Source organism: Gymnodraco acuticeps, unplaced genomic scaffold (genome assembly GCF_902827175.1).
Source record: "Gymnodraco acuticeps unplaced genomic scaffold, fGymAcu1.1, whole genome shotgun sequence".
NCBI lineage: Eukaryota > Metazoa > Chordata > Actinopteri > Perciformes > Bathydraconidae > Gymnodraco > Gymnodraco acuticeps.
Window position 1 is genome coordinate 1 of NW_022991387.1, and position 71,993 is coordinate 71,993.

The 71,993-nt window shown below is 41.0% G+C and overlaps 2 protein-coding genes across 3 annotated transcripts; both read left to right on the forward strand.

Moving 5' to 3' along the window:
- Window positions 1-415: 415 nt before the first annotated feature.
- On the forward strand, window positions 416-29,638 carry LOC117563164 (contactin-associated protein-like 4; the record flags this gene model as incomplete). Its single annotated transcript, XM_034241343.1, is given in 13 exon segments — window positions 416-535; window positions 943-1,143; window positions 1,643-1,805; window positions 3,336-3,463; window positions 4,006-4,176; window positions 5,394-5,612; window positions 11,438-11,677; window positions 16,787-17,032; window positions 17,359-17,492; window positions 18,683-18,770; window positions 19,901-20,104; window positions 28,276-28,347; window positions 28,975-29,638. Coding segments are annotated over 13 exon segments (2,147 nt in total), but the record flags the coding sequence as incomplete, so codon positions are not given.
- A 24,352-nt stretch (window positions 29,639-53,990) lies between these two features.
- On the forward strand, window positions 53,991-56,761 carry LOC117563163 (zinc finger BED domain-containing protein 1-like). 2 transcript variants are annotated; one of them, XM_034241341.1, is made up of 3 exons: window positions 53,991-55,250; window positions 55,477-55,693; window positions 55,902-56,761. In XM_034241341.1, the coding sequence occupies exons 1-3, from the start codon at window positions 54,865-54,867 to the stop codon at window positions 56,340-56,342; spliced, it is 1,044 nt and encodes a 347-aa protein (XP_034097232.1). In that variant the 5' UTR covers window positions 53,991-54,864; the 3' UTR covers window positions 56,343-56,761. The 2 variants fall into 2 exon arrangements, with proteins under 2 accessions (XP_034097232.1, XP_034097233.1); XM_034241342.1 differs by having other exon boundaries at window positions 55,911-56,761.
- The last annotated feature ends 15,232 nt before the right edge of the window (window positions 56,762-71,993 follow it).

Here is a 71,993-nt window from a genome sequence, read left to right on the forward strand (position 1 = left end):
TTCCTGTAATGAGACAACATTTTGCTTTTAAGACAAGTCCCTGCAGACGTTGTTGGAGAAGGTCAGGCTGAAATCTGGTCAGCAACCATCAGTGGGAGTGTGGAGAAGATTTAGAATAGAAAAAAAGGAGGAAGCTAAATATATAATAAAAACGGTTTTAAAAATGAGGGGACTAATTAAAAATAACATTTTATTTCCCTCTGCTGTAAAAGAGATGTTTTTATTAGAATGATATAAGATTCAATATGTGTGTAGTGCCATCTATTTGGAGTGCAGTGCAATGCCTGTTTTGGGAGGAAAGCTTTGACTGTCTTTGAGAAATACTTCCGAAAGACAGTTTTCCAACAAAAGACAGCGAACATGAATGACTGTGTTCTTTATGATGTTGATGATAATGCCGTGTGTCTCTCCCCAGCGATATACGAGCAGTCCTGTGAGGCGTACAAACACAGAGGAAACACGTCGGGGTGTTATTACATTGATGTTGACGGCAGCGGGCCCATCAGACCACAGCTGATATACTGCAACATGACAGGTATATAGTACACACACAAACACACACACACAAACACACACACACACACACACACACTCTCTTTGTACAGTCTCTTTCATTCCCCATTATATTTGTCCGTATTTCTTGCCTAGTATTGACATATCTAATCATAAAATGTATTTATATAGCATCTTTCAGACTGTAAAAAGTAGCTTTCTCATAAAAACAGAACACGTAAAGTGTAATAAACACACACAGGTAATAAAATGAACTAAATACCAGCAAACTATACTGTACTATAAAATGCAAAAGGATGGGATGAAATACATACAAGACAGATTTTGCAGCCTTGACCTCTAACGGCATTTAAATGTTCCACATAAACGGAAAAAAAACTTTAAATAAATGCATATTTATTTCCTTTCTTCTGTGTCTCCCTCCTCCAGAGGACCACACGTGGACGGTGATCCAACACAACAACACAGATCTGACGAGGGTCCGACCCTCTCCGGGGAAAAATCAGCACTCGGCTCACTTTGAATACACGGCTGAAGAGGAGCAGCTGACCGCCATCATCAGCCAATCAGAGCACTGTGAACAGGAAGTGATCTACCTCTGCAGGAAGTCCCGCCTCCTCAACACACCAGGTACAAATGTGGAGTATCCTGTGAAACATCATAGAGTTTAATATAAAGTTTCAGTACCAAAAAGAAAGCTGAATTAGGGTTTGTAAATGAATATGACTCCTAAAATGTTAGTGCGTTTGTTCATGACAGACTTAAATGAATTAAAACAATCATTTCATAATAACAATTACTTTATTTTAATAGCACTTGTTAAGCTTTACACGTTTAAAGATTAACAGAATAAAAAATAAAACACAAACCCATGCTAGCCCCATGTACGATATACTAAATTAGGAATATGAACACACATAATAATGATACATTTTATTTATCAAGTGCTTTTAGGAAGGAACGCAACACTTTACATGTGCAGGTTAAAATACATACAAATCATTTAAAGAACAACACATTTAAACATATACTGTACCAAGCAGCACTGATGAGACCAGCAGTAAAGGGCTGCATAGTTCATTGTCCAGAAAAAAGGAAGAAATTAAAGTGTGTTTGTTTTGTGTTGCAGACGGCCCTCTGCTCAGCTGGTGGGTGGGGGGTCCGGGTGGAGGACAGGTGCAGACGTATTGGGGCGGAGCTCCAGCAGGAAGTCAGCAGTGTGCCTGTGGTCTGCAGGAGAACTGTGTGGACCCCAAACACTACTGCAACTGTGACGCTGGACACACTCACTGGTACTACGCTTACTTAGAGCAACACAAATAAAAAATTAAGGGACGCCTTAAAGGTCATCTATAATGCTAGTCTCTTCTACATCAACATGTGTCCCCTCTTCTCCATGTCTCTTCTACATCAACATGTGTCCCCTGTTCTTCATGTCTCTTCTTCATCAACATGTGTCCCTCTTCTTCATGTCTCTTCACATAACATGTGTCCCCTCTTCTTCATGTCTCTTCTTCATCAACATGTTGTCCCTCTTCTTCATGTCTCTTCTACATCAACATGTGTCCCCTCTTCTTCATGTCTCTTCTACATCAACATGTGTCCCCTCTTCTTCATGTCTCTTCTTCATCAACATGTGTCCCTCTTCTTCATGTCTCTTCTACATCAACATGTGTCCCTCTTCTTCATGTCTCTTCTACATCAACATGTGTCCCCTCTTCTTCATGTCTCTTCTACATCAACATGTGTCCCCTCTGTGAAAAGAGACTCTGAAAGTTTCAGGAAAAAAGATTCTCTCTCTTTTTGTCCTGATCCATTTCTATAAAAACCTGTCTGAAAATGAGCTGATCAGATTTTGGCCACTTTATGATGTCATAACGATGTGTTGTCTTGTGTAACCATTAGCCAATCACCATCCAAGGTAACCCCCCACCTTATCACCTGAATCTCCTCCTAGAGCACCATTATATTTTTAACCAAATGTCTCTCAGAGGGGCGTGGGGAGGGGCTCCTTATTTTTCATCTAAAGTAACAGACAGAGAATCAGCACTTTTGAAACAGGGCTGAAACAGAGGGGATTATGGGTAATGCTGCAATGATCTGTTTGGTGTTTGGAGCCACACACTTCAGAGACATTTTTTGTATATATCTGAGACCTATAATATATTGATGAAAAACAGTATAATAGGGGATCTTTAAAGCCAGTAAGAAAAATAAAGAAAAAGTTGGGATAATTTTCTCCAATGTTTCATCTGCGACGAAAACATGTTTGAAAAGTTCATTAGGGGATTTTCTTGTTTTGTTTTGTTTTGTGCTTAAAGGCAGCAACACAGTAATGTTACGTAACTTTCTCACACATACAATAACTTTGTGTTAGGGCTTGTAGAAGTGAAAAACTCACCTGGAAGGAACATACATTATTTTAGTTTTAATAGCATGGACTTTTTTATCTCCTGGCAAGATCAACCATTTCCCCCCCTGTTTCACAGACGGAACATATTTGTAATGAATGAAGATTATCCGGGCAAAGCCTTTTTCTTTCACTTGCCTTTCAAGTTCATGGCTACAAAATCAAATTGACCGTAAAGCATGTTTACCATACTCTGAAAACACTTAAAATATAAGTTATCCTATAATAAGATCGTGGTTCAAGGTTCTTTATTTTGTCATACGAACATAGCGTATATTTATGCCGATGAAAATCTTAGGTCACAGGCTTCTCCAACTTATTCTTATTTCTTCACCTTCAAGTCTTTGGTTTCCTCTTTATACCCAGCTTCTTCCTCTTCTTCCTCCCCTCTCGTCTCCTCCCCACCTCTCAGGGCGAATGACTCGGGGCTGCTGACCCATAAGGAGACCCTTCCGGTCCGCTCTCTGGTTCTTGGAGACGTCCACAGACCGGGCTCAGAGAGCGCCTTCAGGGTTGGGCCCCTGCGCTGCCACGGGGACAGTAAGTCAATATTTTTCTTTTTACAACCAAAAGACCTGGATCAGGGGCGTCCAAAGTTTTTTCACCGAGGGCCACATACAGAAAAATATACGAAGGGCTGGGCCACTCACTAAGTTCAGTTATAAGTTAGCAAAATCAATCAATGTAGGTAGATGATGCTTGTGTGTGTTGGCAGCTCATCCCTTAAAACAAAAGCCTCAGATTGATTCTAATAAGGAGAAATATGAAGGGTGTATTTCAAGCTTGTTTTGTAAATAAGTCATTTGGCTTTTCTCTTATCAACTCAGATATGTTAGAAAATGTTTCCAACTTTAATTGACTGAATATATTTGAAAAGTTATCTTATTAACACATGAATACTACTGTGTAATATATGTTTATATTTATATTTAAGTAGTACAATATAAGACAAGCACAAGTTAGATTTGTGGGCCATATTCCTTTTTTTTTTTAAATTGGCTGAGGGCTTCAAAATGGTCCGCGGGCCGTAGTTTGGACACCCCTGACCTGGATGATGCTTATAGCTTTCCATTTATCCTCAGAAAATGTCTGGAATGCTGCGTTTTTCGACAAGGAGACATCGTACCTCCACTTTCCCACATTCCACGGAGAGCTGAGTGCAGACGTCTCCTTCCTGTTTAAAACCACCTCATCCTCCGGAGTCTTCCTGGAAAACTTGGGCATCAAAGACTTCATCCGGATCGAACTCAGCTGTAAGTAAAACCCATCCAGTTAGAAGTCTAGTCCGCACTGCGCTCAGATGTGAGCAGGAGGGATCGACCCGGGAGTTAAAGTTTCACCTGGATTGAACTCGGCTCGAGGTGACCGTCTCAGAACTCCTCTACCCTAAAAATAATAACAAGTTTCAGCCAAGAGCGCCTCTGGGAAATCACTGCGGTGCCATTGTTCTAGTCCACTGCAACACATTTTCTTTATGCCCACCATGGTTTATAGTTATATTATCACTGTAGTGCATTTCTGTTGAAAGGTCACTCTTTATGATACCTCTATGACACCTATAAAAATATATTAATATTTCCACATAAGAAACTAGCTTATGCAGGAAATCGGATTTAAGGCTGCAGCCGGCCATCAGATGTCTCTCTTGAAAGTTGCCATGTTTGTTAGTAATAAGTGAAGCTGCAGAATTAGGACTGACAAAGAAATGACACCCTTTGCCTTGACACTAAAGCCTTTACTTATTATTTTTCAAATATCTGATTCTTTCTAATGATTTATTTTAGTGTTGGTTTCAGTTTTGCCAATTTATGATGAAACACAGCGACGCGTTTCATAAGTCATGAGGCTTTCACAACAAGACATTAACTATTTTCCGGCTTATGCCAATTCAAATCCCACTTTTTTGCAATGGAGATAAATAAGTTTCAATTCCCACAAATAAAAACAGAAAGTGAGAAAAAAAAAATCATTTTCCAATCCACAAATAAAGGGCTTTGGCTTTGTTAAATATGTGCAGGAATACTTATATATATATATCCATATTCCAATTACTTGTATATAGACTGTTCTGCACTATTTCTATTATATTCAATTTTATTTTACATTACATTACATTACATTTAGCTGACGCTTTATCCAAAGCGACTTACAATAAGTACATTCGACCAGGAAGACACAACCTTGAAGAAAACAGAATCATAGAAGTACATCAGGTTTCATAGAGCCAAACATTTCAAGTGCTACTCAACTGGCTTTAGATAAACCAGTCCTTAGTTAGTATATAAGTGCTTCGTTAATAGTTCTATCGCTCGAAGTGGAGTCGATTCGTTTTAACTTGCATTATTTGATCTGTTTATTGTGTTGCACTGTTGGAGGAGCCTGTGACCTAAGCATGTAATTGTTTAATTACACTGTAGCTATGCACATGAATCTTGAATGAAGTATTGACTTTCTTGCCTCTTCTCCTCAGCTTCCTCTGAGGTGGTGTTCTCCTTCGACGTGGGGAACGGTCCTCTGGAGGTCCGTGTGCAGGCCGACTCTCCGCTGAATGATAACCGGTGGCACCGCATCCGCGCCGAGCGAAACGTTAAAGAGGCGTCGCTGCGCCTCGACGAGCTGCCGGCTGCCACTCAGGAGGCGCCGGCTGATGGGCACATCCACCTGCAGCTCAACAGCCAGCTATTTATAGGTGAGTGTGTGTGTGTGGTGTGTGTGTGTGTGTGTGTGTGTGTGTGTGTGTGTGTGTGTGTGTGTGTGTGTGTGTGTGTGTGTGTGGTGTGTGTGTGTGTGTGTGTGTGTGTGTGTGTGTGTGTGTGTGTGTGTGTGTGTGTGTGTGTGTGTGTGTGTGTGTGTGTGTGTGGATGTATTTACAGGAGATATTGAATGTAAGGGGCTGGGGCGAAGAAGGATGAGGGATGTTGTTTGTGCACAATCTGAATAAAAGCCCTGGATGGTAACTGCACTGACAGAAATGATGCATGACATTAAATAGAGGAATGATGTGAGACAGAGGGAAGAGCATGAAGGAAGGGATGAAGGGTTGAAGGGATGATAGATTGTAAGGGATGTAGGAAAGGATGAGGGGTGTAGGGGGGAAGTGATAAAGGGATGATGAAAGGGATGACGGGATGTAGAGGGGGATACACTGATGATTGCATGTAGGGCGGAAGGGATGTGGTGATGTAGAGAAGGAGGAAGGCATCTAGTGATGGATGTATGGAGATAGGGATGTACAGATGGAAGAAGGGATGTAGGAAGTGTGGGATGAAGGAGGGGGGATGAATGAAGGGGAGTAAGGCGATGTGGATGAACAGATGAAGGGATGTGTAGGAGCCATGAAACGTATATAACAATGCGTTTGTTTTTGATATAGGATGTTTGTTTGGTCGCTGTTGATTGGTTGGCTTGGGTCACATGGATATGGGCGGCACTCATTATAATCCTGTTCACCTGCGTGAGGTGTGTGTGTGGAAGAGAGGTGACACAGGGCCGTTGTACTTTTTGTTGGCCGCACGTTTTAATGATTGCTTTGATCACTGATTGATAACAATGTTCATGTCCAAGGAGAATAAGTTGATCATCCCAGTTTTCATTAAACCACAAGAGATAGGGATCAAGGGAAGTAAGAAGGAAGGGATGAAGTGGTGTAAGAAGTAAGGGATGAAAATGTAGCTAACTTCATTTAAATGCAATTCAAAACTGCTTTAACAAAGAAAACAATACGGTATTCACACCATCTCTATACACAATAATGGCTATGTACACATTTCCAATAACCTCCCCTTCATTTCAGTCCTCAATGAAAACCATATTTCTCTCTCTGCCTTCCTTTCAATTTCTCTCCTTGACTCTGTACCTTTTCTTTCACACACACACACCCACACACACAAAGATTACTCTGTAGTGGTATGGCTTTTTGTATTGACCCAAGGGAAGCTGGCAGCCTCCTGAAGTAAACAGATAGTGACGGAAACGTTAAGCCTTCAGCAATACTCCTCACTAAAGCTCCGATCTTAGTTCACTCTGTACAGGGAGCAGCTGTCTGCTTATTGATCCACATTGAAACAGACAGATTTAAAAAAGATCAATCAATCCAAAACCTCAGCAAAGGAACGAAACACAGGCCAAGGTTATGGAACTGATACCTTTATAAACACCTAATAGGTAAGGGATAATGTGCAGCAACGCGGTCATTATGGGGAAAAGAACACCGACAGGCTGATCAGGAGCCCGACGCGAAGCGGAGGGATCTAGATCGGCATGAAGGTGTTCTTTTCCCCATAATGACCAAGTTGCTGCACATTATCCCGCTTATTACATGGCCACATTCTCAACAAAGTAACATTATGAATCCCAATATTAATTGAAATGCTTTTATGGATTTAGAAAATTATTTTATTGATTTAAAAAATAGTTGTATTGATTTAAATTGACATGCATCCGCTAAGAAAATAGTCCGTTGTTACCGTTTGAACTAACGTAGCAACGGCAGGAACTGCTTCGATAGCGTTTTTGAGGAGCTTTTTTGATTACAGATTTGAAAACATCGCTGCTTGCTTTAAAAGTAGCACACTTCATGATGTCAAACCTTGGAAAGTATCTAGATATCCCTGCCCTAATGCCAAAGGAACTGCACACTGAATATGTGTCGCCGTTTGATGTCTATGTCTGGACCGCTGCGTAAAAAGGAGGGTTTCTGCCCGTTACTTCTCCGCTGTTTTCTTGTCCCTCTTGTCTTCTTCTTTTCTTCACTGGGGACTCATCAGCCACTAACCATTCCTCCAAATTACTGTGCTCTCCAAATATATTAAAATTAATGTTAAAATCCTCCATGTTGCTATCACACGACAGCGGAAAACTAAAGACAATCAGACAGTTTGCTTGCTTTTCAAACTGTTACATTTGAAAAACAGTTAGAGCGTCTCTTGTCAGTTTGAAAAGACAACGGCAGGAACTGCTTGCGTTTTTGAGGAGCTTTTTGATTACAGATTTGAAAACATCGCTGCTTGCTTTAAAAGTAGCACAATTCATTAAGTCAAACCTTGGAAAGTATCTAGATATCCCTGCCCTAATGCCAAAGTAACTGGCAACTGAATATGTGTCGCCGTTTGATGTCTATGTCTGGACCGCTGCGTAAAAAGGAGGGTTTCTGCCCGTTACTTCTGCGCTGTTTTTCATGTCCCAGTTCGAAAAGCAAACTGCATGCAGTTTGCTTTTCGGCCCAACGGTATACAGTTAAATCGACCGGACTTCTTTCTGAAGATGTGAGCGTCCTTAACAACGGTCAATAAGTCCTTGACAGCGGTCTGTTCGGTATTAACAACGTGTCACGTGTTCTGAATTGACCAATCAGAATCGAGTATTCAACTAAGCCATGTAATAAACTGAGATAAAGTCCTCAGGATGATGCTGTGAAAGTCTTGTTTGTAGTGGTCAGTTTCCTCCCAGTAACCTTGGTGCAGAGTTTATATCAAGTCCATTAGTGGAGGAACTTTCCTGACAGCTCCTGATGAAACTCCAAGCCCTGATATGAACCTCATCAGCGCTGCAGTCCCAGAAAGCTGTTTATCTCATCATAAACGTCTCCAAGTTGCCAGTTTGGCAGCAGAGTAAACTTGGAGGACAGTTCGAGGTTGTAATGTGAGAAAACAATAACTTCTGGAGTCTAAATTATGCGCTGGAAAGGGAAAAACATGCCAGGCAGGACAGGAGATTTGTCAGAAAGATTGACGGCTTGCCAGCTTTTCACATGAGCAATCCGTTTGGTGATAACAGCCAATGAAAAGCCTTGAATTTTTCACCTGCCAGTTTTTGTTTCACAGCGTTTCATCAGCTCATCATTTCAGAAATTCAGTTTGAAGGTAGTGACAAATCTTTGTTTATGTAGGTGTTTATTATAAAATGTGATATCAGTCACTGTCACCCTGCAATTTGATTAGAGAAATAATACGATTTTATTTTGATTAAATAATATATGGTATGAAAAGGCTTGCTTGGCTTGCATAATCCATCATGGAGAACATCACATCTGCATTTATATTTGATTGAGATATATCAATATATGAAGGCAGTGGCTCAGTCAGTAGGGGAGCTGTAGGGTCGCCGGTTCAAGTCCCCGACCAGACCTGAGTGTGGACTGCTACTAGTTCCCAGTTCACCTCCTGCCCTGCCGTGGTGCCCTTGAGCAAGGCACCGGACACCCCCCTTCCCCCTCACTCCCATTGCTCCCCGGGCGCTGTACAATAGCTGCCCACTGCTCCTAGGACTCCTGGTACTAGCGTGGGTTAAATGCAGAGAACACATGTCACTGTGTGTGACCATTAAAGTGGGTTTCATCCCTCCCACTCTATCTATCAAGTAGTGCAGACTTTTTCAAATCAATCTGCACTTTGAAAATAGGAAATAATGAAGACTTTGTGATTAAAACTAGGTAGGAAGTTTAATACTATTCAGAAACGAAGGAAACGCTGCTTGGAAAGTATGAATTTAAATTAAAAAGCACATTTTCCTTTGAACAAATAGTCAGTATTTATAAAAAGCATTGTGATTTGAGGTTTGCTCGTATAATGAGCTGCTGTAGCATTAGTATGGGTTTCACATTTATCGTGTCTAAAGGTTGAAAAGTTTTCCTTCTACTCGTCAATTAAATTCTTCCGGGAACATAAAGTAAAGTGGCAGAAAATGGCCCTAAATTGTGCGAGTTAGACGGGCTATTGAACAGAAATAATTGCTCAAAATAGTTTGGCACTAGGAGCATCAGGCTTGAAAAAACTGCACCTTTTTGCATGAGTGATGTGTGAGAGCCTCTGCAGGGAAAAGAAAGAAATAAGGTGAACTAAATATGAAGTTCAATTTAACTTTCTTTTTCTGACTTTTTCCGGAGTAAGACCCCATTTACACGGGAACGTTTGCGTTTACGCACCGAATTCGTTTTCAAAAAAGTCTTCCGTTCACACGCATTCGGCTCATTTAACGTGTCCGTTCACACGAGACCACTGGAGACGCTGTAGTAGCCTACATATGCCGGGCCTGTAAGTGGCGCTGTACTTCCGCACGAGACCGCACGAAAGCGCTGGAGACGCTGTAGTACATATGCCGGGCCTGTAAGTGGCGCTGTACTTCCGCACGAGACCGCACGAAAGCGCTGGAGAGGCTGTAGTACATATGCCGGGCCTGTAAGTGGCGCTGTACTTCCGCACGAGACCGCACCAAAGCGCTGGAGACGCTGTAGTACATATGCCGGGCCTGTAAGTGGCGCTGTACTTCCGCACGAGACCGCACGAAAAGCGCTGGAGAGGCCTGTAGTACATATGCCGGGCCTGTAAGTGGCGCTGTACTTCCGCACGAGACCGCACCAAAGCGCTGGAGACGCTGTAGTACATATGCCGGGCCTGTAAGTGGCGCTGTACTTCCGCACGAGACCGCACAAAAGCGCTGGAGACGCTGTAGTACATATGCCGGGCCTGTAAGTGGCGCTGTGCTTTCGCCACAAAATACACCAAAAGCAGCGAAGAAGACCCCCGAGCATGGTTGCCATGGTTGCCCTTCTGTGTATGCCCCTCGGTAGATTTAGCAACATGTTGTTCATGTAATTCTCTATGTCCACTTGTTGCTGATGGTTGTCGTAGAGGAGCTGTAGATCTTGCACTAACAATGTCCTCTGTCGGAAGCATAACTCAGGTCGGGAATACCGCAGATATTTTCTGTGTTAAGAATCACATGGGGTCCTTTAAAGTCAGATTCGTATTTATTTATGAGAAATCATGACAATTATTCCTAAAGCAACAACATGTCTGTCTTTTTCTGCTTTTTTTAGACATTCGTCCCTTTTCTAGCATCCAGATATGTTTCTTATTTTAATCCTTTTTATTCTTATTTTAAGATTTCTTTGTTAGCCTAATCATCTCGCTCGCTGCACTGGCAGATTATTACACTTATTTTAAATCTGTATCTCCTCAAATCACACTCCATTTTCCTTGTTATAAGATGGACGGCTTTTGCAGTGAAGAAGAGAGTGAGACATTGTTGGGAAAATACTGAATGTGCTCTTCCAATATCAGAGTCCACATGATGACAAAGGTATCCCAACTGTAGCTGTGAACATGACAGGATGTGTGATTACCCAGAAGAGCATCAGGACTGTTTTAGGCATATGATAGCTATGTGATTAACATGATGAGTCAGCCTCTATGGAGAGAGACATATGACAAGCATGCTCATTTCTGACGTGGAGCTAATCTGAACTAAACATTGAATACTGCTTTCTATTCCTCCATCTTGTGACTGTGTAACTCCCTCTCTTGGATATCAGCATGTGAAGGACACTGTTCAGGAGCTAGTTGATGCTCTGTATGTGATGACTACTTCCATTCTGGAAAGGATCAGAAACACATGGATCCTGAGATTGAAGCTCAAGCCGGGGACGAGGGATATTTTTCTAACAGTCATATAAAAAGAGAAAAGGCAAGATGCAATACAGCATGCTGAAATGTTTCCTCTGCGTCTTCTCTTCAGGGGGCACAGCGTCCAGGCAGAAGGGTTTTCGGGGGTGTATCCGCTCTCTGCAGCTGAACGGGGTCACCCTGGATCTGGATCAGAGGGCGAGGATCACCCCCGGGGTCCAGGCCGGGTGTCCGGGTCACTGCAGCAGCTACGGCTCGCTCTGTAAGAACCAGGGTCGCTGTGTGGAGAGAGCGCTCAGCTTCTCCTGCGACTGCTCCTCCTCTGCCTTCACCGGAGCCTTCTGCCACACAGGTACGCCCAGAGGTGGGAAGTAGTGCAGTACAAATACTTTGTTACTGTACTTAAGTACATTGTTCTGGTATCAGTACTTTACTCCACTACTTATTTTTCTGACGACTTCTTACTTCTACTTCTTACATTTCGAACCCAAATACCTGTACTTTCTACTTCTTACATTTTTAACCCAAATACCTGTACTTTCTACTTCTTACATGTTGAACACAAGTACCTGTACTTTCTACTTCTTCCATGTTGAACACAAATACCTGTACTTTCTACTTCTTACATTTTTAACCCAAATACCTGTACTTTCTACTTCTTACATGTTGAACACAAATACCTGTACTTTCTACTTCTTACATGTTGAACACAAATACCTGTACTTTCTACTTCTTACATGTTGAACACAAATACCTGTACTTTCTACTTCTTACATGTTGAACTCAAATACCTGTACTTTCTACTTCTTACATGTTGAACACAAGTACCTGTACTTTCTACTTCTTACATTTTGAACCCAAATACCTGTACTTTCTACTTCTTACATGTTGAACACAAATACCTGTACTTTCTACTTCTTACATGTTGAATACAAATACCTGTACTTTCTACTTCTTACATGTTGAACACAAATACCTGTACTTTCTACTTCTTACATTTCAAACCCAAATACCTGTACTTTCTACTTCTTACATTTTGAACTCAAATACCTGTACTTTCTACTTCTTACATTTTGAACCCAAATACCTGTACTTTCTACTTCTTACATGTTGAACACAAATACCTGTACTTTCTACTTCTTACATTTTTAACCCAAATACCTGTACTTTCTACTTCTTACATGTTGAACACAAATACCTGTACTTTCTACTTCTTACATTTTAACCCAAATACCTGTACTTTCTACTTCTCACATGTTGAACTCAAATACCTGTACTTTCTACTTCTTACATGTTGAACCCAAATACCTGTACTTTCTACTTCTCACATGTTGAACACTAATACCTGTACTTTCTACTTCTTACATTTTGAACCCAAATACCTGTACTTTCTACTTCTTACATGTTGAACCCAAATACCTGTACTTTCTACTTCTTACATGTTGAACACAAATACCTGTACTTTCTACTTCTTACATTTTTAACCCAAATACCTGTACTTTCTACTTCTTTACATGTTGAACACAAATACCTGTACTTTCTACTTCTTACATGTTGAACACAAATACCTGTACTTTCTACTTCTTACATGTTGAACACAAATACCTGTACTTTCTACTTCTTACATGTTGAACACAAATACCTGTACTTTCTACTTCTTACATGTTGAACTCAAATACCTGTACTTTCTACTTCTTACATGTTGAACACAAGTACCTGTACTTTCTACTTCTTACATGTTGAACACAAATACCTGTACTTTCTACTTCTTACATTTTGAACCCAAATACCTGTACTTTCTACTTCTTACATGTTGAACACAAATACCTGTACTTTCTACTTCTTACATGTTGAACTCAAATACCTGTACTTTCTACTTCTTACATGTTGAACACAAGTACCTGTACTTTCTACTTCTTACATTTTGAACCCAAATACCTGTACTTTCTACTTCTTACATGTTGAACACAAATACCTGTACTTTCTACTTCTTACATGTTGAACACAAATACCTGTACTTTCTACTTCTTACATGTTGAATACAAATACCTGTACTTTCTACTTCTTACATTTCAAACCCAAATACCTGTACTTTCTACTTCTTACATTTTAAACCCAAATACCTGTACTTTCTACTTCTTACATTTTAAACCCAAATACCTGTACTTTCTACTTCTTACATGTTGAACACAAATACCTGTACTTTCTACTTCTTACATTTTTAACCCAAATACCTGTACTTTCTACTTCTTACATGTTGAACTCAAATACCTGTACTTTCTACTTCTTACATGTTGAACTCAAATACCTGTACTTTCTACTTCTTACATGTTGAACACAAGTACCTGTACTTTCTACTTCTTACATGTTGAACCCAAATACCTGTACTTTCTACTTCTCACATGTTGAACACTAATACCTGTACTTTCTACTTCTTACATGTTGAACCCAAATACCTGTACTTTCTACTTCTTACATGTTGAACACAAATACCTGTACTTTCTACTTCTTACATGTTGAACACAAATACCTGTACTTTCTACTTCTTACATCTTGAACACAAATACCTGTACTTTCTACTTCTTACATGTTGAACCCAAATACCTGTACTTTCTACTTCTTACATGTTGAACACAAATACCTGTACTTTCTACTTCTTACATGTTGAACACAAATACCTGTACTTTCTACTTCTTACATTTTGAACACAAATACCTGTACTTTCTACTTCTTACATTTTTAACCCAAATACCTGTACTTTCTACTTCTTACATGTTGAACTCAAATACCTGTACTTTCTACTTCTTACATGTTGAACTCAAATACCTGTACTTTCTACTTCTTACATGTTGAACACAAGTACCTGTACTTTCTACTTCTTACATGTTGAACCCAAATACCTGTACTTTCTACTTCTCACATGTTGAACACTAATACCTGTACTTTCTACTTCTTACATGTTGAACCCAAATACCTGTACTTTCTACTTCTTACATGTTGAACACAAATACCTGTACTTTCTACTTCTTACATGTTGAACACAAATACCTGTACTTTCTACTTCTTACATCTTGAACACAAATACCTGTACTTTCTACTTCTTACATGTTGAACCCAAATACCTGTACTTTCTACTTCTTACATGTTGAACTCAAATACCTGTACTTTCTACTTCTTACATGTTGAACTCAAATACCTGTACTTTCTACTTCTTACATGTTGAACTCAAATACCTGTACTTTCTACTTCTTACATGTTGAACTCAAATACCTGTACTTTCTACTTCTTACATGTTGAACTCAAATACCTGTACTTTCTACTTCTTACATGTTGAACCCAAATACCTGTACTTTCTACTTCTTACATGTTGAAACTCAAATACCTGTACTTTCTACTTCTTACATGTTGAACTCAAATACCTGTACTTTCTACTTCTTACATGTTGAACTCAAATACCTGTACTTTCTACTTCTTACATGTTGAACTCAAATACCTGTACTTTCTACTTCTTACATGTTGAACTCAAATACCTGTACTTTCTACTTCTTACATGTTGAACCCAAATACCTGTACTTTCTACTTCTTACATGTTGAACTCAAATACCTGTACTTTCTACTTCTTACATGTTGAACTCAAATACTTGTACTTTCTACTTCTCTCATTTCCCAAACAGCTGGTTCCTTTAGTCTGAATGTGTGTTTGATGCGTGATCATTATTCTTTAGAGTCATTGCGTGCCTATTGATTTGAACACGATCCGTGTATCCATCATTTCCTGGTCTTCTCTAAAGAAGAGGGACCAATGGAAACGTTGTCATGTTGCCGTTGTTCAGCATGGAAACATTAATTAGCTAACAATGACATTATTGTTCTATTAATATAAAGGGAGGTCAGGTACTCTTTAAAACAGCTGCTAGTTATGGGTACTTTTTACTTAAGTACATTTCAAAGCCCTCTTTACTTTTACTTGAGTAAAAAAGTTTAGTCAGTACTTCTACTTTACCAGAGTATGTTTGAACACGAGTATCATGTACTTCTACTTGAGTAAAGGATGTGTGTACTTGTGCCATCTCTGGAGGTACGCCTAATCTCCCAGCAGCACCTGGGGCATAATGATGGGGATTTAAGGACCCTATTGTATGAAAAATTGGGGAAATCATTTTACCTTCAAGTAATTTTTGTGGCAAAATGATCTTGCTACAATTTCTTCCTCTTCCAATATTTGTTTGATGAACATTTCCCTGAAAACTAATCCTGACAGATGCTTATCTTTGGAAACGTTTGGCTTTTGGTGTGTGGCTGATGTCCAAAAACTGCTGACCCCCGAAATCACAGCCTGAATACTGAATGTGTTACATTGCAAACAAGCTTGGGGAGTAACGGGTTAGACTTAGGGTCAGGGTGGAAATGTCACCATCATTTCGTGCTGGAACGATAAATTAGGAACAACATTACCATACAGTAAAAGCTGTTTCAAAGGGTCAACATTTCATTTGAAGAAGCTTTTACAGATTGATTTTCTGTGTGTTTTCACTCATTCAAATAGGTTTGGCTTACCGCCTGAATTTGCCTTTTGCCTTGACTGTTAAAAGTTGAGTTTGACTAAGGTTAAAGTTTGGTTCACAGTTTTGTAGGGATCGTATCATTTGCATTTAATTTTGAATGAGTATAAAGCCACTGTATGTCTTTGCTCTCCATCTTATAACTCAGTGATACATGTAGTGTTTGAACAGCAGCTCTGACAACTCATGCTGCTCCTCTTTCAGCAGAAAGCAGCTGACAAAAGGAATCTGATAATTAAACACTCAGAGCTGTGATTTCCTGTAATGTCTTAACATTAAAAAACAGCTGGTGTGCTTTTTTATAAGTGGTTGTGTTTCTGATGTTCCCGTGATAACGTAATTAACGAGAAGACTAGGTGTGTGTTAAAACACCTTGAAGGCAGCAAACTGAAAATATTCACATTTTCACAGAAAACTTATAATAGCAGTAATATTGTGATATCTGTATTCGAAAAGAAAACAAATAGGGTTATACTTGACTTTATCTTTGTTTAGTTTTCATTTTCTCTCTTTTTCTGCCGAATTAAACTAATTAAGCTTGTTTTGACTGTTTGTTGTGTTTCATTAACACTGTTTTAATGCTTTTAATGTTTTTTGAGAAGCACTTTGAATTGCCTTGTGTTGAAACTAGTTGTATCAATTAACTTGCGTTGCCTAATGGATAGTGAAAAATCCCCCAGATGAACTGATTTAGTTTACCTTCAGGTGTTTGCTATCATGGGATTAAAAATGTAAAAGGTAAAAATGACTAATTTCCCCTAAAGACCGTAACCTTATCGAAGTATCAGCGTTTAAAGGGCCCTATTATGCTTTACACCTGCTTACTATAAAGCTACAAAGGAGACAATCGCTCATACCACCCTGTTATTAAACTTCCTACATCATCTCCCTCTCTGCAGAGGTTTCAGCCAGCTTCAAGTCAGGAACATCCGTCAGCTACACCTTCAGGGAGTCGGTGTTGAACGGCAGCTCCGTTTCCTCTGACTTCTCCCCGAGAGGAGAGAACATCTCCCCGAGAGGAGAGAACATCTCCCCGAGAGGAGAGAACATCTCCCTGAGCTTCAGGACGAGTCAGAGTCCGGCTCTGCTCCTCTTCGTCAGCTCCTTCCACAGAGAGTACCTCGCTGTGCTGCTCAACAAGCACGGTAAGCCTCTTACCTTTATTTAAAAAATACTAACCTATTTTACGATTGTAGCTCTGCCTTTAGGATCTGTGTGAGGTTAATGTCTGTCTCTCTGCTGAATGGAGCTGCCTTTTGCTTCCTGAGCTGTTGAATCCACAGCTTTGGTAACTGTGTGTGTGGTGTGTGTGTGTGTGTGTGTGTGTGTGTGTGTGTGTGTGGTGTGTGTGTGTGTGTGTGTGTGTGTGTGTGTGTGTGTGTGTGTGTGTGTGTGTGTGTGTGTGTGTGTGTGTGTGTGTGTGTGTGGTGTGGTGTCTGTCTGTCTGTCTGTCTGTCTGTCTGTCTGTCAGACATGCTGGAGGTGCGCTACAGGCTGGACGGCAGCAGAGAGGCAGAGATCCTGAGGAGCAAAGTGAGGAACCTCAACAACGCACAGCTTCATGCTGTCAGCATCAGCAGGAGGGCAGATGCTGTCTCTCTGCAGGTAACACACACACACACACACACACACACACACACTCTGTCAGTACTAAAACCAGAGTCACCCTGCAGTTCCCAGCAGCCTCTCTGTCAGTCGACTACAGCGACCAGCGGGAGAATCTACAAGAAGACGACACGCAGGGACGAGTTGCTGGAAATACTCACAGATAATAAATCTGAGCCGCAGTGAAACAACGGACTCACACGTGTTATCAGCTCCGACAAACAGGCTCTTTCTCTTACCTTCAAAATAAGACTAGCTTTTTAAGCTTTGAGCACCAGAGCCTCATGCTTAAAATGTCTCATTTTAGTTGTCAGGTCCGTGTCGTTTACGCTGGGGATGCTGGAGACATGTCCGCCTCACTTTTGGAAATTGCCAATTCTGTACACCCCACTTTTTATAAGCATCATTTGTTAAATATAGCTTGCAGAGGGAAATACATGAGAGCACTTTGCAGTTAGACATGATGTATTACATTTAGCTGACGCTTTTATCCAAAGCGACTTACAATAAGTACATTCGACCAGGAAGATACAACCTTGAAGAAAACAGGTTGTATGCTGATGATACACAGCTGGTTCTTCAACTGTGTTTCAACCAGATACGATACGATATGATACGATATACTTTATTGTCCCCGTAAGGAAATTCGTTCTGGGCTCCGTCCAGCAGTTCCGCATACATGTACATAATATACAAACTAGTGGACATTTAAGAGACATACACATATCATCAATCATACACCGTTTGAACAAACACAATACATGCAGACGCACATACTGACAATGGCGACCTATTGCACAACCCTTATGGCCAACATTTAAAAAAATTAAAATTAAAAAATAAATTAAAAAAAGTACATTTCATTACATTTGACTTCGACTACATTTCATTTCCTGTCAATGTTAAGAAGTTTAACGGACATTGGTAGGAATGAGTGCTTATAGAAACTGTCTCCCTGATTCTGAGGTCCTGTCAGTACAATTGTAAGAAGTTCAACACATCCTTAGTATGTTGCATCCTTTTGCTTTGTCTTGCATGGTTGTTTTTATATCACACATATAATAATAAGGAAAATCACAAAAAACAAAAGCATGGATTTCATAGTGAATGACTTCTGTCAAAGTTGTGTAATAACCCTTTTAAGTATGTATATTCTATTTGAAGTGACGCTTCTTTATAATCTCTTTTAGATTGACCAGAACACCAGAGAGGACTTCAACCTGACGTCGGATGCAGAACTGAACAGCCCCCGGTCTCTGGTGCTCGGCAGAGTGCCAGGTGAGTCTGTAGAAACCAGACGAGGCCTTCAGCTCAGAGCACTCAGACAGTCTCTCAGACCGCTGCTGCTCATCCCAGGGACAGCTGTTGTTTGTACTCTATGAAGAAGTACATTTAAATACTGGAGCCTTTAAGCACTAAGATGTGATGTGATTAAAACCACACGCACACAATGGATGCGACGGACTAGCTTTTAACTGAGAGAATTGCTTCAGAGAAAAAGGCAGACAGACGTCTAACAGAAAAGGCACAATCTTTACACGATAAAGATCATTCATATTCCAACCACTCAGCCGGATGAACTGAAGTTTGTATCTATTATTCAAAGATGCATTGAAAATGTTCTGAATATGTTCTTTTCGAAAACATATTCCCAACTAGTTTTCAAACTTTTCACACAGTTGTGAAGCGAGAGGAAACAAAAGCCACAACAACTTTCAGGATGTTCCCTTTAAGATGTTGGTTCTTACATGATGCTTCTGTTATTGCTTACATAATGCATCTTCTTTGGAGGAAGACATTGCATTGTCATTTGTTCTGGAAAGCTGAAGCTGCAGTGTTCTTTATGGTTGTTGTTATTATTGTTATTATGTCTTTATTCAACAAGGACCGTGCATAAAATACATTAATCTCAACAAGAGAAGACATGATTTATGCTAGATTTGACTATAATTGGATTTCCTTCTTTTCCCGGAAGTTACACACCAAACAACAAACACTCAAAACATTACATTTTCTCCTACAAACTAACAATAATACAGATGCTGGCTTATGCAGTAGGGTTATCGGGGTTCTATTGTATTTTAATGCAGCAACACTTACAGTGGAGATGCTCACTTCAAGTGAATTACCTGCATGTTCATCATTGATCAAGTCAGATGTATGTATTGTTAACATTTAGGTAGGGGTCAATACATCGAAATAAAGTTGTGGTTGAGTAAATTAGACACTAAACGTGCACTGTATGTTGTAGTTGTTGCTTTTTTGCTTCCAAATATGTTTTGCGCTGGTATTTGGCCAAAAAACAACAATTTAAGAGGCGGGATATCATTGTAATAGATTTTTAGGTGAAATGTCAGGTTTCTCCTGATTCCTGATCCATCTTTAATGTATGTTTCTCTCCTCTCCAGACTCTGTTGAGTTGGACCCAGAGATGTCTCGTCTCTCCTCTCTGGGTTTCACAGGCTGTCTGTCGGCCGTCCTCTTTAACTCCGTCAGCCCTCTGAAAGCCGCTCTGCTCCACCCGGACCTCGTCACCGGCCCTCTGCTCCCGAACACATGTGGCTCCACTTCGGCCAATCCCTATGCAGCAGAAACCACACACCACCTGTCAGGTCAGAGGAGAAATGTGTGTGTTTTAGTGGTCACTTCATTCACACTTTAAAGGTCCCCTATTATACTGTCTTTCATAAATGTATTATAGGTCTCAGATATATACCTAACATGTCTCTGAAGTGTTTGGCTCCAAACACCAAACAGATCATTGCAGCATTACCCATAATCCCCTCTGTTTCAGCCCTGTTTCCAAAGTGCTGATTCTCTGTCTGTTACTTCAGATGAAAATAAGGAGCCCCTCCCCACGCCCCTCTGAGAGACATTTGGTTACAAAGAACTCAATGGTGCTCTAGGAGGAGATTCAGGTGATAAGGTGGGGGGGGGGGGTTACCTTGGTTGCTGATTGGCTAATGGTTACACAAGCCAACACATCGTTATGACATCATCAGGTTTTTATAGAAAGTGATCAGGACAAAAAGAGAGAGAATCTTTGTTCCTGAAACTTTCAGAAGGGGACACATGCTGATGTAGAAGAGACATGAAGAAGAGGGGACACATGTTGATGTAGAAGAGACATGAAGAAGAGGGGACACATGTTGATGTAGAAGAGACATGAAGAAGAGGGGACACATGTTGATGTAGAAGAGACATGAAGAAGAGGGGACCATGTTGATGTAGAAGAGACATGACGAAGAGGGGACACATGTTGATGGTAGAAGAGACATGACGAAGAGGGGACACATGTTGATGTAGAAGAGACATGAAGAAGAGGGGACACATGTTGATGTAGAAGAGACATGAAGAAGAGGGGACACATGTTGATGTAGAAGAGACATGAAGAAGAGGGGGACACATGTTGATGTAGAAGAGACATGAAGAAGAGGGGACACATGCTGATGTAGAGAGACATGAAGAAGAGGGGACACATGTTGATGTAGAAGAGGACATGACGAAGAGGGGACACATGTTGATGTAGAAGAGACATGAACGAAGAGGGGACACATGTTGATGTAGAAGAGACATGAAGAAGAGGGGACACATGTTGATGTATAAGAGACATGAAGAAAGAGGGGACACATGTTGATGAAGAAGAGACATGAAGAAGAGGGGACACATGTTGATGTAGAAGAGACATGAAGAAGAGGGGGACACATGTTGATGTAGAAGAGACATGAAGAAGAGGGGGAACACATGTTGATGTAGAAGAGACATGAAGAAGAGGGGACAACATGTTGATGTAGAAGAGACATGACGAAGAGGGGACACATGTTGATGTAGAAGAGACATGAAGAAGAGGGGACACATGTTGATGTAGAAGAGACATGAAGAAGAGGGGACACATGTTGATGTAGAAGAGAACATGAAGAAGAGGGGACACATGTTGATGTAGAAGAGACATGAAGAAGAGGGGACACATGTTGATGTAGAAGAGACATGAAGAAGAGGGGACACATGTTGATGTAGAAGAGACATGAAGAAGAGGGGACACATGTTGATGTAGAAGAGACATGAAGAAGAGGGGACACATGTTGATGTAGAAGAGACATGAAAAAGAGGGGACCACATGTTGATGTAGAAGAGACATGAAGAAGAGGGGACCACATGTTGATGTAGAAGAGACAATGAATAAGAAGGGGGACACATGTTTGATGTAGAAGAGACATGACGAAGAGGGGAGACACATGTTGATTAGAAGAGACATGACGAAGAGGGGACACATGTTGATGTAGAAGAGACATGAAGAAGAGGGGACACATGTTGATGTAGAAGAGACTGAAGAAGAGGGGGACACATGTTGATGTAGAAGAGACATGAAGAAGAGGGGACACATGTTGATGTAGAAGAGACATGAAGAAGAGGGGACACATGTTGATGTAGAAGAGACATGAAGAAGAGGGGGGGACACATGCCTGATGTAGAAGAGACATGAAGAAGAGGGGACACATGTTGATGTAGAAGAGACATGACGAAGAGGGGACACATGTTGATGTAGAAGAGACATGACGAAGAGGGGACACATGTTGATGTAGAAGAGACATGAAGAAGAGGGGACACATGTTGATGTAGAAGAGACATGAAGAAGAGGGGACACATGTTGATGTAGAAGAGACATGAAGAAGAGGGGACACATGTTGATGTAGAAGAGACATGAAGAAGAGGGGGACACATGTTGATGTAGAAGAGAGACATTGAGAAGAAGAAGGGGACACATGTTGATGTAGAAGAGACATGACGAAGAGGGGACACATGTTGATGTAGAAGAGACATGAAGAAGAGGGGACACATGTTGATGTAGAAGAGACATGAAGAAGAGGGGACACATGTTGATGTAGAAGAGACATGAAGAAGAGGGGACACATGTTGATGTAGAAGAGACATGAAGAAGAGGGGACACATGTTGATGTAGAAGAGACATGAAGAAGAGGGGGACACATGTTGATGTAGAAGAGACATGAGAAGAGGGGACACATGTTGATGTAGAAGAGACATGATGAAGAGGGGACACATGTTGATGTAGAAGAGACGTGACGAAGAGGGGACACATGTTGATGTAGAAGAGACGTGAAGAAGAGGGGACACATGTTGATGTAGAAGAGACGTGAAGAAGAGGGGACACATGTTGATGTAGAAGAGACATGAAGAAGAGGGGGACACTGTAGATGTAGAAGAGACAGTGAAGAAGAGGGGACACATGCTGATGTAGAAGAGACATGAAGAAGAGGGACACATGTTGATGTAGAAGAGACATGAAGAAGAGGGGACACATTTGATGTAAGAAAGACATGAAGAAGAGGGGACACATGTTGATGTAGAAGAGACATGAAGAAGAGGGACAACATGTTGATGTAGAAGAGACATGACGAAGAAGGGGACACATGTTGATGTAGAAGAGACATGAAGAAGAGGGGGACACATGTTGATGTAGAAGAGACATGAAGAAGAGGGGACAACATGTATGCTGAATAAGAGACATGAAAGAAGAGGGGACACATGTTGATGTAGAAGAGACATGAAGAAGAGGGGACACATGTTGATGTAGAAGAGACATGAAGAAGAGGGGACACATGTTGATGTAGAAGAGACATGACGAAGAGGGGACACATGTTGATGTAGAAGAGACATGAACGAAGAGGGGACACATGTTGATGTAGAATAGACATGAAGAAGAGGGGACACATGTTGATGTAGAAGAGACATGAAGAAGAGGGGACACATGTTGATGTAGAAGAGACATGAAGAAGAGGGGACACATGTTGATGTAGAAGAGACATGAAGAAGAGGGGACACATGTTGATGTAGAAGAGACATGAAGAAGAGGGGACACATGTTGATGTAGAAGAGACATGAAGAAGAGGGGACACATGTTGATGTAGAAGAGACATGAAGAAGAGGGGACACATGTTGATGTAGAAGAGACATGAAGAAGAGGGGACACATGTTGATGTAGAAGAGACATAGAAAGAGACATGAAGAAGAGGGGACACATGTTGATGTAGAAAGAGACATGAACGAAGAGGGGACACATGTTGATGTAGAAGAGACATGACGAAGAGGGGACACATGTTGATGTAGAAGAGACATGAAGAAGAGGGGACACATGTTTGATGTAGAAGAGACATGAAGAAGAGGGGACACATGTTGATGTAGAAGAGACATGTAAGAGCAGAAGAAGAGGGACACATGTTGATGTAGAAGAGACATGAAGAAGAGGGGGACACATGTTGATGTAGAAGAGACATGAAGAAGAGGGGACACATGTTGATGTAGAAGAGACATGAAGAAGAGGGGACACATGTTTGATGTAGAAGAGACATGAAGAAGAGGGGACACATGTTGATGTAGAAGAGACATGAAGAAGAGGGGACACATGTTGATGTAAGAAGAGACATTGAAGAAGAGGGGACACATGTTGATGTAGAAGAGACATGACGAAGAGGGGGACACATGTTGATGTAGAAGAGACATGACGAAGAGGGGACACATGTTGATGTAGAAGAGACATGAAGAAGAGGGGACACATGTTGATGTAGAAGAGACATGAAGAAGAGGGGACACATGTTGATGTAGAAGAGACATGAAGAAGAGGGGACACATGTTGATGTAGAAGAGACATGAAGAAGAGGGGACACATGTTGATGTAGAAGAGACATGAAGAAGAGGGGACACATGTTGATGTAGAAGAGACATGACGAAGAGGGGACACATGTTGATTGTAGAAGAGACATGACGAACGAGGGGACACATGTTGATGTAGAAGAGACATGACGAAGAGGGGACACATGTTGATGTAGAAGAGACATGAAGAAGAGGGGACACATGTTGATGTAGAAGAGACATGAAGAAGAGGGGACACATGTTGATGTAGAAGAGACATGAAGAAGAGGGGACACATGTTGATGTAGAAGAGACATGAAGAAGAGGGGACACATGTTGATGTAGAAGAGACATGAAGAAGAGGGGACACATGTTGATGTAGAAGAGACATGATGAAGAGGGGACACATGTTGATGTAGGAAGAGACATGACGAAGAGGGGACACATGTTGATGTAGAAGAGACATGAAGAAGAGGGGACACATGTTGATGTAGAAGAGACATGAAGAAGAGGGGACACATGTTGATGTAGAAGAGACATGAAGAAGAGGGGACACATGTTGATGTAGAAGAGACATGAAGAAGAGGGGACACATGCTGATGTAGAAGAGACATGAAGAAGAGGGGACACATGTTGATGTAGAAGAGACATGAAGAAGAGGGGACCATGTTTGATGTAGAAGAGACATGAAGAAGAGGGGACACATGTTGATGTAGAAGAGACATGAAGAAGAGGGGACACATGCTGATGTAGAAGAGACATGAAGAAGAGGGGGACACATGTTGATGTAGAAGAGACATGACGAAGAGGGGACACATGTTGATGTAGAAGAGACATGACGAAGAGGGACACATTTGATGTAGAAGAGACATGAAGAAGAGGGGACACATGTTGATGTAGAAGAGACATGAAGAAGAGGGGGACACATGTTGATGTAGAAGAGACATGAAGAAAGAGGGAACACATGTTGATGTAGAAGAGACATGAGAAGAGGGGACACATGTTGATGTAGAAGAGACATGAAGAAGAGGGGACACATGCTGATGTAGAAGAGACATGAAGAAGAGGGACACATGCTATGTAGAAGAGACATGAATAAGAGGGGACACATGTTGATGTAGAAGAGACATGAAGAAGAAGGGAGACAACATGTTGATGTAGAAGAGACATGAAGAAGAGGGAGACACATGTTGATGTAGAAGAGACATGAAGAAGAGGGGACACATGTTGATGGTAGAAGAGACATGAAGAAGAGGGGACACATGCTGATGTAGAAGAGACATGAAGAAGAGGGGACACATGTTGATGTAGAAGAGACACTGAAGAAGAGGGGACACATGTTGATGTAGAAGAGACACGAAGAAGAGGGGACACATGTTGATGTAGAAGAGACACGAAGAAGAGGGGACACATGTTGATGTAGAAGAGACACGAAGAAGAGGGGACACATGTTGATGTAGAAGAGACACGGAAGAAGAGGGGACACATGTTGATGTAGAAGAGACACGAGAGAAGAGGGGACACATGTTGATGTAGAAGAGACACGGAAGAAGAGGGGGACACATGTTGATGTAGAAGAGACAACGAAGAAAGAGGGGACACATGTTGATGTAGAAGAGACACGGAAGAAGAGGGGACACATGTTGATGTAGAAGAGACACGAAGAAGAGCGGGACACATGTTGATGTAGAAGAGACACGAAGAAGAGGGGACACATGTTGATGTAGAAGAGACACGAAGAAGAGGGGGACACATGTTGATGTAGAAGAGACACGAAGAAGAGGGGACACATGTTGATGTAGAAGAGACATGAAGAAGAGGGACCACATGTTGATGTAGAAGAGACATGAAGAAGAGGATGACACATGTTGATGTAGAAGAGACACGAAGAAGAGGGGACACATGTTGATGTAGAAGAGACAACGAAGAAGAGGGGACCATGTTGATGTAGAAGAGACACGAAAAAGAGGGGACACATGTTGATGTAGAAGAGACACGAAGAAGAGGGGACACATGCTGATGTAGAAGAGACACGAAGAAGAGGGGACACATGTTGATGTAGAAGAGACATGAAGAAGAGGGGACACATGCTGATGTAGAAGAGACATGAAGAAGAGGGGACACATGTTGATGTAGAAGAGACATAAGAAGAGGAGACACATTTGATGTAGAAGAGACATGAAGAAGAGGGGGACACATGTTGATGTAGAAGAGACATGAAGAAGAGGGGACACATGTTGATGTAGAAGAGACATGAAGAAGAGGGGACACATGCTGATGTAGAAGAGAAGACATGAAGAAGAGGGGACACATGTTGATGTAGAAGAGACATGAGAAGAAGGGGACACAATGTTGATGTAGAAGATACTGAAAGAAGAGGGGGACACATGTTGATGTAGAAGAGACCATGAAGAAGAGGGGACACATGTTGATGTAGAAGAGACATGAAGAAGAGGGGACACATGTTGATGTAGAAAGGACATGAAGAAGAGGGGACACATGTTGATGTAGAAGAGACATGAAGAAGAGGGGACACATGTTGATGTAGAAGAGACACGAAGAAGAGGGGACACATTGTTGAATGTAGAAGAGACACGAAGAAGAGGGGACACTGTTGATTGTAGAAGAGACACGAAGAAGAGGGGACACATGTTGTTGTAGAAGAGACAACGAAGAAGAGGGGACCATGTTGATGTAGAAGAGACACGACGAAGAGGGTACACATTTGTGATGTAGAAGAGACAACAAGAAGAGGGGACACATGTTGATGTAGAAGAGACATGAAGAAGAGGGGACCATGTTGATGTAGAAGAGAACACGACGAAGAGAGGGGACCCATGTTGATGTAGAAGAGACACGAAGAAGAGGGGACACATGTTGATGTAGAAGAGACACGAAGAAGAGGGGACACATGTTGATGTAGAAGAGACACGACGAAGAGGGGACCCATGTTTGATGTAGAAGAGACATGAAGAAAGAGGGGACACATTTTGATGTAGAAGAGACATGAAGAAGAGGGGACCCATGTTTGATGAAGAAGAGACATTAAGAAGAGGGACACATGTTGATGTAGAAGAGACATGAAGAAGAGGGGACACATGTTGATGTAGAAGAGACATGAAGAAGAGGGGACACATGTTGATGTAGAAGAGACATGAAGAAGAGGGGACACATGTTGATGTAGAAGAGACACGAAGAAGAGGGGACACATGTTGATGTAGAAGAGACACGAAGAAGAGGGGACACATGTTGATGTAGAAGAGACACGAAGAAGAGGGGACACATGTTGATGTAGAAGAGACACGAAGAAGAGGGGACACATGCTGATGTAGAAGAGGGGACACATGTTGATGTAGAAGAGACATGAAGAAGAGGGGACACATGTTGATGTAGAAGAGACACGAAGAAGAGGGGACACATGTTGATGTAGAAGAGACACGAAGAAGAGGGGACACTAGTGTTGATGTAGAAGAGACACGAAGAAGAGGGGACACATGTTGATGTAGAAGAGACATGAATAAGAGGGGACACATGTTGATGTAGAAGAGACATGAAGAAGAGGGGACACAATGTTGATGTAGAAGAGACATGAAGAAGAAGGGGACACATGTTGATGTAGAAGAGACATGAAGAAGAGGGGACACATGTTGATGAGAAGAGACATGAAGAAGAGGGGACACATGTTGATGTAGAAGAGACATGAAGAAGAGGGGACACATGTTGATGTAGAAGAGACATGAAGAAGAGGGGACACATGTTGATGTAGAAGAGACATGAAGAAGAGGGGAAAACATGTTGATGTAGAAGAGACAGGAAGAAGAGGGGACACATGTTGATGTAGAAGAGACATGAAGAAGAGGGGACACATGTTGATGAAGAAGAGACATGAGAAGAGGGGACACATGTTGATGTAGAAGAGACATGAAGAAGAGGGGACACATGTTGATGAAGAAGAGACATGAAGAAGTGGATTTTGTATAATAGGTGACCTTTGAAGAGGCCCTATTATGCGTTATATAGGTTTTAGTGCATGTAAAGGGTCTGCAAAGCCTAAAATCCCCGTGGGAGAGGGTTTCTCTTTGTGCTTTCTTGACTCCTGTCTCTGTGTCTCATGTCTCTGGCCTCTGTGCTGCAGGTCAGTCCGGATCAGTGGGAGCAGGTCAGCCTCTGGTGAACGCCATGAGGAGCGACTCGGCTCTGATTGGAGGTAGCAGCGACGTGTTTCACTCTCACACTAATGTTAATATCACTCATCAGACACAATGTGTCCCTGTGCGAGTGGGGATGCAATTGGATGTGATGACACATTTTCTTGATTTCTGATTTATTGATTTATTATGTGTTTGCTTATTTGGGGGAAAGAAATGTCATTTATATTACTTCAAATTGGTGGATGTAGGGTATTCAAACCTCACTCGGTTAGAAACAATACAAGTATACACAAAGCTGATAACAATCTGTGTTTTGGTGAAAGTTTCTATAAAAGCCTTGAGCTGTCGTTCATAACATCGTTATTTGTATTTAAGTCAATGTTAACCCGTCCTTATCAATCAACTGTGATTCAGAGTGGGAAAACAATATGTATCTCATAAAACATTGCTCTACTCTTCACCTTTTTTTCGTACCATATTTTATTCAATATATTCTTAGATATATCTTTTAATTGTATTTGTTTTATTATTTTCTCCTTATAGCATTGTGAAGCACCTTGAGATGACGTTGTTTTTCAAATGAAATGTATTATTAGTATTTATCACATAAAACAAGGTGTTAAATCCCATGTTTTCGCCCTGAGCCGCTAATTATTTTTGCTATTTCCGCTTCATCTACTCAGGCGTGATCGCGGTGGTGATCTTTGTGACCGTGTCAGCGTTAGCCGTGACGGCCCGAGTCGTCTACAGGCGGAAAGGGACGTGTCAGAACCAGGAAGTGAAGCCTGAGGACAGCCTGCAGGGCGGTGTGCAGAGCGAGAGCCAGAGAGAATATTACATTTAGGAGGAGCTTTGACCCCGACAGACCGATGCCTTGTCAAGCCTCAGTGCTTTACAGACTGACACACTTTACACTCATGTTCCTACGTTTGGTTTTTCTCTTACTGTGGTTGTACTTTTGTAAAGACTGTAAATAGATGCACAACTACAATACAGTGAAATTGTAAATATTTAATTAATGATGTGAATCTTCAAAGTAATGACTTTATTTAAATCGGTCGTGTTGAAATGTTTGAAACGATTATAAAAGGAACTGTTTTTTGAAAGTAAAGGAAGCAGTGTTTGGTTTTAAGTTATTTAAACACATTGGATTGCTGGATATTTAAAGTTTGTGTTTTGTATTTTTGTTTGCTTACTGTTTGAACTGTGGCACGGCAAAATGTATCCGTTCACATTAACATCTTTCCTATCAATATTATGTTTTCATTATGTTGTCGCTGAAAAAATGAAATAGAGAGGCGAAGTCCCGCCCATCTACTTCCGACCCATGGGACCTTATTTCGGAAAAATTATGTATTGAAGTCAATGGAGAGAGAAAAGTTATCTTTCGATCCCGTTTGAATTGTGCCACGAATTACACATATGATGTTTGTCAATCTTAAAAAATAATTTCCATTAAAAAAAAAGTCACAGTTTGTCGTAAAACTGTTGAAATATAAGACTATGAAAAATACGCAACTAGAAAGACTACAAATCCCAGAGTCCCCGGCTCCGCATGCTGGCTCTCACGGAACCGACTAACTCCCCTTGTGTGTATGCACAGCTCTCAACGTGTCCAGAGTTGCAGTGATTTTCACCTCTTTTAATACTTTCCGCCTCATTCTGAAAGAAAGAAGTGAAATATTTCAACGTGACGGCCGTCTTGGTGTGTGGTGCGAGACGGGAGATGTAGGTCATTGAGCGGTTCACACAAAAAGTGTTACTTCAGTTTTACGACACATTTTTATTTTTGACTTGCAAAATTATTATTTTAATTGACAAACATCATATGTGTAATTCGTGGCACAATTCAAACGGGATCGAAAGATAATCTTTCTCTCTCCATTGACTTCAATACATAGGCCTACTTTTCCAGAATAAGGTCCCATGGAGCTCCCCCGGAAAGGGAGGGACTTCGCCTCTCTATGAAAAACTTAAATCTTTATTTATTGTTCTTCCTTTATATTCCTTTTGCTTGTTTTGCTTGTTTCTGTGGCTTTCCTGTGCCTCCAGCGTACAGTTTTGTTTCAAACAGTAGGTATTGAGGTGAGAAGGATGCAACTTTCTGTTACCAAGTGTTACGCCACACCCTCAGGTGGACCTATGGGGCTAACACAATTCCACCATTGACCCAAATACAACACAGAAAGACACCTTTAAAATGATCTAATCCATAGTATTTATAACAATCAAACATGTAAAGTATACACTCATAATGCACCTCACTGCAGATCTACTGGAGGGGAACATCAGAAACACAACTCATATAAACACAGACTAGAGACAATGGAGGAAGCTTTATGCAGAGTGAACTGTTTACTTTAAATTGAGGAATGAGTTTGTGGTTTAGTTTCTCTCCTGGAAACACATCATGGTCTGGAGGATGTTTGTAATGTCAGAGTGTTGGAGTGACTCGCTGTGAGATTTTAACTTGTACAGATATTTTAGTAAGAAATACAAAACTGTTCAGTGAAAAATAAACGTGTGATTTTTTTTATGAGACGGACTTTTCTCTTCTTTTGAGTCAATTACAATCCTTCACCTTTATTACTGACTCCATGTTTTATAAATGCAGAGATGTTTTAGAGTTGAGACACAAGATTATAAGTTAGATCAATAGATACCCTTTCAACTCTTTAGGTTGGCAAACGTTTAAATGTGTATTCATTTCTCTATTCATAGGGGCCGTATGTAGTGTCTCTCCTGGGACACGTCTCCATGCTTTAATGTTCAGAAAGCTCTTTATTTTGCTCATACTGCCTGTGCTGCAGCACCTCTTTTCACCCTCTGTCTGGAACCAGAGCTGCTCTGATTGGTTAGCTGGCCAGCTCTGTTGTGATTGGTCAACCGCTTAGAGATGTCCCGCCCCTTAGCCTATCACGTACGATGTGTTTGAGCGCTAGCCAATAGAAGCGCTTGTATTAAATAGTGATGTCACTATGTTCCGGCAGTAAACAAAGGGAACACAGGAATTGTAGCCTTTGCAGACCGTTTACATGCACAAAAACCTATATAACACACTATAGGAAAGAGAAAACTCCAAAAAGTATAATAGAACCTCTTTAATGAAACTCACACACAGCAAATTAGCCTCAGAAAATGTACATCTCTTCATGTTTGGTACTTTAAAACGTGCTGTTTGATGGCTCTTTTCTTCACCATGTGACTTTTCTGTTGTATATAACAACTGCAGAGAGGAGACAAGTGTACCCTCTTGTCACAGGACCACCTACTGTAGCCTCTCTCGAGCTGAAATGATGAAAACCTCCCACTGCCTGCTGTCCTCCCCCGCACACACACCATGTATACATCAGTTCAGGGGACATTACATTGACTTACATGCATTTCCTGGAGACGTATCCTAACCTTAACCATAACCAACACATGCCTAACCCTAACCCTTACCCTAAACCTAACCAAGTCTTTACCCTAAAATTAATGATGGGGACCTCCATTATGTCCCCATAAGGGGCTGCATAAACAGATGTAGGTCCCACAAGGATGGTAATGCTAGGCCACACACACACAGGACTCTGACGGTCCAGGTGACAGCGTGGTTGTCAGCTGGTATTATTTACAAAGAGGGACTCACTCACGATTCAAATAACACGGAGAACAAGAGGCCGTGTTGTAATGACACATGCTGCTGCACCAAAAGAGGAAAACAATTTAGATCATGAGTCAAGATGATCTCCACAGGTGTTTAAAGTGATACAATGATGAGTATTATGTCATGTCATCACTGTCCCTTTAATAAAGGAGTGAAGTGGAGCGCTTTGCAGATAATGAACCGCCTCCTGCTGTTTGGTTAAAGAACCCCACAGACTGCAGCACCATCAGCTCCAAAGACCGCCTGATTATAAACGACACACACACAATTTAAAAGTGGCATGATGTTAAGAGATGTCTCGTGTGTCCTGCTGTTGCTGGTGTAGTTGTTCGAGGCGCTGCAGCCGGTGTTTGGACAGAGCGGTCGTCAGGGATCAGCAGCACCGAGGTTAAAGGTTGAACCGCTCAAGCGTAACTCCAGCTGAGATAAATGTACTCATAACAACTTTTACTTTTACTCGCCACATGACACCAGAATCACAGCAGTAGTTGCTACTTTCTCACATCGTAGCTGTCATCCCTGGTTTCGTTTTTTTTCGTGCAACTGTATTCAAATCAGTGACACTGGAAGTTACACTCCCATCCTGCCGTTAGCACTCTCCTGCTCCTCCACACATATGACCCTGACAATTAGCATGATATGTCCTCTTTAAAAGACTTAAAATACAAAAAGCACCTCTGCCCAAGCTTCATTTATAAATCACAAAACCATCTTGCCATATGTTGTATTGTATCACAGCAGTCATCACACCTTAGTTGTTTTACACATCACATATTCATTCAACACAGATTGGAGGGTTGTGATTGACACCTCTGCTTCCAGCTCAATTCCAATTACCACCCACACGTTGCTTTTCGCTCTGCATGTAATCAGCGATGTGATGGATGACTCAGCTCTCGATCCATATTTATAGCCATGCGCCAGGTGAAGGTCCGCTCGTCTCCCATGATCCTTCGCTCTCAGTGGCTGAAATACACGAGTCATGCTGTTTTTGGCCCTAGGTGGGAGCCGAGAGGCCAGAGAGCCGAGGCACTGATGGATTACTCTTCATAGATCCCTGAACTCTGCAGGACAGTGACAGATTTCAGCCAATCAAGAAAGAGAGTGTTTATTGACACCTCTGAGTGCCTGAAGGAAAAACAGCCTCAGATGTTCTATGTTTGATGTGGACGTCATGATCCTGTAGGAGAAACTAAGTCACTGAAAAAACACCGCTGTGAGATGAAAGAAGTCAGCCTGCTGCCATAATCAACCTCCCTCATCTTCCTCCTCCTCCTCCACTATATTATATCCAGTATAACCCTCAGTAGTGGAAGAACTTGGACACTTGACTTGAGTAAAACTAACTAAATTGTAGGCTACTCTAAAAGTCCTGCTTTGAATTTCTCACTTAAGTAAAAAGTATTGGCATCAAAATATATTCAAGCACTAAAACTAAAAGTACTTGTTATGCATAATGTGTGTGTGTGTGTGTGTGTGTGTGTGTGTGTGTGTGTGTGTGTGTGTGTGTGTGTGTGTGTGTGTGTGAGTGACTCAGGTGGATAAACAATATCTTCTGTTGGCTGAGTCAGACAAAAAAAAAAGATTCCTCACACAGAACAGTAATTACACGGAGGAGGTTATGTTTTCTGTCCAAACTGAGTCCCCAATGTCTTTGTTTGTTTGTTTGTAGCACATCTCAAAAGTATCGCAATTTTAATTAGATTTGTCGGAGGGTTCGGGTCAAGAAACAAGATGGTGTTTGTTTGGTCTCTGTCTGGTGAATTTCCTATACCCTTTGTGTGTTGTGAGTAAATGCTTATATAAACGCACCTAACTGAGTGTGTTGATATGTAGCTATGGATACAGATCTAACATATGAGACAGTAGCACTCTTACAAGATGTCCTGAGCCTTTTCCAGTTGACTTTTATGCAGATGAGCTCATTTTGGGTGCAACGGAAAACGTGTCAGCTAAAATGTTCACCAACAATTTGCTTGCTTTCTAAGGAAATGTTCCAAAATAGTATGAGGGATGTTCATTTACATTCACGCTTGGCAACGAGGAGAAACTAATATAAACGCTGGATTCCCCGATGATGTGTTACACAGCTGATTGCTCTGGTCCCCTTTTTAATTAGCTTTTAATTACCACGGTAAACGGCACTCAGCAGGAGGAGTAACTGAGCGTGGGGCCTGTCTATCTTTCCAGGTGACATTCTAAAAATGAAGTATGACTAGCATGCAGGCAGCTGAAGAAATCAGTTCATGGGTGTTTTGCTTAATTACATTTCTAATGTATTTTGATGTATGCACATATTTTCTCACCATTTACTTCATATGCTCAAAGTAGAGGTAATGAACTAATTTGATATAAATGAAGGTGTTAAATGGATCCGTCTGAGACACATTAATCAGTGCTGTTTCGGGGGGGTGGGGGGGGGCAGATTAGTCTGGTGTTATGTGGTGTTAGGGAGGCTCTGGAGAAACACACTGTTTCCTCTCTGTCTGAAGCTTGTTTACCGTATCAGCAGAGGTGGAAGAAGTACTCAGATCTTGTACTTAAGTAAAAGTAGAAGTACCAGATTGTAGAAAAATACTCCACAAGTGAAAGTCCTGCATTCAAAATGTTACTCAAGTAAAACCACAAAAGTATCAGCATCAAAATTATAGTATCAAAAGTACTCATTATGCCGAATAATATATATCATTTTGATCATAATTATTGATGCATTCATGTGTTTATCAAGCTGGTAAAGGTGCAGCAAATGTGTTGTACACTGTAAGGTATCTTGTGAGTTTTACTTGTGAAGACATTTCATATTTTCCTGTAGACATCAGACACCGAATGAAGAGCTGGGGTTGAAACTCTGCAGGATATATTTCTTTGTCTCCTTTTCATGATTTCAGAAGAGTGTGAGGAGGAGGACGCAGACAGACGGTGAAGGTGAGAGAGGAAGAGTGTGAGGAGGAGGACGCAGACAGACGGTGAAGGTGAGAGAGGAAGAGTGTGAGGAGGAGGAGGACGCAGACAGACGGTGAAGGTGAGAGAGGAAGAGTGTGTTTGTTCTTCCTCTCCTTTGTCTACCTTGACGACTCTGATCTGTCGCCGCCTGTCTCCTCTTCCTCCCTCTATCTTCACTTCCTCTTTGTTTTCATTTCACCACGGAGAAATCCCCCGGCCCTGATTCTCTTTGAATTACCTGCAGCTGAAGACGAGCTGCAAATCCTTGTTTCCTTTGGTCCCGTCCATTTGTATTTCTGAGTGTGTTTATTTACCGTCATGCTCTCTCTTTGATCTCAATATTCAATCTGTATTCTCACAATCATATCATTAAATCTCATATTATTTATATTTTAGCACTGTCCCCCATGTTTAATCTGTAAAGTCCACTGAGACAAATGTGTTTTGTGATATTGGGCTATATTAATAAACTTTGATTTGATTTTATAAAACATTAAGCTTGTTTTATTTTCTCTCTTTCTAGGTTTCAGGCTGCTTCACTTTTTGGTTGGATTTTATCCCAAATGTACGCAACAAAACCAGTGTGGTTGTGTTTCCTAAAGTTTAAAAAGAAAGGCCCACCCAGTTTACTCATTGGCCCACCCAGTTTACTCATTGGCCCACCCAGTTTACTCATTGGCCCACCCAGTTTACTCATTGGCCCACTCAGTTTACTCATTGGCCCACCCAGTTTACTCATTGGCCCACCCTGAGAAAGCTTCGGTGTCATTTAAAAAAAAAAAAGTATTTTTAATTTTTTTTAATTATTTTATTATTATTATAAAAAAATGTATTCACCCATTGAGAATATCCAAGAATTCAAAGTGAAATTCAAGTGAACAAATATCGAGTTTAATTAATGTTGTATGTGTGTTATCCTCTGAACCGAACTCATTTAGGGTAAAAACTGATTGTTGGTTCCGGCGCGCCCCATAATAACGTGAGAGAGGCAGAGAGCTGCCTGCAAAATAAATGATGGCTCAAAGTTCACTAATGAACTTTGTTTTTTTTAAAAAGCCAGACTCCAAGAAGAGCCCCCACTGCCCTCATCTAACAGAGATCTATACGATCATTTCTGATCACGATGAAATAGCCCCGCCTCCCTCTCCCCACGCCTCCCTCTCCCCACGCCTCCTTCTCCCCACGTCTCCCTCTCCCCACGTCTCCCTCTCCCCACGCCTCCCTCTCCCCACGTCTCCCTCTCCCCACGCCTCCCTCTCCCCACGTCTCCCTCTCCCCACGCCTCCCTCTCCCCACGTCTCCCTCTCCCCACGCCTCCCTCTCCCCACGCCTCCCTCTCCCCACGCCTCCCTCTCCCCACGCCTCCCTCTCCCCACCTCTCCTGCTGCTGGGCTGTCAGAAGAAAACAAATGTTAACGGAAACTCTGCCGCACGGTTCCCTCGTCCCTTGGAAGAGGCGGAGAAGTGGGTGCTTTTCATCTGCTGGTGGACAGCCCGGAGAGATATACACAGGGTTGGGTTGTAATGGAATACATGTAACGGTGTTACGTAATCAGAATACACAAATCAAGTGTATTCAGCTGGCGTTGAAAAACTGGCGTTGAAAAACGAGTAATCTGATTACAGTTACTTTCGTAAACCTGAAGTGAATACATTTTGGAATTATTGGTGGAAAAGTTTCCTCACAAAATGTAATATTCATTACCGGCAGAACTGTGTGCACACTGCACTGCGCTGCAGCATGTCTGTGAGCGAGAGAGAGATGCAGCGTGTCTGTGAGCGAGAGAGAGATGCAGCGTGTCTGTGAGCGAGAGAGAGATGCAGCAGGCTTGTTTGAGACAAGCGAGACCTGCGCAGACCTGCGCAATTTCGATCAACGTCTTGCTCGTGCGTTGCATGATGGTTAGTCATTTTGTCCGACTTGCTCTGGAGGCTCGCCTACATGAGACGTTGAAATCTCGCGGGACAAAGAGAGCGAGGCGCGGCGAGGTGCGGCGAGGCGCGGCGAGGCGGCGCAGTTCCTCTCCACGGGCTGCGGAAGCTAAATGCTTGATGGGAAACGACTCGCTGGTATCTCGAGCTGAGCGCTCATTGGTGGTTTTTACCACGTGCTGGTGATGAAACTCTCCAATTGGCTCGGCAAAAGTTTGTGGTTGTTTTTGTCCGTTTTACGTCACCACTTCCATTCACATTTGTCATCATTGTTCCACAATATTTATCATCATGAAATTAATATCCATATATTTTATACTATACTTGCACTGCTTACCGTTTTGATACTTTATATATCTTAGCATATTCATACACACTGTTCATACTGCTCTCAGGCTGCTGTGTATATCTAGTGTATTCATACCCCTCACTATTTATTCATCATTCAATTCATTCTATATTTTATTCTGTCTATTGTGTACATTACTTTTCACTTTACTGCTTGTTGCACCTGGTTTGAAGCTAAACTGCATTTCGTTGTCTCAGTACCTGTAATCTGTGCAATAACAATAAAGTTGAATCTAATCTTGAGCAGGAACAAATGTATTTACTTAGTACATATCTGACATTAACGATTAAACACATGTGTGCATTCTTTATAAATGCAAACCGAGTCAAGCCGACTCCGGAGGCGGCAGTATGCAGCTTCAAGCTGTTTGCAATCCGCCAAAAAACCGAGAGAAGAAGAAGAGGACGAAGCCGACTCCGAGCTGTCCGACTTCAGGCGAGCTTTTTGAGACCTCCCCCGGCTGCGATCGGCTATTCTCGTCTACTTTCGAGGCGAGCCGCAACGCGTCTCAAACAAGCCTAGCGTGTCTGTGAGGCCCCGCCCCCGCACGCCGATGAGAGAGAGATCTCTTTTAAAATATAATGAAAGTTAGAAACGGAGATGGTTCGATAAAATGTGCAAGATAAAGTTTATGTAGCATTTCTTTATTGTCGAAATGATGACATTTCATAACGGGATCAAATCAAAGTGAATGGCCTGCTGCTGCTGAATGCTTGGGGCAAGCTGGAAAAAGTTTTAAAAGTTATTACATCGTTTCAGATAATAATAATAAATAATAATGATAATTCATTCTATTTAGGGGCGCCCTTCAAAGCACCAAGGACACCTTACAATTCATAACATATTCTAAGGAAAGGTTTTAAGACAGTACAAAGAGTGCAGTCCGGGGGATGTTTTGTATGTGGGGTGCAGATGAGAGAGCTGTTCAGAATGACACCAAGATGTTGTGTTTGAGTTCTTGATAAGCCATTAAAACAGTAAAATACGTGTCTCCTATTCACCAAAACATACCCATCTGTTATGGAAAAAGAAAGTATTCCAAAAGTAATCTGCCACCGGTACCGGCGGGGATTGGTGTTAGCTTCTGATGCACAGAAGAAAAATCTGGCCCACCCTATTTTTTACAGGCCCACCCTAAAGTACGCTACTGGGGACAGCTACTGGTTTATGACTCGGCAGACTAGAAACACAAAATATACATAATCAGCCAAAAAACAACATCAAACAGACATACATGCCATTGTAGATAGAAATCTAAGACACATACAAATCAGTATCTCCAGACAGACACAAGGTGGCAGCATTGGATCATTTAACTGGAATCTACAGCTTCAAATTGAAATGTAGAAATACCATCATCAATGAGATCATAGGAGACATTTTCACACATGCTCTTGTCACAGCAACCAGTCACTTCCTTTCCCAAAGAGTCTGTGACCCCGGTTCCCTTGTGATTTATTTATTCAACTAGATATTTGTACTCTCTTCTGAATGGAAACAAGGACGTATTTTTAGACATGGAAGTATGAGGTTCTGTTTGTAAAGCAGACGTCACTAACTCAAGTGTGACCCGAGGTTTGATCATTGGACTGTACTCTTCAGTAAGAGATGTATCATCACTGAGGATAATGCATTGAGTTAATGATCAGCTGGCAAGAGCAGACACATCTTCACACAGTTTTGACTGTTAATTGTTGTAAATCTGAAAAATGTAGATTGAGAGGAGCAACTGTGCAACCAGCTAGTGATCTACAGTCAACAAGGTTGTGTTTTCTTTGTCATTTCAATAAGTCTGATTGAAACAGATGCATTGTTTGTCTTTTATATACTCAGTCTTGTCATGCTGCACTGCGAACCAGTCATTTCCTATTCAGAGAAACCTACAGACTGTGACCGTTTACCTCACTGTTTTATATTCAATCCTTGAACAAGATAATAGGACTGTCCTCTGAAGGGAAAGAGAGATATCATTTAGACTTAATGGTATGAGGTTCTGTTTTTGAAGTCGTCTAAACAGGGTTGTGTTTTCTCTGTCATTTCAATCAGGCATACAGGCATGAAAACGGGTCAGGGGTGAAAAAGGTGAGAAGGATATTATCCCTCTAGGGGGGTCCGGGGGCATGCTCCCCCGGAAGAAAATGTTGAATATTCCATATTTTAAAGCATCAATCTGATGCATTTTTTTGCCAACCTGGGGAGAGCTGGAGAAACTTAACTTCAGCCATGAGTCAAAAATATTATGGCCTCCTTACTAGTATTATCAGGGATGCAAACTCATCAGGTATGGAAAAGGTGACAAGGACCCGAGCCCCCCGACCCCACGGAATATCGGCTTTAAAATGAGGAATAACAGGATTTTAGCAGTCAGAACAACTAAAGCAGCAGTTAGTAATAACAGAAACGCTAAAGAGTCACATCTAATAGAAATATATAAAAGCATTTATTTTAATTGTGTAGCAGTCAGTTTATAATTTTGGCAGCACTGTTGAGCATTTTGAAAATCTATTGTCATGCCTCTGTGCAAGGCTTAGTCTTTCTATCTTTATGGCATCTGGTGTAAAGTAACTAAATTCATAAACTCAAGTACTATAGCCTACTTGGGTACAATTTTGAGATACTTGTACTTTATTTAAGTATTTCAATGTTTTGCTACTTTGTTCTTCTTCTCCTCTACAGTTCAGAGGTAAATGGTGTACTTTGACTCCACTACATGTATTAATACCTTTAGTTACTTTACAGATGTGGATGAATGATGTGAAATATAATCAAGTGTTGAATCAGACTTTAGTTCCACCTGGAGTAAATCCACCAGCTACCCTGCAGTATACAAAGTCATTCAAACTAGCTGCACCTTCACCAGCTTTGAGAACACTTTCATGATCAATCATTATAAAACATATCATATATATTATTCTGAAATGGACCAATCTGCACAACGACTACTTTTACTGTCGCTACTTTCACTATATTTTGATGATAATATTGTTCTACTTTCACTTGAGGAACATTTTGAATGCAGTACTTTTACTAACAGAGTATTCCTACACTCTGGTACTTCTACTTTTACTCAAGTACAAGACCTGAGTACTTCTACTTTTACTCAAGTACAAGATCTGAGTATTTCTGCTTTTAATCAAGTACAAGATCTGAGTACTTCTACTTTTAATCAAGTACAAGATCTGAGTGCTTCTACTTTTACTCAAGTACAATATCTATACTTATACCACCTCCGTGTATAGCCTATGAAAAAAAAACTATTAGAAAACGAAGGCTAAAGCTAACGTTAGCAGATAGTGACAATGTATGCTAGCTAGCTAGCTCAACGATAATATTGCGACAGAAAAACTTTTCAGTGCACATCACGCTCTGCGCTCCGACAGCTTGAAATGTCACCTCTTTTGTGACATATTCTAACACTTTTAAGTGCAAGGGAACATGATTAAAAAGTGACCGTTAAGCTGTTAGCTAGGCTGCACCGCTTTTAAAATCTATCAAAGTATACAGTTGGTAACAGGGAAATCAAAAATACACATCAACTTTTGTATTTCAGAGACCGTTTGTGTTTAATATGTTAATATTTAAGAAACTTACCATAAAATAGCAGGATGGCACAGGAAAGTGATAACAAGCGGCTCTACTGTCATCCAGATCTCAGAGTCACAGAATCCAAATGGCACATGTCCCCGGTCGTACAGCGCATGTGCTGAGAAAGTACGGCAAGTACTTTGGGACAATCAGCGCGTTTTAAATAACTTTACCATTTAAATACAACACAAAATGGTAATGTAATCCCAAAACTTTGAACTTTTACATAAATGCAATTAAAGTCTCTTGATTTAATTGTAAAAAGTGCATTTACTTAGTAGTTTCAACATAGAAAAAGCAATTAATGCAAACAACATGCATATTTCATTTCTTAGAGTGCATGTTTGTTAACATTCCAAGACATCTTTGAGAATTTTCTTTGTAATTTCAGGCATAGATTGACTTTCTGTTGTTTACACGTTCTTAACTTGATCCAATGGATACATTCATTTCCTATTTAGTCACAGCCTTTGACTTTTAAGGTTCCTGCGTATTATGACATTACACTCGTTCTGAAAACAGAGCATTAGAAAGAAAGAAATACGAAAGTGTGAACTTCTCTATGTGAAGATGATACAGCCTGCAAGAGTTATATATCTGTTATATATATATCCATCCATCCATCTTCTCCCGCTTATCCGTGGTCGGGTCTCGGGGGTAGCAGTTCCAGCAGAGAGCCCCAAACTTTCTTTTCCCTGGCGACATCAACCAGCTCTGACTGGGGGATCCCAAGGCGCTCCCAGGCCAGCGAAGAGATATAATCCCTCCACCTGGTCCTAGGTCTACCCCTTGGTCTCTTCCCAGCTGGACGTGCCTGGAACACCTCCCTAGGGAGGCGCCCAGGTGGCCTCCTAACTAGGTGCCCGAACCACCTCAACTGGCTCCTTTCGACGCGAAGGAGGAGCGGCTCAACTCCGAGTCCTTCCCTGATGACCGAACTTCTCACCTTATCCCTAAGGGAGACACCAGCCACCCTGCGGAGAAAACCCATCTCGGCCGCTTGTATCCTCGATCTCGTTCTTTCGGTCATGACCCATCCTTCATGATCATAGGTGAGGGTACAGTAGGAACGAAAATGGCCCGGTAGACAGAGAGCTTTGCCTTCTGGCTCAGCTCCCTTTTCGTCACAACGGTGCGGTAAAGCGACTGCAGTACCGCTCCCGCCGCTCCGATTCTCCGGCCCATCTCACGCTCCATTGTTCCCTCACTCGAAAACAAGACCCCGAGATACTTGAACTCCTTCACTTGGGGTAAGGACTCATTCCCTACTTGGAGTGGACAGTCCATCGGTTTCCTGCTGAGAACCATGGCCTCAGATTTGGAGGTGCTGATCCTCATCCCAGCCGCTTCACACTCGGTTGCGAACCGATCCAGTGAGTGCTGAAGGTCGCAGACCGATGAAGCCATTAGAACCACATCATCTGCAAAAAGCAGTGGTGCAATCCTTAGTCCACCGAACTGCAGACCCCCTCCCCCATGACTACGCCTCGAAATCCGATCCATGTATATTACAAACAGGATTGGTGACAAAGCGCAGCCCTGGCGGAGGCCAACCCTCACCGGAAATGGGTCCGACTTACTGCAGAGGACCCGGACACAGCTCTCGCTTTGGGAGTACAGAGATTGGATGGCCCTGAGTAGAGACCCCCTCACCCCATACTCCCGCAGCACCTCCCACAGTAACTCCCTGGGAACTCGGTCATACGCCTTCTCCAAGTCTACAAAACACATGTAGACCGGATAAGCGTACTCCCAGGCCCCCTCCAGGATCCTTGCGAGAGTAAAAAGCTGATCCGTTGTTCCACGACCAGGACGGAATCCGCATTGTTCCTCCTCAATCTGAGGTTCGACAATCGGCCTAATCCTCCTTTCGAGTACCTTAGAGTAATATATATATCTGTTATATATATATATATATATTATATTATTTCGTCAGACCATGTTTGTTAACATCCCTAGAAATCTTTGAGTATCTCTGCCTTTTCGACCCAACAGCAGAAAAGTTATGGATGCCAACATGTGAAGAGTGTGTATCTTTGTTCTCATGAAAATTGAAATGGTGTGGCATGTGTCAAATATGTAGCTAATAATTAGCGACAACATTTTGTTGTATCATTAAATATATGTCGTAAAATAAGTTTAAATTGTTTTATTTTGTCTAAATAAAGTGAACATGTTTACAACAAAACTCCATCTAAGTCCATCAGACTTGATTCATCTTTCAACCTGTTACTATTACCAGCATAATGTTAATAAACCAAGACAAGTTTATGACCTTAGTTAAATAAAAAGGAAGTACTCGGATCTTAAAGCACGTCACAGTAGAGGAACAAAATGCAGATATGAAACCTGAAAATGAGCGTATAGTCAGTGCTTGAATTGGAATGAAAAAGGTGCCAGTACTCTAAAATCAGCAACTTTTTCAAGTCAATTTTATATATACAGCCCACAAACAAGAATTTGGCTACTATAATGCTGGTGGGTTTGTCTCTTTACTACTGTATATTTTAGAAAGGTTCACTGTACTTAACATTTTTTATGATAGGCAGCGGATATGGCTAAAGCTCAGTAAGGTCAATATTAACTGAAAATATAGCAATCAAAGTCTAGATCTTCTGCTGAAGACACATGAAGCAGAGACCTTTCAGGTGAGAGCCCCTCTGGTGGTGTTCAACATTAATGACAAGGAAACAAAGCTCTGGTCAGAAGCATTTTTTATAAAAAGCTTTAACAAAATTAAGTATTTCTGTACATTTTGAATGCAATCTAACTTTCCAACTCAGAAAACGAAAAACGAAAAAGTGCCAAAAGTCTTCTCACATGGCTGAGCTGCTTTGCAATATACTTCACCACTGAAGAATACAAATATGTATAAAGTAAACTATGATGCAATCTAACTTTCCAACTCAGAAAAATGATAAAGAGCATGAACAAAGAACATGTAAAAACAAATGCAAAATTTGCACAATCTAAAATGAGAAACTGTAACTGCAAGTAACAAAGTCTGAGCCATGGTAAAGAGTTACATTGAACACCAAGCTGATCAGATAACTCCCTGGTTGGTCTGAAGTCCTTCTATCTCCAGGATCTGTACAAATCGGCACATTATGCCAAAAGTCTTCTCACTGGGTGAGCTGCTTTGCAATATACTTCACATTGTTAGAAAAGGCTCCAGAAGGCCTTGGGGACATCAGTATCAGGGGCTGGAGCTGGACAGGCTCTTTCACCTCACATACTGTTCCGGATTGAACTGTCCTAGTGATGGTCCATTACATTTAATGAAAACCAGGCTGGACAGTCGGCTGACAGAGAGAGCATTCCTTTTTGCAGTAAGGATATCGTTCATGCAGCTGAATGCCCGCTCACACTCACTAGTGGAGACAGCGATGGTTCGGACTGCTTTCAGTAGAGGCTCCATGGCAGCAGGTGTACGGGATGCCCTGGTTTCCTTGTATTCGTGAAAGCCCTGAACAGTCTCTCTTCTGTCCACTTTCAGCACTTCGCACAAACGTAGCACCTCTACGTCCCCATACTGTACGTCTAACTCCTCTTCAGGCCAACTTCCAGGATGGATAAATTTCATGTCCTGGATTAGCTGATTGTCCCGGGCCTCCCGGCCATGTAATGGGATTTCTCTTGTGCTGACATGAGAGGAGGTTGTGGAAGTCATTCTGTGTCTCAGATTCTCTACCATACTGCGGAAAAACTGACCTGCATGAATCTGTACAAGCCTGCCATTCTCACGCAGGGCAACACCCTTGAAGGACTTCTCAGCTAGAGCTGTATGAACTGTAGTCATGTGTGGGCCAGGCATGGTGACCATGGATTCAAAAACTCGTATTTCTCGAGTTAAGAGCCTATCTGCTGTAGGCAGTGTCATCTCTCTTTTTTGGAGTTGCCGAGAGAGGTCGCTGAGCTCTGTGAGCGCATCGTACATCAGTCCCAGATTGCTGACAAACGTTGCAGATGTGAGCACATCATCCAGGCCCTTGTACTTTGCTCTGTCTCTGGAATCCCTGCTCGTGTCGTTTGCAGCATTTGTGAAGTGATCATGAAGCACTCGGTAGTTTTCCCAGACTGCTCTGAGGCTCCTTTCACTTGAAGCCACCCAGCGGATGGACAAAACACGCCCTATCACCAGGAGACGCTGTCCGACTGCTTGCGCACACTGCGCTAACTGCCTCTGATTTTTGGGGGAGGCATGGAACAAGGAATAGAGTTTGTCAAAAAAGATCTGGAAATGATTGAGCCCTGAGACCTCCTTGACCACATCCCCAACTGCCAGCTCTAGACGATGATTGGAGCAGTGCCACACAAACAGGCTTGGGAATTTACTACACAACTGGGTAGCAACGCCTGTTCTCTTCCCTAGCATGACTGAAGCCCCATCACATGCAAAAGAAACGAAACACTGACCTAAAAAGTCCTGTTAAAATCTCTTCCAAGACACTCCATTAACGCCTTTGTGATGTCATCAGCCGTTGTTCCATCCAACTCGATCAGCTCCCAAAAAAACGTTTCGGGCTCAGCATCAGCTAATGCTGAGCGTAGACACACAACAAGCACCGTTTTACCACTAATAGTGGTAGATTCATCGACCAAAACACAGAGTTTTCTTTGGTTTTCTGTAATGTCTTTTGCCATTTTTTTCTTCAGCTCATGAGCTATGTGGTCGATGATTTCGCCACAGGTTTTATTGGAGTGCAAAACCCTGCCCACGTTCAGCCCATTCAGTTTCTGTACATTCAAATCAATTGGCATGTCTGTGAATGGCCGGCTATGTTTGCCAATTGTATGCCGTTCGAAAAACTCTGATAGTGGTGTCTAATTCAGATTTATGCATAGACTGCACTTGATGTTGAATAGTTTCACGTGAAGCAGATGTAAGGATGTCAGCAGCTTTTACATGGGCTTGTGATTCTTTATGTTCTTTGATTTTTTTATCTCAGGCTAGCTTGTTGTTTGCCCTTGTCAACACCGAAATGAGACACTGCACACTCACCCCATTCAGTTGACAGTTTCAGTCCTTGTCCAGTGTGTATTCCCAAAGATTTGACATCTCTGCATATCCGACATCCTAGCTTCTTATCTTTAAGAAGGAGCCATGGGTCTTGCAAAAATATTGCACCTGGTCCGTTGTCCAGCAGTCAGGTGCATCGCTTTGCCCGGTGTTGGTGGTGGCAGTTGCGCCAGCAGCAGCTAACGTTAGAGGCTCTGGAGGAGGCGGCGGAGCTAGTGCTAATGCTAATGCACTAGAACTTGGAGCAGGAGGATCAACCAAAGAAAGCTCCCCATCAGACACAATTTCCAACACAGGCACAGCATTCTCTGTATTTGAAGTTTCTTCCGGCGACAACCGCTGTCTTTTTGCACTTTTATTAATCCACGCTAACATTTTAGAAATGCTAATTTGTGACGTGACTTGCTTTCCTTCTCTCGGGGGCGTGCCTGCTCTGTTCTATCACTCTACATAGCCACCCACTGGGTGGGAGTTGCACTGCATAAACACAACACACGTGCATCTAGGTATGTAAATTGTAAAGCATTAAAACATGGTTTTACTAACAGTTTTCAGTATGTTGTTACTTCGGCATTATTATTATTATTTTGAAACGTGTATTACTATTAAATCACGGTCAAATAGGTTAATTTTGACATAGTCGTTTCCACCACAGTATTTACATGGGGAAGATAAGCCCCGCCCCCTCTCCAGCACGTTCTGTTTGAATGACAGGAGTAAACAGCTGACAGCCGCTGTGAAACTCCAGCGGTTAGAGCGATGAGAATGTCCGTTCGGCACCTCATGACGCATCTACTGAGTACCGGGCGGCTGTATATATATATATGGATGTATAATAAGAACGGCGGGAGAGTGTTGAGTACTGGCACGGTGCATGAGTACCGGAGTACCGCCAGCATGCCGGTACTGAGCAAGAAGTGCCGGTACTCCATGGGTCAGAACCAGAAGTGCCGGTACTGCGTACCGGTGAGTACCGGCCCAATTCCAGCACTGCGTATAGTATGTCCCCTTTAATGTTCTTTAATAGCGTTTGATTTACTGTTTATATTTTCCAGGTGTGGACATATTAACATAACAAATGTTTCTTTGCAAGCCTTCGAACTATATATTAAACCAAATTATAACAACACTTGTTAATCTGTTTTCTTTATCAAATGGTAAATAGACTGTATTTATATATATATATATATATATATATATATAGCGCTTTATCAGGTCTTTACGACCGATCAAAGCTCTTTACATACAAGTCATTCATCCATTCACACAGAGCAGTGCACCTTGCTCTAGGAACTAACATTCACATACCGTTGGCCATCGGGAGCAACTCAGGGGTCCTCCCAATGGCCAGTACCAAGGGCGCCGGAAGCGGGGGGGCCAGGGGGCAATTGGCCCCCCCACTTTTCAGCCCTGCCCCACATTTTCGCAGCAGCAGATTTTTTCAGTCTTTATTTCGAACAGATTAAAAAATAACAAATAAAAAATAACAAATGTGAAAAACAGAATACCGTATTGTTATAATACATTATGTATCCACATTCATGGTAATATTTGTATATTCAACAAAAAAAACTAAAAAAGTCTTCATATTAATAATAATAATAAATCATATGTGTCCGAAAGGGAGTAGGAGGAAGCAAATGCTTATTAATTCCCACCCCTTACTTGATCAATGATTGTCCTTTAAATCATTATGCAAGTTATTCCTACTTAGATTTACATTTATACATACATATACAATAATTTCTCATCTTCAATCACCTTTCTTCCTTCTCATATTTTTCCAAAAAAGTGTTTCTGTACATCCTTTTAAACTGAATGATGCTTGTGCTTTGTTTGAACTCCTGCTCCAAACCATTCCATAAAATCACCCCACAGATTGTTATACTCATACTTCTCAGAGTTGTTCTGACCTTGAGTTGTTTAAAATGTAGATTTCCTCTCAAATTATACCCACCCTCTCTGTTTACGAACAATGTTTTTAATTTCCTAGGAAGTAGATTATGTCTGGCTCTGTACATGATTTGTGCCGTTTTAAATGTAACCAGATCAATGAACTTCAATATGTGTGACTTCAAAAATAATACATTAGTGTGTTCAAGATATCCAACATTATTGATAACTCTTATAGCCCTTTTCTGTAATGTGCATAACGGCTGTAGGTTGGTTTTGTACGTGTTTCCCCAAATCTCCACACAGTAAATCAGATATGGCAATATTAGTGTGTTATATAGAGTATACAATGAGTTATAGTCCAGAATGTATCTGGCTTTTCCCAATATTGCGATAGTTTTAGCCAGTTTTGCTTTTACATGAGTGATATGAGGTTTCCAGCTGATTTTGTGCTCTCAAACCACACCAAGGAACTTCATTTCATATACTCTTTCTATGTGTTATCTAGTATTAATTGTATCTGTGGATTTGTTTTATGTTTTCCAAATAACATAATCTTTGTTTTGCTTATATTTAATGATAATTTGTTTGTGTCAAACCAATGTTTTACTTTAATCATTTCTGCTGTTATCACTTCCATTAGCTCTTTCAAATTGTCACCGTAACAAAAAATATTAGTGTCATCTGCAAATAAAATAAATTTCAATATATTTGATACTCTGCAAATGTCGTTGATGTATATTATGAACAGCTTTGGACCCAACACGGACCCCTGAGGTACTCCACAAGTTATGTTCATGTATTCTGATTTATGTTCACCAATTTCAACAAATTGTTGTCTGTTGCTTAAATAATCTCTCACCCAGTTTAATCCCACCCCTCTGATGCCATACCGTTCCAGTTTTATCAGTAAAATATTGTGATCTATGGTGTCAAATGCTTTTTGTAAGTCTATAAATATTCCCACTGCTTGTTTTTTATTGTCCATGCAGTTTGCTATTTCCTCACTTAATTCTATTAGTGCCATAGATGTTGATCTATCTTTCCTGAATCCATATTGACTGTCGTCCAAAAGCTGATTTCCATGAAACTGTGCAGCGGAAAACTGTACAAATCCTGTTTCAATAATTCCCCTCTACTCTAAAGTCGCATCTAAAACGTGATCTGATCTAGCTGTGTATATTTTGTTATTTTTGATTGTTATATTCAATCTCACTAGCTACAGGCATGTTTGAAGCTTGTGAAGGGAAGATGACAGCTCTCGCCACTCTGCTGTTCCTCAGCGCCGCCCCCCTCCCTCCCGCTGAAATTATGAATGTAAGGTGTATAGTAATCATAGATAACACGGCAGGGTCCGTTACAGTTTGTTTTTATCTGATTTCAAATAAGCAAAGTCTTGGCTTTCAGAATATTAAACTTTGAAGCTTCGGCATAATTACAAGCTGAGAACGGAGTATATTTAACGTCACAGCAGGCAACAACAGCCGGTGTTTCTCGTGAGTGCAGTAATCCAAACGAAAATATCTTCCCTCCGTAGTATTTTGATCATTTGCTCCGCTAATAATCAATCATGATGATTGATGATGAGAAATGATGGATTCCAGAGAAGAGAAAACTTAAAGGCCTTTTCATCAAAATGATGACTCTGTAACAGTCATTATATAATGTGACATATTTTGCTTAATATTTGGAGTACAAAAACAATCCTGATAACATTAGAAAGCTAGGAATCAAAATGTGTCTTCGGGTCAATGCGACTGATTTCGTCACTTTGCATTAGGTAAAATAAAGCAGGCAGACATAACAGGAAGAATATGTACATTTTAAACCAATCAAATAGGATATTGTCACACCATTTAAATGTATCCATGTAAATTACAACCAATAAAAAAGCTTAGATTTGTTTATTTGTTACGTTGTTTACTTTATTTGTTACGTTGTTCTGTGTGTGTCAGCCGTTAACCTAGAAATAATATATACACTTGTAAACATGTCAGAAGAACCAGCGCAGAAGAAAACTAAATACAGTCAATCTAAACTTAAATTTAACAACTGGAAGGTCACATCCCTGACATCCACATCTCCGGAGCCTGGACCTTCATCAATCATAGAAACAGCGAAGCCAGATGAACCCAAAAGCAGCACCTCTGCGCCCGCAGAAACGGTCAAAACCGCCGCCGCCGTCGTTGGACCGAAACAGGCTGGTTCCGACTGCATGGAGGTTTGTTGTCGGGACATTGAGGCGGGTAAAGCTGTACAGCTAACTATCGGAAAAAAGGAGACCGCTAGTAGATTATTTGGGCAAAGAGAAGGTACTTCAACGCAGAATGGTACAAAAACAGAGTGGTTAATTCTTTGAAAAACCACTAAACGATAGTGATAAATTGCGATGTTAACAACCTCATGATAACCTCATATTTTTTTAACTTAGGATCATACCTGTGTTTAGTCTAGAAAAAGGTAAATGTGTGCATTTTATTATAAAGTTGTGTATATTTACAGACTGTTGCAAAAACTAAGAAGCTTATAAACATCAGGTTTAAAACTAAAAGAGCTTTACAAAAAAGTAACACAATTAAAGATGTTTGGAGTTTTATTTGAGTTATTCATTTACATTTGTTGTCAAAGAGATGCTGATTTGAAACTGTTGTTAGACCTACATACAGTTACGCATTTCCTGTTTCTGCCAGAGAGAGGGGAGTTTGTCCCAAAGCTTGCTGCTGTATTTACTCCCTCCATCTGACAGGAGGGAGCCTCATGTGTCACTCCACGGAGTTCACTCCGTCACGGAGGGGGAGTGTGTAGGTGTAGGGCGTGGTTTGGGATTGGGCCATACGCACTTTTTTTGCCCCCCCCCCCCCACTTCTAAAATGAATCCGGCGCGCCTGGCCAGTACACACGCACACACACACACACACACACACACACACACACACACACACACACACACACACACACACACACACACACACACACACACACACAGCAGCCACCTATTTGCTACAAATTTAAATATGAAAAGGTTCAACTACGCACACACACATCATCTCGGCTCGCGCAGCACGCTCACAGGCATAGATTGCGCACCGTGGCGGTGAAGTGCAGGCATATTGTCATTCAAGAGATGCGTAGTTCTTTTGGAAAACATGTTTTTCTTTTAGCCTATTTACCTCGTTGACGTCAATAATACTCATTACATTGACACATGCATTATTTGTGATTAAAATAATGGTTGTTGGTAATGTATTGGCGACCCCCACAGATGTATGATTTCACTGCGTCCTTATGGGAGCTCAGCTCCCATTGGCTCCCACATAACTCAAACCCTGACAGACACACATGAGCACAACTCCCCTCACCAGCTCTCCCATTTTTTCCCTTTAACCTGTGGGGTTTTCCTCCGGACGTTTTTCCTTGTACGATGTGAGGGTCTAAGGTCAGAGGGTGTCGTTTTTTCATACTGATATTCTGCACAAATTGTGCTGTTGTATTTACTGTATAGTGTCCTTACTGTATGGTAATTATTATATGTACAGCACTTTGGCTGGACCAAAAATTGTTTAAAAATGTGCTATATAAATAAAACCTGATTTGATTTGTTTGGCAGAAACATCATCAGATCATGGAAAACACCTCTGCATTTTAGCCATAACAAAGAATGTGGAAAAAACACAATATAAGGAAAGATATTTATTAAAGCAAACTCAACTTAACCAAAGAGCTACCACGGGGTCAGTAAAATCAGTAGTGTAGGCTTCCACAGCTTCAGTTCAACTTAACTAAAATGTTTGGTCCCTGAGGCAACTGTGTGATGATAATTGGAAATAAAAAGAAAACCATTTGAATCCTTACTCTTTTAATATAGTCCTTAAATAAAATAAATACAAAAATAAATGCTACATGTAATTGGACATAAACGTTTTGAGTTTCTCTGTTGTGACAGCAGAAATGGTCTAAGATTTATAACGAAAATGATCTGATATCAGTGCTTTTTCATAATTTATCCATCAATAACAGAACCAGCTGCATAGAATCACTAATGCTATGTAACCCAATGAAAGATAAGTAGCCGTGGGTTCTCAAAGTGCACTCACTGGTGCCCCAGAGAGTTTTCCAGCTTCCACAACTTTGATACCACATGTGCAATTTTCATTACTAAGTATAATATTTGTGTATTTTTGGCATTATCAATCTTACAACTCTGATTTAGTAAAGCGAAAAAAGGAAATATCAGAGACATGTTCTCCCTAAACATAACACTGCTAAATATTATGTCAAAACAGAAAAAGAGCAAGAACTATTTAGCTTTAAAAACATCTGGACACGACTGGGTTTGGCTTTAGCTGGAATGTAGTAGGAATACTGAGAGAGAAAACAGAGTTTATAGTAGTAGATATTTAGCATTGTGTATGTTGACATCTGTCTCACGAGAGTTTGCTTGCACCATATTATTTGTGTAAAGAAAATCACAAATAATTTACACGATTGTCGTGAGCTGATTAAATTCATAGAGCGAAGACAACAGCATAGAAATATATAGTATGCAAGCCGTGTTTCTTCATACAGTTAAGGCACTGGAGTGTTGTGGTGCAGCAACCTTCTCAAAAACGAATTGGCCTTAAGAGATACTTTTACAAAAATGTCATATAAAAGTTAAAAAACCCTGATGTTCCTAAACTATTACACAGGCAGTCGTTGCTCCCGCTCTCAGAAGTGCACCTGCAGCATACCAACAACAAGAACAGAGCATTAGAAAACATGTCAGATTATGGCAGAGAAACTCATGAAAACAAATAGATGATTTTAAATACCTGATTATGATCTCTGTAACAGAAGGCGAGAAGCAGCAGCAGCAGCGGCACAAGAACAAAGAGGATACCAGATCCCATCAACATCGAGTGGTGGCGGGGAGTCACTGTCAAGAGATGAGTGTTGTTTGACAGTTAATCCACCAACAGGCAACATTTATATTTCAATGTCCAATACATCATTAAATGTAACATCACGTAGGCTACTTAATATTAAAAACACTTAAGTAGCCTACAAGTAAAACTACAGATTTTTTCAAACGTATTCAAAAAAGGTTTAGGGTTACTACGCAAAGATTTGACTTTGTGAGATGACTGTAACTTCAACCCACGCTAGGATTTATGAATGAAAATAGATTTGAGGCCAACACCCGTGACCAAATAATTGTCATTTCACCGCTATATTGAGTCAACAAGAAGTCATGAAATATTATGTAACTTTACAACAACAGTTTCTCAGGTTTCACAAACAGTGTGAGAGAACGTCATAGATTTCATTCACACTTAATGCCTTTCTGCTCAGTTCAAAACAATGTTTATACCTGAATCTTATCTCTTTTTTCAGATAACTGTTATCAGATGCTTGTAATGTGGTATATATTCTTGCGTCAGGTTAAAGAGTGTTGCAAATATAGCATTAACAGCCACAACAATGGAAGGCATTAAGCATTATTTAGTCTGGGGCATGGACATGTCCCGACATGTCCCGACATGTCTCGACATGTCTCGACATGTCTGGTTGCAATACTTGAGTTAAAGGGGCCCTATTATACTTTTGGGGGGTTCTGCTTACTGTAGTGTGTACATAGGTTTCTGTGCATGTAAATGGTCTGCAAAGGCCTAAATCCCAGGTTGCTTATGAGTGATTGTTGTGTGAATGGATGACTACTGAGTGAGAAATTACTCATCTTATTTAGAGTGCAGTTAGGTGGAGCAGTCAAATCTATTCTTTAGACCAGCTTCTTCTACATATACATATCTCTTAGTTTTGTCTTTTGGTTTTCCCGATACCATTTTACATATTAACTTATCATGTTATTTTGAAGAAACAATAAAGTTTGTACCGTTGTCGTTAGCAGACTTTGTAGGGGCATTCTTCATCTCTTGTTGATCACCTACACCTTGTAACAGAGGACAGGAATATTTAGATGCAGCACACAAGTGTTGCATTCAAATGTATTTCATTTATTGTAGTGCCTTACTTTCTTTCCTGCTGCAGTCCGCTGTAAAAAGAAGATATTGTTATGACAGAACATTGCGGGAAATACATTTAAAGATTGAACTTTAGACTAAAGCATGTTTTAAAATGTCAGTAGTTTGTAAATATACACAAATACCCTTTAGATATGACACAAAGTCTGACAGGTGATGAGACTTACCGGTGCAGGATGCTGTGTTTTGTTCCGTCTAAGAAAATAAAAGGTAATTAGTAGGGCCGGGACTTTAACGCGTTAATTAAGATTAATTAATTACACAAAAATTAACGCGTTAAAAAAATTAACGCATTTTAATCGCACTTTAATCGCACTTATTTTTGCACAGCGGAACGTTTCTCACTGGATGAGTTTCAGGCGTACCGATTATACTGGAGCACCAACTAACGTTCATGACTTCAGCATGGGACTTCAAACAACAACAAACCACGGTGAACAATAGTCAAACATGAACGAACAAGCTGATGAGACCGCTTTGGTCGGCCCCGTGGATGGGAAATGTTGTTTTAAAAAACGGACGGATGGAAGCGTCGATAAGAGCACGGTTGTATGCAAATTATGCAAAAAATAATTTGCATATCACCGCAGCACATCAAGCCTAAAATATCACCTAAATGCAAAGCATGTAGCAGCTAGCGTGGACGTTAGCCCGACTCCGAGTACAAGGAACCACACCCTGACCCAACCCACACTCAACCAGATAACTGGTTTCAGGGCCAGGATAAGTAAGTCCACGTCTGAGAAAATAACCAACTCCCTGGCTCACTGGATTGCACTCGACTGTAGACCACTTAGAGTGGTTGAAGATAAGGGGCTGCAAAAGGTACTCCAGATTATATCGTCTGACGCAACATATGAGCTGCCATGCAGAAAGACAGTGACAAAAAGAATCCAGCAGCTTTATGACAATGAAAAGGAAGATAAAGAGAATTTATTGGAGAAAGCCGAATGTGTTGCCCTGACTGGGGATCATTGGACCTCGGTAAGCAATTCAAATTACCTCGGTGTGACGGCACACTTTATTGACATCAAGTGGCGTCTTCACTCATTTGCCTTGACCATCCAGAAGACCACCACTAGGCACTTTGCTGAAAACGTGGCAGAAGATTTTGAGTCTGTGGCAGAGGCCTGGGAAGTCACACAAAAAGTCACCACAATCGGAACAGACAGTGCCCGAACCATGATCGCTGCAATGAGACTGCTCACATTCCAGCACATGCCGTGTGTTGCTCACGTGTTGCAAAGGACCATCACAGTTTGCCTTGCTGACAGCGGGTTCACAGGCACATTGGCAAGATGTCGTAAGATAGAGGGGCATTTTAAACACAGCCCCTCAAACACAGAGGAACTGCACAAGGAGCAAACAGAACTAGAACAAGACAAAGAGCCACTGATACAGGATGTTTCCACAAGGTGGAATTCAACACTGTTTATGATCTCTCGTCTGCTGAAGAACCAAGAGGCTGTGAAGGCTACTCTAGCCAAACAGAAGCACAATCTCACCATGTTGACTACAGCAGAGTGGGACAGACTGCAGAGGCTCGAGACCCTCCTTAAACCATGCAGGTAAACACCCACCAACTGTTTTATTAATGGGATTAATTCATCATTGCTGTCCCTTGAAAAACGTTGTGAATTGACTATGATTGTGCAGTATAAATTAAATTGCTTTTCCAAAATGTATTGTACTGAATATCAATATCACTATGACTATAGTATAAAGTTGCTACTGTTTTTAATCTACTATTAATTGGTACAATAATAAATCACTTTCCTAAACTATCCACTGCAGATATGTGACTGAGCTCCTTGGGGGTGAGACTTATGTCTCGTGCTCTGTTGTGTTACCTGCTCTCCGCCACCTGACCCGCATCATGGAGGTCTCAGATGACGACCCAGCCTATGTGGTGAGGTTCAAGGCTGCCTTTAAAAAGGACCTGTCTCAACGCCAAGATGCACTCAACCATGGATGGCTCAGGGTGGCTACAGCACTCGACCCGCGCTTTAAGGTAACATGTGTAATGGTCTTCTTTGTTTTTCTCTTTTCTTGCTTTTTGACCTCCTTTCCCCTGCCCCCCCCTCTTTTCCCCTCCCCCCTCTTTCTTTCTATGGAATAACAATATGATGGGAACCATGTACGAAAATGAATTTCACCCACCTTTTTACTCTGTAAATCTGTGATGTGACAATAAACCTGATTCTGATTCTGATTCTAAGGACCTAAAGTGTCTACCAAGAGGAGAGCGAGGAGGGGTGTGGACCAGCGTTGAGGCACTGCTGCAAAAAGAACCAGACAGAGCCACTCCAGAACCCACAGAGGAGCCAGCAAGGAAGAGGAGCTTCTTGCTGTTTAATTCAGACTCTGAATCAGAGGATGAAGAGGGGCCCAACAGGGCTCTGGGCCGCTACAGGGCAGAGCCCACCATCAGTGAGACAGACTGCCCACTGCAGTGGTGGTCCACTCATGAGGGGACCCATCCACAGCTTTCTGACCTGGCCCGCAAGTATCTGGGCAGCCCTGCCACTTCTGTCCCTTGCGAGAGACTTTTCTCACTGGCAGGTAACATAGTTCAAAAGAAGAGGGCAGCCTTGAGCTCTGAAAATGTGAACAGGCTAGTTTGTCTCAGCAACTGGCTGAAAGAGAAGCAGAATAAGTAGTCTTAGAGGTATCCTGAGGCCAATGGGCTTGTTACTGAAATGTTGATCAAACAGTGGCCTATGCAACAGAGATTTTATTTTTCATCAGGATATTGGAAGAATAGGAGGGATTGAGGTCAATCACTGGCACTTTTTTATTTTATTTTAAATGGTACACTTGATGTTGAACTATTTATTATGTTGTTGGTGCAACTGGCACTTTATGTTGAACTGTTTATTGTTTTGGCCAAGGTTATTGAGATAGTTGGACTGAAATTGATTAGATTTTTTAAATCAACAAAGTCTGTTATGGCCTCTGAAGCAAGAGAGATGTTTTCGAATAGTCAGGGTTTCCAATGTTCTAAATGTACTAGAAAGTATTGTGTTTTACTTAAAAAAGTACCACCTTGAAAAAAAATAAACAATGTTTTGTTGCTTAAGCTTATGTATTCAGTCATTATTCAATGGTATATAAAATCCATGTGAAAATTGCTTCTCACTGTTCTCAGGTCAAACATGTATATTTGATTAAAAATGCGATTAATTTCGATTAATTAATTACAAAGCCTCTAATTAATTAGATTAATTTTTTTAATCGAGTCCCAGCTCTAGTAATTAGTTCTCAGTTTAAGTACTTATGCTGAAACAGTCATAACAATACAGTGCTCCAATGTGTCATGTAAACATGATGCATCAACACATAATTCAGAGTATTTAACTCTACTTTGCATACTTAATGAGATGTGTGTGCATTTAATGGTTTTAGAGTGTAATACCTCAGAGAGGCAGGTGCATGAGAAGTGCAGCTGGTTGTGGCAGACTTCTAAAGGAAAAGTCCACTTGCTTTGCTCCTTCATTTCATTTTCCAAATTGTCAATTTTCAGATTGTTCCCCTTTATATGGAAGAAAACAAAAACATGGCAGCTTTACAAACAACTTCAAAATGACTGTTCATATAAAAAACTCTTGACTTTGGGCACATATCTTTCCATTACATGAATCCAGAAAAAAGATTCAAAATCTTTTATCTACCCGCTCTCTATGCTATGTTTATTTAAGTGGTCAACTTTATTTAAAGAGGCACTCTGTGTTATATAATAATATTATTATATCATATATTATTATATAATATTATATAATTATTATTATAATCCCTATTCAGCAAAATCTAGGTGTAATGTTAAGGTGTTTAGATTAGATTAGATTAGATTAGATTGGATAGAACTTTATTAATCCCGAAGGAAAATCTTTTTGCCAGGTTGCTCCAAAATACAGATACATCTTAATAAAAGTATGCAATATACAATAGCTCAATATACAATATACAAAGTTGAACGTATTACAGTGCCCCAGTAGAGAATAGTTAGCAGCCTGGGACAGTGACAAGTCATTTGGTGACAAGTCATATTGCACATTCAAGTAAAACACTAAATCTCAAATACTAAAAACAACTAATACTAATTGCTAATTTCTCATCGTACTAAATAAAATTAGGTTAAATATTAAAATAGCAAATGTTATGAGATTATGACATTAGCCTAATATTGCACATGGTGTTATAGTTTAATTATCCTTCCTGAAGAAGGAGGAGGAGTTATAAAGTGTGATGGCCACAGGAAGAAAAGACCTCCTGTGGCGTTCTGTGGTGCTCCTCGGTGCTCGCAGTCTACTGCTAAAGGTGGCATGCATGGGGTGAGACTGTGTGATTGATTGCTGGGTCGTACAGAGGGAAATACACACAGTATGCATGATGATGCTATTCATTAGGGGGGAAGGGAGGAGGGCATCTGCTTCTGCAGCTCAGCAGAGCGTTGAGGAAAGGGGGGGAGACAAAGAGAACTGGGGCAGCAGAGAAACAGTGTCAGGAGAACTTTGTGACTTTGTGCACCACCGGAGTGATCATATTGCATTGTGCCATATTTCACATTGGGACACACTTGTGCACTCAAAACAGCAGATGTACGAACAGAAGTACACAGGTATACCATCAATAATGGCGGAAGTATATTCAGTATGTTCAATAGAGTTTTGCAGAGGGATGGTTTTAACATAGGAAACATGTGTCATGTCAGAGAAAAAAAAACTCTGATTAGAGATGAGCTATCTGGGCTTGTCTTACTCACATTGGGATGCGACCAATAGCAAATGCAGTTGGTTGCATTGTCCTTTCGGACAATGTACGTGGGCAAGCCATCCAACTCTTCGACTGTGCAGTGAAGTTCCTTGGCGCTGCAACGCTTTTGGAGGAGGACTGGGAAAGACAGAGAAAAAGACAAATGCATTACAAATAAAATAACTTTGAATGAAAAAAATGTAATGCTGTAGGTTTTCAATAATGAGCCAAAATACAAAATACTTGTAATGTACATTATTTGCCAATGAAATGACTTGCTGTACTGCCAGGTATCTAATCAAGTACTTCTTAATTCATTAGTCAATTACATTTTTGGATGAATAACATGATCCTGAAAGTTACTAGCTAAAATTATTAAATACATGTGGGGGAGTATACAGGTGTATGGGTGTGGCTCAGTGGCTGGTTCAATACGGTCAGCATGCTGCTGAGTTCTTGGGACTCACTCCTGTGGGGATTGCCCAACTCGCTTTGGGTAAAAGCATCTATACCAAGTGACATGTCATCTAACCTAAAACATGTAGAAGAGTGGAAGTAGAGGTAGCACAACAAAAGTATTCAATGACAAAATAAGACTCAAGTTGAAGAATTGTACTTTCCACCACTGCTGATTTTCAAACGTTATTGTTTTAGTGATTTTTGTTCTACTTTTTCGGCGTCAGCGTGGGGATTACCAAGCAAACTGACTACACGTGCAAACTGGAGGACAATACAGGGGCTAAACCTGCAGAAAACTACTTTAAACATGTCGATACGCAAGCAAATAAGAGACGAGCACCCCGACAAAGTTGTAATCTTCACGGTATAGGCTAGGATTTACACATTTACGATAGCTTTGAGGAGTAGCAGGAGAGCGTTGATTTCCTCATCAAAGAGCTGTCATTGCGTCATGCATTAAAGAGGCATTTTAAATCATCTGTGCTAATTACAACCATATTTCACTTCACTTTCTCATTGGATAACATAACCTCTGCTGTAATGTTGTTATTACAGACTTATAAACCAACCACAGTCTCATTCATGAACTCAAGGCATTATACCGCTGCACTTATGGCGTCTGCCACAAATGAGTAGCAGTTATGTAGCGTTTACCATGTGGTGTTAACGCCCTGTGGTGTAGAAATACCGATGCAAGTAATAATAACTACTGTTAATGCTATGCAGAAAAAACGTTTGATACTTACATGTGTAGACAATCAACAGGTGCACGATCTGCATGGCCATCCCCACGTCGCTGCGCATCTCTGAAAATAACACACGCAATACTTATTATCCAGCAGCGAAACGGCGTTTATTCGTCTTCGTGGGGTCATACAGGACCAAGGCGCTGGGTGATGCCAGGGTGATGCCATCAGGTGTCACGTGACAGCGTTACGATAAATTGACCCCCCTTAAAGTTAAGAATGGTGACCGCACCCTTACCCAAAAGTAACAGACTGTTAAAAAAAAAAAAAAACAGGACCTCTAAGCTATGTTCTCTAACGATACTACTAATTACATTGCATTTCAGTTATCCAGAAGAAGAAAAAGATACCCAAAACTACTTAAAACAAGTTCCATCAATATACCCAGATTTTTGCTAAATTGAAATGCAAGTGCAGCCACGCAGTTCAATTCCACTTACTATTGAAGACGGAAGCGTCCCTCGCAGTAAAGAGCCGGAGGGGTTATGATTGTCACTGTCTGTGCACTAGGCTGGTCTGAATCTGCTGAGTCAGGGGGGGCATATGCATAAAGGGATGGGATTGTCTTTATGGCTGGGTTTTAGGATCAAGGAGGAGCATACACTTATGATAAGTAAAACAGTGTACATATTAGGATTTAGTGCGAACCAGTTCATAAAACTAACCAACCAAAGAGCCCACATGACTTTTGTTATCAGGGGGAAAATGTACATCATTTGAATGACACGAAGAAGAAGAAGAAGAAGAAGAAGAAGAAGAAGAAGAAGAAGAAGAAGAAGAAGAAGAAGAAGAAGAAGAAGAAGAAGAAGAAGAAGAAGAAGCTACAACATGCAAAATAAATAAAAACCTATAATCACCCTTTATGTGTCAATATGTCGGCTCACATACCTCCCTCTATCTTCACTTCCTCTTTGTTTTCATTTCACCACGGAGCAATTCCCCGGCCCTGATTCTCTTTGAATTACCTGCAGCTGAAGACGAGCTGCACATCCTTGTTTCCTTTGTCCCGTCCATTTGTATTTCTGAGTGTGTTTATTTACCGTCATGCTCTCTCTTTGATCTCCAACAACATTCAATCTGTATTCTCACAATGATATCATTAAATCTCATTATTTATATTTTAGCATGGTCATATGTTTAATCTGTAAAATCTACTGAGACAAACGTGTTTTGTGATATTGGGCTATATTAATAAACTTTGATTTGATTTTATAAAGCATTAAGCTTATTTCCTTTTCTCTCTTTCTAGGTTTCAGGCTGCTTCACTTTTTGATTACATTGTATCCCAAATGTACGCAAAACCACATTGTGTACACTAATGTGGTTGTGTGTCCTAAAGTTTTCTCAAAGAAAGTAGGGACATCTACTGGTTTATGACTCGGCAGACTAGAAACAGAGCAAAGGTCACACTTGTATACACATTATATCTATTAGACACAAGGTGGGAGCATTGGATCATTTACTTCAAATGGAATTGTAAGAGAAATACAATCACTAGAGGGCAATGAGATCATATAAGACTTTTTCACACACAGTTTTGACGGATTATTGTTTTAATCTGAAAACTGTAGGTTGACAGGAGCAAATGTGCAACCATAGTGATCTACAGTCAACAAAGTTGTTTTTCTTTGTTAATTCAATACATCTGATCAAAATAGATGCATTGTCTGGGGCGAAGCCTGCGAGGTAGTTCAGGCAGTCAACTCGAGCACCAATGATACACACGTAACGCACCTCATCCCTTTTAGAACCAACCAACACACATGTGTTTTAAACATTTAAATACTTAAGTAAAGTACAAGTATCTCAAAATTGTACCCAAGTATAGTACTTGTTGAGTTTATGAACTTAATTACACCAGTGGCTATAAAGATAGAAAGACTAAGCCTTGAACAGAGGCATGAAAATACATTTTCAAAATGCACAGCAGTGCTGCCAAAATTATAAACTGACTGCTACACAATTAAAATAAATGCTTTTATATATTTCTATTAGATGTGACTCTTTGGCGTTTCTGTTATTATTACAACTGCTGCTTTAGTTGTTCTGAAATCCTCTGTTATTCCTCATTTTAAAGCCGATATTCCGTGGGGTCGGGGGGCTCGGATCCTTGTCACCTTTTTCATACCTGATGAGTTTGCATCCCTGCTGTCTATCTGCTGTCCGTCTGTTTTTGTAATTTGTCTCTTCATCTGTCAATTCCCCTTTTCTTTATTTCTTTCTCTCATTAGGTGAAGTTGAATCTGTCTTCAAGGAGAAGACAGAGGCGGAGATCAAGGGCTACATACGCCAGAAACTCTCCAATTTGGCGAAAATCCTCAAAAGGAAAACATTTATTAAAAATCAATTTGTTCGGCCACGTTAGGCCATTATGTTTGTTCATGCAATATTGTATGTTCTAGTATAAATAAAAAATGTTAATACATGTTGAGTCCATGTATTATTTGTATTTTCCTCAGTCCATGATTTTTATTTGATATAGCCTACCATTGTACATTCTACAGTATCTACAGTTTAGTACACTATATGACACAAATACAAGAACATATGTATTTACCATGGTAATTGTTATGGTGCCAGGGGTAGTGGGTTATCAAGCCCTCCAACAGCCATATGAAATGTTACCATAGTACTCGTACCATAGTATTACCATGGTATATTTACCACAGTATTTTTTGACAGATAGTACCTTCCTGCCTCTGCCTCGCTCATGCTGCCACTGCTGTCTTCACTTGCTATTGCTGCGTTCATGTTGCTCGCCTGCCCCACCACCACCCCAGCTTCCACCTGTAGGCTCGGGGGATAGTTATCTAATCATCACTCAATGAATGTTCTTTGTAAATCTGTGGAGTGATGAGGCCCGAGCCAGAGATGGGGACTCGAGTCTGTGACTCGGACTCGAGTCGCACTTAAATCGCACACACAGAGACTTCAGACTTGACTTGGACTCCTGCTCAAAAGACTTCAGACTCGACTTGGACTCGTGTTTTGGGATTCGTGAACAATCATTGTGTTTTCTATTTTTGGCGTATTAAAGGTGGGGTAGGTAAGTTTGAGAAACCAGCTCGAGATCGCTAGAATTTGAAAATACACAACCGGAGAAAATCTGCCACTTCCTCACAGAGCCCCCCCTCCAACACACACGAACGCGCACATGACCAATGAGGGCACGAGATAAGTTTGTGCCCCGATGGGAGGCTGACAGGCAGGTAGGCCATCCAGTTACTTTAGCCGGGCCGGCTATCGGGATGTTAAGAGCATTCCATGGAATATAACAAAAAGTGTATCTCGAGCCGGTTTCTCAAACTTACCTACCCCACCTTTAACATTAACATCATGGTAACACCATGGCGACCGGAGGCACACCTGCAGCTGTGCCGCTTGTAATTAGGTTCAACTATAAAAACTTCGAACAAAACGCCGGCGGCACCAACAAAAGGAGCGCACACTGCAAAGTCTGCAATATTAAAATCAAGGATGCTGGTGCAACAACGTCAAATTTCATCAGGCACTTGAAAACTCACCCGGAGAGGTCAGTCACATTAACGCATATGGACGGTTAGCAAACATGTTTAGCTCAGCATCAGCTATGTAATGTTAACTTAGCTTGCTACTAGCTTTGTAACTGAATATTTGAAAAGATGAGTGAATGTTTGCTTGTCACACTTGTTTGCGTTGAGTGGCGTTGACATCCAACTCTTGACATGACATAAAAAAGGTCGGTAACGTTAATCATTACGTTCCGCTGCCAGCATCTACTGGCTAACGTTAAACGTAGAAAAATACATAGTTACATACATACATACATACATCTGTCGGTTTATAGGCAGGTTACAGGTTTCTTGTTGACCACGTAACGTTAATGTAGGTTTATCAGGTTACCATTACACTGGGTTTGAGTGAGAGGATAGAGGAATATGTTTATTTATAGTAGACTTAAAAGATGTCATTAGAGACCCAGTGTAATTAAACAATACGGTTGCAGAGGTCAAATTTTAACATTTTTGTCCATTGGCCAAATGGCTAGCCTAGTGAATGTTGAAATGTTACCAGCCACTCAATAGATTGCCATTGTTATTTGTGGCTGGTGCGCGCAACATACAGTACCAGCCACTTGCATGATTTACCAGCATTTGGCTGGTAAATGGTGTTAATGGTAGATATCTCTTTTGGAACAGGTCATGTTTTAATATCACCAGTTCAGTATATTTCAGATAATATTGCAGCAATAGTTTTTTAGTTGCAAATGGCACAGAACAAATGTTTACTTTTAAGTACTTTTAACACAGTTTCCCTGCGGGGGATTAATAAAGTATTTGTGATTCTGATTCTGAAGTGTTTTGCTTATAAGTTGTTTGCATTTAGCTAAAGTGTGATGTTTTTCCTCATATTGCATTGCAATAGCCTGTTTAAAGTGATCATATAACAAACAACTAATCAGTACTGATACTGTATGCTAATAGATATAGGAGTGATAATAATACAGTACATGCTTTGAATTTCTTAGATATAGCTGTGCAGTATTCTTAACAGACTGGATAGCAGCAGACAATAGAAGGCTTATTACAACCAGAAGAGACATGAGACTTTTATTTTTTAGAGACTTGAGACTTGACTTGGACTCGTGACCAAAGACTTGAGACTTGATCAAGTCTCACCCCACAAAGACTTGAGACTTGACTTGGACTCGTGACCAAAGACTTGAGACTTGACTTGGACTTGCAAAAAAAGACTTGTGAACATCTCTGGCCCGAGCCGACGGCAAACTCAAACTATATGCTACTTCTAATAAACATATTAAGAAACACGTGAGTTGTCTGACTGAAATGCTCTTGTCAAAGCAACCAGTCACTTCCTTTTCCAGAGAAAACTCAGTCTGTGACCCGGGTTCCCTCGTCATTTAATTAAAATCGATATTGTGCTCTCTTCTGAATGGAAACAAAGACATATTTTTAGACATGTATGTAGGTACGAGGTTCTGATCAGCTGGCAAGAGCAGACACATTTTCACACCGTTTTGACGGTTAATTGTTGTAAATCTGATAACTAGGTTGAGAGGAGCAACTGTGCAACCAGCTAGTGATCTACAGTCAACAAGGTTGTGTTTTCTTTGTCATTTCAATAAGTCTGATTGAAACAGATGCATTGTTTGTCTTTTATATACTCAGTCTTGTCATGCTGCACTGCGAACCAGTCATTTCCTATTCAGAGAAACCTACAGACCTGTTTACCTCACCGTTTTAAATTCAATCCTTGAACAAGATAATTGGACTGTCCTCTGAAATAAAGGTATTCAAACACAGGCATAGATTGACTTACTGTACATTTTAAATGGTTTACACACGCCTGTATACATTCCTTTCCTATTTAGTCACAGCCTTTGACCTTTAAGGTTCCTGCGTATTATGACATGCTGTATTCTGAAAATGTAGAAATACCTAGAGAGCAATGAAATCATATGAGACATTTTCACAGTACATGCTCTTGTCAGAACTCATTATACTCTACTGTACCAACTGGTTGTTCCTAGAGTTTTTAAAAGTACAATGGGAGCCAGAGGCTTTTCTTATCAAGCTCCACTTTTGTGGAATCAGCTTCCAGTTTGTGTTTGGGCGGCAGACACCCTATCTGTTTTTAAGAGTGCGCTTAAGACCTTCCTTTTCGATAAAGCTTATAGTTAGGGCTGATTAGATTCAGCCCCTAGTTTTGCTGCTATAGGCTGTTACGCCCCACCCTTAAAATTGCCTATGGGGCTAACAAAATTCCACCACTGACCAAAATAGAACACGAAAGACACCTTTAAAATCATCAAATCCATAGGATTTATTATAACCAACACATCAAATGTTTAACTATCCATCCTAGGATGAGAGGCAGAACCACAGCAGTCCCAACACCAGAGGCCTCTCTCTTCTGCTGCTGCACTGGAGCTTTTAAACACTTCCTTCTCCAGGTGCACCTCGTCTGAACCGCGTTACAGCAATGCAGCACACCTGGGTAGAGGAACCAAAGGGAGAAAGAAACTGGGAATACATACAGCCGTAACACCCTTAAAACAATGAATAAATAGAAAACTAACACCATACGTTGAAATTAATGTGGAATTTCAGTGACTTTTATCAAGGCTGTATGTAGGCATAAATTTAAGCACACCAGACTTAATATATCAATGAAATGAATGCATTAGATCAGACAACAGATTAAGGACTGCTGACAAAAGGTGTCAACCTGGGTCAAATGTGGAACAACAAGATATATTCAAACTCTAAAACAGGGCCAACTAAGATGCTGCCACACAGAATGAGCAGCAACCACACGAGTAGCCAAATCAATTAAACAAAATGGCTACCACCATGAGGTGACAAACAAACTACAAAGCCAAACCAAGTTACTGCGTTTACCAACACACAAACCGTAACAGACATGTCCAACACAATGTGGAGTGCAACAGCCACAAACCTAAGGGATCACCACAAGTAGACCAACTACAAAGTTTCTCCCATTCACTAATAGCAGCACTATGATCCAACAAGAGTTAACTGCCACTACCACAACACAAAAATGGATACCATGTGATCTTCTTGTATGTGATCACATACACAAGTGATGGATGCAGGAAACCAGCAACACAAGCTCACTTGACGAACCGGCATGAGCACACCAAACTACTAATTTGCTACAATTAAATACATGACAGCAACAACACACAAGTGACCACCAACAAGTGGACTGCAACAACCACAACACACATGGTCACACTGTAGTAAACTACACACAACGGTTGCCTACTTGCACCTAAGCAACAACCCGAAATTGACCCAACTAATGTGGACTGCAGATACCACCACCTAAAGTCACATACCACAGGTTACAGAACGTGCATGTATTATAGCTCCACAGAGTGACCAAACAAAAAGTCAAAAGTTGCAGTAGTGAGGCACCCCAACCCTGAGATGTTGATGGAGATGGCTAACTAACCTAGCTAGTCTTCAGTGGCTTGCCGAGCTCGAGGCGACTTTAAACGCTGAACTCAGTGCATCACCGAAGACCATAGATATAGCCTAAAGCAATGCACTGAAGCGTACCAAAAATAAGAAAGGCAAAACAAAAGTGGCAAGATCTTCAAACCTGCCCGGTGACTAACTAGTCAGGGTGTTCAACACTGAAATTGCAAGCTGGTGAAACAATTACATGCCCAACTAAACAAACAACCACACATTAACTCAAACAAAATCTCTCCACAAAGCAAACGGCCACTAGATACAGACAAATGCTTACAAATTGACCTCATGGACATTCTATCCCGGACGAGCCCCTATTTGTTACGCCCCACCCTTAAAATGGCCCTATGGGGCTAACAAAATGCCACCACTGACCCAAATAGAACACGAAAGACACCTTTAAAATCATCAAATCCATAGGATTTATTATAACCAACACATCAAATGTTTAACTCATCCTAGGATGAGAGGCAGAACCACAGCAGTCCCCACACCAGAGGCCTCTCTCTTCTGCTGCTGCACTGGAGCTTTTAAGCACTTCCTTCTCCAGGTGCACCTCGTCTGAACCTCGTTACAGCAATGCAGCACACCTGGGTAGAGGAATCAAAGGGAAAAAGAAACAGGGAATACATACAGCCGTAACAAGGCTTAGACTGTCGGGGGACACCTTACTTCTTCCTTCTCTCTGTCTGTACCTGTGTACTCTCATGTTCCGAATAACCTAGCTTCCCCCAAATTTATTTTTGGTGTCTATCTACGCCGGGATCCTGAGTCGTGGCTGATCGTGTTGCTGCGGTCCTGTGTCCTGGATCCTGAATCATGTGTCCTGGATCCTGCATCATGAGTCCTGGGTCCTGTGTCCTGGATCCTGAATCATGTGTCCTGGATCCTGCATCATGAGTCCTGGGTCCTGTGTCCTGGATCCTGGATCCTGAATCATGTGTCCTGGATCCTGCATCATGAGTCCTGGGTCCTGAGTCTTAGATCTGAGTCCTGGATTTCGAGTCGTGGCTGAACCTGTCTCTGCGGTCCTGCCTGACTCTCATCATACTACTTCCCTGATCGGGTTTTTCCTTCTTTGGACGTTTTTCCTTGTACGATGTGAGGGTCTAAGGACAGAGGGTGTCATATTGTCACACTGATATTCTGTACAAACTGTGAAGTCCACTGAGACAAATGTAACATTTGTGATATTGGGCTATATAAATAAACATTGATTGATTGATTGATTGTCATAGCAACGAGTCACTTCCTTTTCCAGACAAAACCCACAGATGTTGGATGTTGGGCCTGAGTGTATATTTTCATAACAAACCCATGACTAAGGTCTGTTCAAACACTGCTACGTGACAGTTCATTAATGCTGCATGCTATTTCAGTAAATTCTTCTCATGATAACTCCGCACTGCTGGCAAAGATGCACTTCCTCCTTTGCCTCAATTGCTCTTACCACCTTTTCCATAAGGCCATCCTGAGGCACATATAAGCTGTTAGACACAGGTTTATCATTTAGTTTGTTTGCTTTATGTACACAGTCAAATCTGGAGTGTTAATTTAACACTCTGAGATAAGGACCATATGGTCACTGGCTCAGTGTTAAAATTGACTCTTTAAGTGTTAAATTAACACGGTCAGGAAGTGGGGGGTGTTAATTTATGTAATTGATTTGTAAATACAAATTTGCACTAATAGGAGGGCAAAAGCCTGGAAAACATTGACTACACTGAAAAACCTGAACCGTTGACTTTAATTAAATGTATTATGTCAACAGATTTCACCTAACTTTATTAGGTTGGTTGAAGGCAATACTATTAAGTTGAACCATGTATTGTTTATTTAAACAAGAGGGGCAGCAGGTGAAATGAATCAGAGAAATTGGCTGGAAAACACATAAACAGTAAGTAAAAGCAGACAAGACACATGGACCAAATACCTTGCAAAACATAACAACACCAGGATAGGACACCTTTTACACTTCTGCTCTTGGGAAATTCCAGTGTCCAACATCGGATTGTCCTACGTACTTTCCCCTTGATACAGTTTGTGTTTTTGTGTGTGTGCTCTTGAACTTGAAATGTTCTGTGGACAAGACTGGACATTTCCCTTTTTGAAAATGAGGAAAAATAGGACATTAATGGAAAACGGATCACATCCCCACCACGGAAAGGCAGTGTTAACTTAGTATGTTAGTCAAAAAGGCCTCATATTTAAAACCTCAATGTAATTTGTTGTAGTAAAAGTGTGTAATAACAGTAGTTGGATATTTTAGTTTCACGGTTCTGGTGTGATTCAAAACCAGTCTTGACACTTTTGCACTAAATATTTTCTCTCTCAGCCTTTGTTTTCCTCTGTAACTTGATCTCATTTGCATATTGTGGTCACTGTGTGTGTGTTTAAGCAAAGATAAGGTGTGATTATCAGCACAGACAGGAGATGTTACAAAATGTGAGGACAGTAGCAACTTCCTGTGAGGTGTTATCTTTAAGTTTTGAGATTATTATAGCATGGATGTCTGCAAACAGCTCCTTTTCAACAACGTTCCTCTTTAAGATAATCTAATCGTTTTTTGAAAACCATCACTCAGACATTAAGAAAACAGTCATATAACATGCAAGAAAAAAAAGCTACAACCACTGAGGAAACCACTACATTGATAATGAAAGGCACGTTATATTTAGTCTTGTCGACACACAGAAAATGAAAGAATAAGATTCCATTATCTCTCACTGAAAAGAAGAAAGCATTAAGATAACACAAACACTTGTATAACTTGCTCTCCAGTTGTCATGGAGTTTAGCTTTGAGTAACCACCTCAAATGAAGCTGTAATAAACAGGAAGGGCCTGAGCCATAGTCATAATCAGAAGAGCAGGGGGTTTTCTTTAGTTGTCTTGCTCACCGTGTTGGGTTATGGCCAATGAAAGATATTGCAGCAGCTAATAGTCAGCAAAATGTCAGAACACACAATAAATCATGACGGAACAATTGTGCATTATTATTGGGTTTCATCTCTTTAGATGTTAGATGTGTTATGTTAATGTGTCCACAGCTGGAGAATGTAAATCAAACGCTCACTGGAATAGACAGAATTTTAACAACATTAATTGTGCAGAATATTTATTCGTAACGTTTTATTTTATCATAATAAAGCTCTCCACTTTATTAGAGATGCCAGGGGTCAATGGTGGAGATTGTTTTGTGGTGACAGCGAGGAGGAAATATAAACAGAGCTTAGAAGTTAAAGGGGCCCTGTTATGCTCATTGTCATGCTCATATCAATATGTAGTGTCTCTACTTTAAAGAGTCCTCTCCTGCTGATGTTCAGGTGTATATCAGTATGTAGTGTCTCTACTTTAAAGAGTCCTCTCCTGCTGATGTTCAGGTGTATATCAGTATGTAGTGTCTCTACTTTAAACAGTCCTCTCCTGCTGATGTTCAGGTGTATATCAGTATGTAGTGTCTCTACTTTAAAGAGTCCTCTCCTGCTGATGTTCAGGTGTATATCAGTATGTAGTGTCTCTACTTTAAAGAGTCCTCTCCTGCTGATGTTCAGGTGTATATCAGTATGTAGTGTCTCTACTTTAAAGAGTACTCTCCTGCTGATGTTCAGGTGTATATCAGTATGTAGTGTCTCTACTTTAAAGAGTCCTCTCCTGCTGAGGTTCAGGTTCATATCAGTATGTAGTGTCTCAACTTTAAAGAGTCCTCTCCTGCTGATGTTCAGGTGTATATCAGTATCAGGGTTTCCGTTAGGATTTTTTCTCGCCGGTCAAATGTCCGGACAGAATTAATTTTACCGGACAAATTTGAAATTTACCGGTCATGTTTCAATAAGAATAATAAGAATTGTGTAGCAGAGTTTCCGTTAGCAGGTAATTACCGGACTAGGACCGGATGCTGATGTTTAAAAGTCAGTTAATGGGAGTCATTTTTATATTGCTTCAGTTTATAATCGTAACAGATCGAAAAATTCAGATTAATTTTTCAATAAATGATTCCACAAACAACATAATTATTACATTCAAAGAAACTACTTGTAGTAGATGAAGTACATTATTCAAAAGTTTAAATTAACTTTGAATAATAACACGGGAGAAACTGATCCTCTTTTCCCCCTCTCCCTCGCTCTCTCTCCTGACAGCCCGTCAGTTTCTCATGCAGCTCGCTAAACAGTGGGCGGGGCTTCAGGTGATTATGTAACAGCTAATGCGATCTCTCTCTGGCGTCCGGTTACACTTCACTCGCGTTTATGTCCATATCGATCAGATCCAGCTCTCCTGATCGGCCTTTATAGAGAGCACAGATCAAACTATTAAGAGTGAATATCGGCCGATAATGATCGACGGCCAATCGATCGGAGCATCGGACATTTTGACCGGCAGGTTTTGAATTTACCGGTTTTTATTAAATGTTACCAGCTAAAAACCGGTAATTACCGGCTAACGGAAACCCTGATCAGTATGTAGTGTCTCTACTTTAAAGAGTCCTCTCCTGCTGATGTTCAGGTGTATATCAGTATGTAGTGTCTCTACTTTAAACAGTCCTCTCCTGCTGATGTTTAGGTGTATATCAGTATGTAGTGTCTCTACTTTAAAGAGTCCTCTCCTGCTGATGTTTAGGTGTATATCAGTATGTAGTGTCTCTACTGGGACATGTCTCCATGCTTTAATGTTCAGAGCTCTTTATTATTCTCATGCTGCAGCACCTCTTTCCAAAGAAGCATGAGTGTTATGGAGGTAGGCCTCCATGTTTTACACAGATTTAATTTTCTTGTTAAGCTGAGTCATCATGATATGTGTCCCATGCACAGGCACAAACAGTCTGGATATGAATAACTGTCATAACTACACAGCCTCGCCTCGCCCTCACTCAAGTATATAATGGAGTTTTAATGTGTTTGTTTGGACAGTTACTCAGGAAACCATTTGTCAGACGGTGTGCGAGTGAATGTTGGCAAGCACCTTATCTTACGATGAATCAGAGTACGGCCGTAACATTCCTATACTATTATTGTATTCAGTTCAGGAGGTAGAGGACATCTGCACAGCCCCTGTGCATTCTGGGAGAGGACGTTGTTGTGGTGGAGGACTACAGGTACCTGGGAGTGCACTTATGGCGCGTTTCCACTGCAGGCCTCGCTCGGCCTCGCTCGGTTTGGTTAGGCCTTATTAGGCCCGGCTCACTTTAATGCTGCGTTTCCATTACAGTTTAGGAACTGGGGCAGTTACTATAGTAACGCAGTGTAGGCGGAGCCGTGACGTCATATTCAATGAGAGCCCCAGAAAAACAACACAGCCGTTAGCTCTTAGCACTCAGAGCTCACAGCTCCTCATATCTGTTCAGAAACTTGACAA

Bases quoted from the DNA above. Each gene is read 5' to 3' on its own strand.
- LOC117563163 (XM_034241341.1), top strand. From the start codon at position 54,865: ATGATCGCTGCAATGAGACTGCTCACATTCCAGCACATGCCGTGTGTT. The intron at 55,251-55,476 runs GTAAACACCCAC...TATCCACTGCAG, and splicing joins ACCCTCCTTAAACCATGCAG to ATATGTGACTGAGCTCCTTG. The intron at 55,694-55,901 runs GTAACATGTGTA...TCTGATTCTAAG, and splicing joins CACTCGACCCGCGCTTTAAG to GACCTAAAGTGTCTACCAAG.